Consider the following 52,730-nt stretch of genomic DNA (forward strand, 5'->3'; position numbering starts at 1 on the left):
ACAGGGTAGATGTGTGTAGACTATTTATGTACAGTGTAGATGCGTGTAGACTTTTTCTGTACAGGGTAGATGCGTGTAGACTTTTTCTGTACAGGGTAGATGCGTGTAGACTATTTCTGTACAGGGTAGATGCCTGTAGACTTTTTCTGTACTTGGTAGATGTGTGTAGACTTTTTCTGTACAGGGTAGATGTGTGTAGACTTTTTCTGTACAGGGTAGATGTGTGTAGACTTTTTCTGTACAGGGTAGATGCGTGTAGACTATTTCTGTACAGGGTAGATGTGTGTAGACTTTTTCTGTACAGGGTAGATGTGTGTAGGCTTTTTCTGTACAGGGTAGATGCCTGTAGACTTTTTCTGTACAGGGTAGATGCCTGTAGACTTTTTGAATGGCGCACGACATAATTATGTAGATGTACCGGTACATGTACATGTAGTCTTCTTTTTTTTAACTATAGGCAACGGTACTACGTACATGTAGACATGGGTATTTTGTGCAGCATAGTTTTTTTTGTCTGATGAGAGCGCTTTATTCTAGTTTTTATGTAGAGTGTATGTAGCTACACACGTACCAGTCCAATTTTTTTGGTCCCATATGTTGCATGGTATAGCCGCCACGGTTTATTTTTTTGATACCCAGCTGCCACAAGAGGGCGCTGTACGACGAGTGAATTACCGGAAGTTATGCATGTTGAGGCGCGCGATGCTCGAAACTTTCCAAATCAGTTCAGGTGGGTAGAAACTACTTAATTCTAGAAGTAGGTAGAAACTAGACCGGTAAATGTATTTCAAATACTGGACCCTCTTTGGCAAGATTACCATATGCGAAGTTCACTAATTTTCCTCTGTACCCAGCCAGATAGCAATTTCATGTCATCAAAGTCAATTTGAGCTAGCAGTGAGAAAATACATTTTCTTAGAAAACACTCATAGGGTTTGTACACAGGGTGTTGAGTGAACTTCGTATATGGAAATCTTTCCTTCCTTTGTACTGTGAACATGCAAAAACAGAAGAAAGCTTCAAAAGGATTACACAAAAGTTACAGCTGGACCAAATGCAACTTCCGGCCACTTCCTTTAGTAATTGATCAGAACTATCTGCAGTCCTGAGGGCTCTTTTCGAAAGGTCCTGTGATGTCAATATAAAATACATTTTGAAAATAAAACCTCTTTCCTATGCATTTTTGTGTGCATGCTGTTATAAGTACCTAAACAATTAAAAGGTTAACTTTACAGAATAGAGTTGAAGGTTCAACTGTATCTTAAATTTAGAAAAAAAAATTAAAAATAAGTATAAAAGACCAATAGACACACATAAAAAAGTTACAAAATAAAATATTTTCCTATCTACCTACTTGGATCATTTTTAGGGCTTAACAGTAAACACACAATTGTTTTTCTCGGAACGAACAATTAACCAAATATAATATGGCAGTGTTATGTGCATGATTGTTTCCATAGCTATTCATTTTCATTGTGGTTAATTTTCATGTGGTTATGTTCGATGTTTGTCATGTGTATATATTTTTATATGCAGGTTCACTAGTTTTGAAATTGGCAAGTAACAAAAAATGAGAATGGGAATTGGTATGAGAATTCTGTGGCAGAAATGGTCTTCATTGAACAAATACTACAATGCGATGCTACATAATGCATACAGGAACTACATGTACATATCCACAAGGAACATATCTGCTGGCAGTGGTGAGTTCATTTCAAGTGTAGGTGCACTGATCTGCATTGTGCACCCTGCTCAATCCAACAGGTCTTGTTGGATTGAGCAGTAAACTTCTTGTATCTATTCCTGTTGAAATCTGTTGGATTCAGCAGGCAGACTTGTATTCGAGTCACCAAACATCGAGTCCGAGTCACCTCTCCCGAGTCCCGGGTCATGCAGGTTGAGTCCGAGTCATGAGTCACAAGTCACAAAGGTCGAGTCCGAATCACGAGTCACCTTTAATATATATATATGAGATATATTTTGAGGTACTGCTAAAACCTCACTGTGTACATTTTCCATTATTTTTCACAGCTTTTCTCTAATTTAATTAATTAACTGGAATTACATGTTGAACATGTAAAATAAGGCAAGGCACCAGTGTCTGGAAAGGATAATCTGGTACTGAACACTGTCGAGCTTGCATTTACGCAATACCAAGGGCGGACGCTGGGGTACATGTTTCGATACATTGATTTCCCAAATCAATATGGAAACAAGCCAGCCGCACGCGCTTTGTATGTACAGTACTTGGCTGCATTTCTTCTGCACCGCACAGACTGTATCGCTTGCTCAGGAGAGGATCGTCTTCAAAATAATTTGTAAATCCTATATTGTTGAAAAAAATAAGTGATTTGTGGTAATTTTGGTCGAGTCCCGAGTCACGCAGGTCGAGTCCGAGTCCACAGGGTCGAGTCCGAGTCCAAGTCATCTGTCAACATGGCTCGAGTCTGAGTCACGGAAAATGGGACTCGAGTCATACAAGTCTGTCAGCAGGTAACTGAAAACATCCAGAGTCGGATTCTGTTAGGTGTAACGCCAAGCTGGACTCTGTTGGATCCAGCAGGAAACAGAAAAATAAGGCACGGTTGGATTCTGTTGGATTGAGCATGCCAGTCATTTTATATTTTCAAATACCTGATTATGTAGGACTGTTGGATTGAGCAGGAAACTCGGATGAGTAAGCGTCAGGCTGTTTTTGACTTGAAATCCTGATAATGCTTTTCTTTTGTGTTCTGTAATTTCCTGACTGATACTGATACAGCTATAAGCTTTCATTGTTTAGCAATCTTATTATGCACTCAAATTAATTGCGTCTTATCGTCCACTATTTTGATTCAAGAAAAAGTTTGATGACTCCGCTAAATATCAACCAAATATTCAGGGATTGAATACTTGAAACAGTCATTATTATTAACTGAAACTACAATGCACATACAAGGTGAGTCATAGGAAGCATCCTAGCCACAATGCATCACAGGGCTAAGAAGTTGCAAGTGAATGATGAATCATAATTGAAGATGCATTTGTTGGAATCGCAGAATATATATGTGACTATTTAGTTCAACTCTCTCATAAGAATCAAACAAACTAAGGTGAAATTTTCTTGTGTTTTATAAAGACTTGTTGGAGTACCATCCTGATGTGGCATCAGCTCTCTCTCGAGATGACCCTGTGGTTGCATTGGAGAGTACTATCATCACTCATGGGATGCCATACCCTGACAATCTCAGGTAAGATGGAGAGCATTATGACCAGGGGGTCTGCAGAATCCAACTCAAGATCTGAATTCTGCCGATTGAAGGTTCAAACCCAGCTTGTAGGGTGGTGGTGAACGTTGTCCTTAGGCATGACACTCTGTCATTAATTACAACTCCACCCAGGTAAATGGGTACCTTTAACATTCACCGGTTTGTGATGTATGTATGGCGTGCAGTATGCACAATGTTATCCCCAATGTGCTAAGGTCTTTGACGTCTTTGCAATAGTCTCTCCTGACTCGCTCATTGTAACTGAATGAACAGATATATGTGCATGGAATTCATACTCCCTATGTAGCTCAGATGGATTCGGGAAGCTTATTGGTTTGGAAGAGTTGGAATAATGTAGTACCCTGAGCACCGATATACAAGATATGTATTATGCCATACGAAAGATACATACAGTAGGATAGACACATTATCAATCTTTCATCAATCATCTTATTTATATAGTGTATGTGTAGTATATCAGAATCATCGTTCCGTTTTCATTTTTTACTTTCTTTTCATTTGTAAATGTTTTATAACATTGTATCATGGAATACACCCTGTATTTAGATTTTAAGGGCCACGTTATCACAGTTCCTGAGGCTTGGTATCAACTTTAAGTGTATTTCTGATTTTGATAAATGAGAAGTTTTACATACATGTATCTGTTTTCAGGACAGCAGAGGAAGTGGAGTGCATTGTAAGACAGAATGATGTAACCCCAGCTACTATTGCTCTGATGAATGGCAAATTTCTCATTGGATTGAGACAGTCTGAATTACAACATCTATCAGAGTGTTCTGGATCAATTAAAGCATCTCGTAGAGATCTTGCATGGGGTTTGAGTCAGGTAATAGCTACTGCTATCTTATTTGTGGATTAGTTGTTGTCAAGAAACTACATTTACATGTTGCTACTTCATTTCCTTTGCTTTGTTGATTTGTTACAGTCTTACAAACGTTAGTTGTTCTCTACTTTATCTTGATTGCCTTTCTCAGTGTACAAGCCCTCTACACAGTTCAGGTCATCAGAATAATGTAGCCATTATACCTGTTATTGCTCAATTATTGACGCAACAAGAGTTGTTGAACCCAGGTTGGCTTCATGACCACTTGCTAACATACCACTGTTTAAACCTGGCACAATTCAAATCATGTGGATGTCCAAGTCACCTGTCACATCCATGCTGGTGGACATGTGAACAACATGTGCAATTACTAAATTTGTTCATAATCATGGCCCCTTTTTAATTCCTGCCTACTTTCTCTTCTAAACCCTGCAGTGTTTTTTGTGAACAATTACATAGAAGACGAACCCCATTTGTATTGATTTATGAGGCCAAACACTGACTAAAGACGACATAGAGGATCTAATGCACCGTCCACATTTGCTACCATATAATTGGTGCCATGTTTTAACGAAAACAAACTATTTGTTGATGCTGGTTGTATTTGTAGGGACTTCAATGTGGTACTACAGTATCAGCAACAATGATTGGTGCCCATCGTGCTGGTATACCTATCTTTGTGACTGGAGGAATAGGTGGTGTCCATCGAGGAGGAGAAACAAGTCAGTCACAACTTGCTCTAATCATTGGCATTACATGCATAGTGTGAATAGAGGCAATAATAGTGTGGTGGGGCTGGTTTAAGGGCCTGGTCGCTGATAATGGCCCGAGCTGAAGGTTGGGGCCATTATCGGCAACCAGGCCCCTAACTGATATTAAACCAGATGTTTACAACTGTTCCAATATCATTCAAACTGCAGTGTATGAACTGGTTGTTCACTATGAAGAACATGAAGTCCATGAAAACCATTGATTTGTTTCTAGATTGATCAACTTATTACTTAGACACAATCACATGTAATGAACACAATGCCCAACATTTGACCCTGTGGATTCCTTATGAGATTTCCTTTGAGTTCCGAGTAAGTTCTGTCAGCTCCCTTTTAGTTTTTGTGTGTATATTGTAAACCTATACATATGTACATGTACAACTGCCTTGTTTACATGTTTGTACCTGTATTGCATATTCTGCTTATACATGTAGACCTAATGCATTGCAGGTACACTGTATCTCAGAGGGTGTTTTTAATTTAGTTACAATGAATGCACACAATTTTGATCATGCCTATCCAAGCACTTCAAAACCTCTGCCCTCTAACTATGTCTTAATGCATAATGTCTATTAGGAAGCATTGATAGTTCATCTTTGTTGCGTTCATATTATTTATATCACCTTGTTAGTACATATCCTTACATTGTATTTTTTATCCCATAAACTAGGTATGGATGTGAGTGCTGATTTGACTGAATTGGGTCGAACTCCTGTTACAGTCATTTCAGCTGGTATCAAGTCAATATTGGATATTCCAAGGACACTGGAATATTTGGTAAGCATGAAATGAAATCATTATATGGTAATCTACAATTGAATCAGTGGAAGTAACAGCAAAGTAGTAGCTCAGCACTCATGTGCAGGTGTTGTGAATATAACCAACTTTTAAAACAAGTACAAAGGACCTGATGATATGTCAACATCAATAGTTTTTTTTTCATCTTGTCCAATCAGAAAACAATTGCTTTGACAAAAGTGAGAAATGACTTGAACACAGACTAGCCATCTGATAACTTGTCTCACCATACACGTGACCCGACCCAATTGTATGCAACATTTACGCGTAACACAGGCAGACCCGCACAATTGTACACACAACATGTACACATGTACATACATTCGAAACAAACATAGGCCTAATATATACGTGGCACAGGGAAACGCGGAGAAATGCTGCTGCGTACAAAGTCTATGTGGCTTGGAAAACTATACAAATTGAAATAAAAATGTGATTATAATGTCACCCGAATGCAACTTTGTTTTAGAAAATGAAAATATGTTAAAGGGAATATTCAACATTTGCAAACATCAAAAACAAAACTACCAAATTATTATGAAATCCTTACTGGACTGTTAGTGAATGACAGTCTAAAGTATCCTGTAAAATTGTGGCACCTGGTGTCGTGACATTTTCAAGAAAAGTGGTATTTTTGTATCAATTTCCAAAGCTGGGCGGCCGACCAGCATTGGAAAAAACTGGCTTTTTACAAATACTGCCCCCAATTTACCATATTTAGTTAGCGGCGCATTTTGTTTGTAATCAATTACACACCTATGAATGGGTACAAGCCAGCTAGACTGGTTCCCTGACCTTACAATTCCAGACGTCTATAAATTGCTCCGTTTTATCTTATGTGGGGTCAGGGAGCCAGACAACAGGAACATGATTGTTTTCTTGGTTTTTCCAGCATCTACGAACACAAAACTTCAAACAAGTCAGTGAAGTTTTAGAAAGTTTAAACAAATATATGCTGGGGGCGGGCAAGTTGGCCATGCAGGGGACGAGTTGGCCAGGGGGCGAATGGTAAGGGGCGAGTAGGTCAGGGAGCGAAGGTGCGAGTTGGTAAAGGGCGAGTTGACCTACAATCGAATGTAAATATAGATTAATGACACATAAGATATCCAGGAAGACAGTTTGCATTGAAATCCAGATTTAAGTGAAGTTTGACAAAGTATTGTATGTTGTATTTTTGCTGTGGACAGGAAACGGAAGGTGTTACTGTAGCAGCATATGGTCCTAGTAATGACTTCCCAGCATTCTTCACACCAAGCAGTGGCTGTCAAGCACCCATTCATGTCAAATGTGCAAAAGATGCTGCTGAACTAATAGGTAATCTGAGACTTGTAGGTTTGCATGGTGGACATGAGGAGTGAAGAATACATGTACCTTACCTGCATGTAATATGCTTAACCTAAGACCTAAACTCCCCAAAATGTGTATTCAGCAATAATAGGTATTCGTCAATATTAAGATGTGTATGTCTCTACGAGACATCTATTTTTTTATGCTTTCCAAAAGTACATGTACTTTGCCAAGCAAGTTGAACTTTGCACACCTGTAACACGTACAAAAGTTGTGTGTTTTTAAGAGATGTCTGTACAATATAGTGGAGAACACATGTTCTCTACTTTTTGTGTTGGTGCAGAAATGTGTGTCATCTTGATTGACCTAGACCTACTGTTAGTATTTGCACACATAACATCATGAATGATCCAACTGAATGGTTAAACTTGCACCACTTAACCCTTCATATTTTCATCACTTGACACCAAAAAAGTTTGTGATTTGATACATTTGCAAGTATAAAGAAAACTTCACAAATGTATGGATTTCTCAAAGAAACCTCAGACTGTTAATATCTGTCCTTCAGAAAGAAATATTTTTCAGAAAGTATAATCAGAAATTTTTATTTTCAAAACAAATTATTTTATTTTAGGAAGACTGAAAATTCCAAACCAATACAAATTTGCAACATAAACAGTTAAGGTATTTGCAGATTTTAATTTACTTGTGGAATTATATATTAAAAATCGTCTCAATTATCACATGTCTAAACAATTGTTTCAGTCAATTCCTAGTAGGACAACCACTTAAGAAACTGATATGCCACTGAATGGTTTACATTAACTGACATTTGATTTGAAATAGTTTCTGATCTTTTGCATTTGTTCCTGTTTGTTTATGCTGTCTTTTTTATGTATGGCAGATTACAGTTTATCTTTGGAGTTAGGTTCTGGCATACTGATAGGTGTTCCCATACCAGGGAGTCTAGCAGCTGAAGGCCAGGCTATTGAAGAAGCAATTCAGACAGCATTACAAGAAGCAAGGTACCCATCTGGTTGCATTGTCATTAATAATAATAATACCGGAGTCTTGTACAGCACACTATCTACCAACAATTAGGTACTCAAGGCGCTGGAAATTATGTTTCTTATTGAAGACAGGTAAATGAACTTTATGAGAAATATGAGACCCATTATGTAGCACCTTCTAAGGGTATACAAGGTGCTGCGGCGCATATTGCAGCCACTGCCAGAAACACCGGGGAAAACCCCTTCTCTTAGCGAAAAGTGTTACTGGGTTCTTTAATATGCATTACACAACACACGGGACCTACGGCTTTACGTCCCATCCGAAGGACGAAGCAATAATGGTAAAGAGCCTTGCTCAAGAGCACAAGCACCATGTTCCCACGGTCAGGATTCGAACCCATGTACCACGGCACACGAGTCAAACACCGTAACCATTAGACCACAGCACCCCACATTCTATAGACCTTTATCATGCTGCTACCATTTCAGTCATGTTCCCTGTATCCAATAACGGTACTGAATGATAATGTTTTTTGTGCAAAAAGGAACCAGACTATTTTTCCTTCCAGCCTCGCTTTGGTTACGTTGATTTGAATGGGAAAAAATCAAGAAGGCCGCAACATGAGAATGGTCTATATCATTGAACAGAGAAATGGAATGAAGTACTCCAATCTTAATAATCTTATTGACCTAACACTGACAATGTAAGTCTACACATTTCGATCAATTTTGGTTGAACAAAGGCATTAAATAGACAAAATCTTAATCGTGTACTCTCTCTTAGGCAAATAATCACAACAATTCAGGATGCTAGAAAAAAATATATAGTAATAGAATTTTTAAAAGTAGTAGTTGTGTCTGAACACATTGCAGATAAACCATTTACTACTGGACTGATACTTTTCCTTTAGTACTAAAGGTATACAGGGCAAGGAAGTGACGCCATTTATTCTCGACAGAGTCAACCAGATAACGAAAGGAGAGTCACTAAGAGCTAGTATCCTTTCAAAGTCAACATGTCAACACAATGTAAATACAGTTAGGTAGATGTTTTTTATGAACCCTAACCTCCCCAACTCCATCAAAATCCATCCCCCCATTTTGGTGCATTTTGGGGGACTTGGTCCTGCAGGCCTGGTGTGATTATGATGGACTTGGGCCTGGAGGCCTAAAGCAAAGCATGCATTGGAAGCAGTGTGATTGATGGATTTTGGAGGACTTGGTCCAGTACGTAGTAAAAGACAGTAGGAGTTAATGGTGTTTTTTTCTATTTCATCAGCTGTGTATGCTTAAATAAGGGGATAATAGTGTAATGGAGCATTTACAAATGTGTGGTTTAAAACTGTTTAGGGGCCTGGCTGCCAATAACTGCCTGAACAGGAGGCGAGGGTTGTCATTGGTGCTCAGGCCCCTAGCCGATTCAAACATCACATTTATAACTGCTCCATTGCACTATTATCCCCATTCATGAAAATTCACCTTTTATGGTCAGGAACCAGTAAACAAGTCAACAAACTTCCAACAATTTTGTTTTGTTGTGCGAGTGAAACGGAGATAATATCAGTGGTTCTCAAGCACTTGGTTATAGATGGCGCACATGGCACATCCCTGGTGTGGAGTCGCACTGAGTGGTGTGTTTTTAAGCAGTGGTTTAAAACTACCCATGGGATGGGCTCTCGACCAAAAGGAATAGGTAACCTGTCCCGTGAATCAGTGAATACGTGTCATGTTATAGGCACTGTATTACCCAGTGTTGTCTGAGAGCTTGCAAGGAAAATTGCACAAACTTGCAAGAGTAGGACTCAAACCCAAAACCTCTTTCCCTACTTAGTGCAGATATCATAACCACTAATCTTGCCAGGGTTGGCTGGCTGATTCAAATCTGAACAACTTTACTTGTAGATTTATATATGATTTTAAAGAACCCTTGCAGCTCCACAATAGTAGAGATCATTTAGAGCAGTCAACATGAAGTGGACTCGCCAACCCTCCGATGCAAACATACATTCTGTGTCAAGTAGTCCTTTCAGTTAAAATCAAACATGTGACTGTTTTCAACAGTTAAGAATTCCCAGCCTACATAACAGCAGGATTGACTGGCTGGGACTGTTTAAGTAACTTGATACAGCTATGCTTTGACTCGCAACTGTGACCACAACTTGCTTGCTTTGTCTGTTGACCCAGTTTGACTAGTCACAGTGCTTGCTTGACATAATTATGACCTGACTGCTGGTGACTAGCCTTTGTAAAAAGTATAGCATTCGAAGTGGAAGTGAATTTTGACTGTTTAAAAAGCAGGAGGGTTTAATCATGCTAATAGTTCAGTTTACAACATTTCAGTGACTGTCTTAATAACCTTAATGGTCTTCTTTCAGACATTGCACTCATTAAAAATAATGCAGAGATTGGCAGCAAGATAGCAGTGGAACTTTCCTACATACGAAAGAAAAAGGCCAGTAAGAGACCTGACAGGAGTCGGGTTGATAAACATCAAGACAGTACAATGCAGGGCAGGCCAGTAGTCATTGGGGGAAGTAATGTTGACTTGGTCTCATCAGTTCGAAACTCAAGTATAATTGTAAGTAATGCCCTTAATATTTTTGTTATTTATTTGAACATCTATTTTACCTTTTTTAAATATGAAAATTCATCAAAGATGGAAATCTACGTTTATTAGTTCAGTACTGTTTTAACATTAGAAAGTTTAGCCAATGCTTTACAAAGGCTACCAGTGCACAATATTTCACAGGCATCTTTGATTTTTGTTATGTTATAGCTTATGTAATAATGCAATCTTGCAATAATGAGCCCATATACTTGGCTAAGAAGTGTTTTTTTCTTTGTACCCATAGTTTGGCGATGAGACAAATGCTGGCAGTATACATGTCACACTTGGTGGTGTTGGACGGAATGTTGCCGACTGCATGTGTCGTCTTGGTACTTCTCCTCTGTTTTTGTCAGCCATTGGTCGTGATAGTCAGGGGGATATGTTGCTGAATCTTTCTCCACATATGGTACATAGTCAGTCAGTTTAAATGCCATTTTATTTTTGTTAGTCAGGTTAGGTGCAGGAACATATTGGAAGCACAGTGGAACGCCGCTATAAAGAACATCGCAGGATCCACAGAAATTGTTCGTAATATCGATCGCTCGGTATAACGATTTTATTAGCCGCCGGTGCTCTGGTACTCACTTTTCAATAAATAGCGCCCTTCAGAACTTCACCCTGCACGCCCTGGTACTTATAGTTACTGAAAGATGACTTTGAACATGTGCCAACTATTGAATTATGTCATTACACAGTTTTGAGCTTACTACCTACAGCAATGGGTGGCTTTCCCCTTCTATTCCTTGGGGAAATAATAGCCACTTGTCGCTCTTCTGATGACATTTTTCAAGAACAATGCTCAGTATGTTTTGTACCAAAAAATCGGGAGCCAACCACAATGTTTGGTATAACCGAATGTTCGGTATAGCGGTGTTCGGTATAGCGACGTTTCACTGTATATCATTTGCTTAGCCAAAAATATTGCTTAACAAATATATGTACTGAGGAAAAATCTGTGGAAAACCAGTCACAAGCAAGACACATTGCCTGACATTTTGGAAGTGAATTCCATACACTCTGAGGACAGACAGACAAAGGGAGAACAACAGAGTTCAGTTGGCCTCAAGATTTTTTGTTGAAAACGGTCCTCGATTGTGAGTTTGTTTGCTTAGTCTATGGGAGAGTGTGATGTTAAAGGGACAAAGGGAAAGACAATGCCTTGTCCTTGAGAGTTATGTAAAACAAGACTACATGGCCTGAATGTGTTTTTGCTGCATAAGTATTGTGTGATTTGCAAATATCTATGCTTAGCAGCTACATGTAATTGTGCCCTGGCAGCGGCTAGTCATTCAGATTCCATCCCATTACACATGTGCTTGTGTCTGGGTTATCAATTATTCATCCTAACAAATGACATTGTAGGTATTTTTTTTATAACAAGCTTGCACAAATAACAATTAAAACCCACTAGTGTTGTCTGGCACTACTCTTTGTAGAGTGCTGATATGCTTTTCTGGAGGTGCAAGTTGTAATCCATTCCTAGATTAACTTCATTTTGAAACAGAACTTTAAAAAGTGTATTCAACGAACTACAGCTTTGACAATTAGCCCTTAACCATTTCTTGTTTAAGCACACAGACCCCTTCTAAAAAAAAAAGAGTTTAAAAAAACAATTACAGCAAGAAAGCTACAACAGATCCTTGCGCTATGTAGCCTTAATATATCGCCTTTCATTTTCCATAAAACATTTTCCATAAAGGTCACACAGCAAAATATTTCCCACCTTTTTTGGAAGAGTTTAATTCTTTTCTTCTATTTACTTGATTCTCTTTTAGACTCTCTCAAAAGCACATACTGTATCTGTGTTGACAATGACCTAAAATAGACTACATGCGAGGTATTCTTGCAGCGTTGTACTTTGGATTGATATCAAGAACTCTGCAGTGTTTTGCTTGGCCTAATCTTGTAGGCCTGTTTGGAATATTTAATATTGAATTTCAATTATTTCAGTTGACTTGATTCCCTAGGCTTACTGGTACCTATGGTAGTTTGTTGGTTTTGATTAGAGGTCACCGTCAGGGTTATTGTTGTTTGGGATGAAGGCCTCTACACTCTTCTAATATAGCTTGTAATTCATTGTTTTGATTGCAGGATACATCAGGTATATCAGCTCTAGACAGACACACTACAGCAACCTACTCCTGTGTACTAAATAGTGAAGGACAGTTGGTGATTGGTGTTGGGGATATGGACATAACTTCACAAATAACACCACAATATGTAAGTACAATACTTTGATGCTTGTCGCGTAGTGAAAAAAACAAATATTGTTATCATGAATAACATTTTTGGAAAATTTATAATTTTTTTATTTATTCCTCATGTACGGGACATTTATTTCTGAGGTTACCAGAAAATGAAAAGTGAAGTGAATTAAAAATGCAAACTGAAGCTTTATCAAGGCAGTTATTTCCCTTTGAAGTGGGCAAGGCTGGGCAGTTTGTTTTCTTTCTGAAAATTGGACATGCTTACGCCTTTGAATGAGCTTTGATCCTGATCCTCTGATGTGCACATTACTGTAATTTCATGAAAATGTCATCAGGTATCCAATCACAAGTGATTTTTGGAAGAATTTTCATCAAAGGAGTCCCTTCATCTGGAATACACTGCTTTGTGCTTTTAAACGCAGCTCTCAGAAAAGTTAGAAAGATTTTTAAAAACTAAAATGCACATACCTTAAAAATTTACAGTTATTTTTGTAATTATCTTTATAAGGAATGTTGGGGTACATAAAAAAAATGGTCCTCAAAAATCGAGCCGTTGAAGCACTGGTCTTTATTCCAGTCTCGCGTTTCTTTTCAGAAACATTGCTCCAAACACATGTACTCTAGTGTTTTGGACCTGATTTCCAAAATTTGTCGCTTACTTGGTATGCATAATATGCAGTGCCAGTCTGATGTTGAGAACTTGGACTCATTACACTGACTTTTTCTTATTACTGGAAATATGTACAAGCAAGGTATAACTTGGTAATAAGTTGCTCCGTCAATGTGTGATGTAGGTCTTATGCAGTTATTATTGGCCTTGATGCATGAATTCTTTTATCTTGACCATGCCAATGGTGCACCAATGGTGCACCATTCACTGAAGGCTGTGACAAGACTCATTAGTAATAAATGATTAAATTTGGTTAAAAGTTTTCCTAAAATAGCTTGGAATTTGATACTTGATGTCATCTTGACTTCCCAGTAAACATAAATACCTCAGGATAGTGTACTGTTATTAAATGTGCACCCCTTCCTATTTCCACAAGAGCGCATTTCGTGGTATGTGTGTCCATGTCTAAGGCCCCATGGATTAAATCCGATTTGCGGGCGCCCCCGGGTGCACGCGTGCGCATGTGGGCAAACTCAAACAAAGGAGATTTGGAACCCCTAGTATAGCCCGCATCGGCACAGACTTGCACGCAGTGGCACGCAAATGGACTCATTGCCAGGCGGTATACCATTTAAAAAAAAACATGCAGAAACATCGTGTTGGACTGTACCAATGTATTCGAAAATGACTTGTTCAAACGTACAACACGTAGGCCTACGACAGGAAATGTTTCTGATTAGTCAATCCAATGGGCAACGGGAATCCATGCAGTCACTGACTGCATTTCTTTTAATGAATGGTTAATACTTTTGTAACTCCAACAAGGGTTGCAATATTTACGCGATTTTACATGACCATCCAAGTTACCACTTTCCTCTCAGGAAAAATTGATAGGCCTACTCGCAATCTTTACGCAACGTTTGCTTTGTTAATTATGTGAATGTGAACAAATGTCAGAGTCTTTGAATGAATTGGAGTACCAACTTCAAAAAAAAAACCTTTATATTTACTGTAATTAAGAAATGTGGCATCCGGACGGGTACCGGAATGTCGTCAGTACAAATATTTTGCTGGGGTCGGTGCAATTCAAAAATTGAAAATTTGAGGGCACATAATATCTTATCTGATATCCATGAGAAAAAATGGATACAGCAGTGACAATGAAAGGAACAGGAAATTCAATGGCATATGCAAATACATACCTCATCGCAACAAAAACATTCCACTTGACTCTCAACGGGCCCCAATTAGGGCCTAATTTATTAAAAATAATGACGATACATGTAGGCCTACCGGTATGTACCTGCAGATACTGTGATTGATTGCACAGCAGGGCCTATACTTGCTGGTTTGATTTGATGCCTTTTGATGATGGACTGTGTGTTGAATTTCCAAAGATTTGTATTGAGTGATGCCGGCAAAGCACAGGCTGTTTCGGAGAACTAAGTTGAATAATGAAAATGCATTTGAACATGTGTATTCTTTCTCTTTCTATTGGTGATAAAAGAACTTGAATAATGTACTGGAACTTTCTTGAAAATTCATTTGAACATGTTCCGTAAAGAAGTTGTCCCAAGAGTTAATCGCAGCAGGTCAAGACGAGACGACCATATACGTTCGGGAGTTAATATGAAATAAAATGAAATAAATGAACCAGTCGTTCAACAGACTTTCACATTTCCAGTAAGAAGTTCAGTGTCTTTCAATTAAAACTATGTGAACTTTAGAAGCTCTCAACGAAAAAAAACCCAAGAATATCTGGAGCTCAAATCACATGACGCCAGAAAAGCCATTGAATATAGCCAGTGTACGATTCAAGTAAAGCCACATACCCAATCAATCAAGAGAGTAATCGAGACACCATTGTGGCACCACATGCACCAGGGTCCTCCAGTCCTTTCATCACAACCTCTTTGTCTGGTACCGCCTTGGCCGGCAACCCAATTTCTTAGTATAGCAACCCATGCCTGTGCTCACTTGCCTGCATTGACACGCAATGGCACGCAAATTGCCCGCACTTGCACTCAAAGGAACGCAAAGGCCCGTGCGCACACACAAATCGGAATCAATCCATGGGGCCTAAAAACAAAAGACGTGTGACTCGGACTTGAATCAAATGACTCGTGACTTGGACACGGACTTGAACCAAATTACTTGAGACTCGGACTCGAGACTCGGATTCGGCCTGGACTCAAGTCACTTGATTACAACACTGCCTCAGGATCAGGGTCAGTGCTTGGTTCAAGATAAGCCAATGTATCATTGAGACGAAACTGAGTAAATGATGAACACAAACACCTACACACTGAGATTTGTCATGCGCAAGATGAATATAATTAGTCTGCAGAAATAACAACTTCTTTCTGCGATTTATGAATGAGTAACTCCTTGAAGATTACTATAAATTAGCCTGCAGTAAAAATCACTTAACTTTCTTCTTTGATTTATGAATGAATAACTGAAAATGACTGTAATCCCTTAGGTGACTCAATTTGAGAGCCAGCTACAGTCAGCCCCACTGGTGTGTATTGATGGCAACATACCAACAGAAACCATTGAATACATTTGCAAATATTGCTCTCAACACAACATTCCAGGTAAATTATTACTACCAATGCTACGACATTCAAGAAGAACAGTCTGGAAGAACAAATGTGTAAATAGCAGTGCCAAAAAAAACCAAAAAAAGAATTGTCATTGGTTTTTAATTTACAGTTCAGGACAGCATTAGTACATATTTGTCACATGTTTGAAGCAATGCTGGAAGTTTTCTTCAACCTCTGGTTTATCATATACTGGCCCCAAAAATATAAGTTATTAGATTGGTCAATGAAAACTCTGATGTTAACTTTTGATGGGAATTCTCAAATACTTAATATCTTATTGATTTGCTATTTCATTTAGTAATGGGGAGTGATGACAGAAGATGTTAGGTATTTTTAATGAATATGAATGATCAAAGAACATATTGATATAAGCTGAAAAGAAAGGAGTTTAACCAGTGAGTTCTAAATGCAACGTGAGAGTACAAGAAATGCAGATGCAACGTGTGCGTTGTTGAACCATAGAGCAAGGACAACAGAACAGAGGGAAGTGAAATGTCCATTTAAAGATTGTGCATATTGGGTTTTTGGTATATTTGCTTTGTTAACACATCAATTTAGAAAACAAATGTATATATCCAAACAGCCGCACAAAAGTCCTACAAAATTATGAGCTTTTCACGGGTTTGCGCACGAACACTGATGCGCCCAGAAGGCTGTGTATGGTTAGTCATTTAGTGTAGCTTTCTACTACTTTAATACAGCTTAATACTGAACATACAAATTATGATTTCCCACAAGTAAAGTATCGTTAAAGCATGCTGGCAATCAAACTTCATTGCATATGTATCATGGTTCAAAACATGTGTTACTTGGAAGAATGTGTTTCTTTTTGTATATACACAGTGTGGTATGAACCAACTTGTATTGTGAAGTCATACAAGCCATTCCAGTCGGATTGTTGGAAAACTCTGTCCTACATTTCCCCCAACTTCAAGGAGTTGTGCATGATTTCTAACTGTTTAGATAGTAAGCAGGCTGCAGAATATCCAGGTACAGTATTCAAAATAATAGTGTTGCGTTCCCGCAAATTGCATAGTTTACTTCTTTCCCAACCAGTCCATTCCACTCCGTGCACAGCGTAATGCTGTGCCCTCACAGAGCGCGAAGCTTTACCACGAAGTCTTAGACACACGTAGAAGTGTGCAGCACATTGTACAGTACGCTATTGTATAGCGCGCAATGCGTGTAGCACTCACTGCTATTGAACATGTACCGCCATGGGACATGTACTTAGGACTTAGCCATTTTCCGTCTTCCCTTCCCCGGAGTCGATGCGAATTCCCCTCACACACCTTACCTCGCATCCGACCCACATTGACCCAAGCATTTAGCGAATGTGGCTCGCTAAAACCTACCCGTGTATTCACCCCTTAGTGACCCCGTACACCCCAGCGAGTGTGTCCCGCTAACTCACTGGCCGAGACCTACGGTAGCTAGAGGTCAGGTTACGTCCTTCGTCTCATAGTTTTACTCCATAGCATTTAGTGTGTAGATTCCTACCTAGTCTTAGAGACTAAGTCTTGTACACAAACCTATGTACCGAGAAGTTATTCCCTTCCCTTTTCCTTTAGGATCAGTTCCCCGTAAGGTACCCACGAGTGATCCTACTTCGCCCGCTAACCTCTGCTCTCGGACTTTCTCCCACTAGAATGTCTAAGTCAATCGTGTACAAATCTCCCATAGAGAACTTTCCCCATGCCTTTGTACACGGATGCATTATTCATAACTACCAGAATCCAATGCTCCCATTGGCTAAGACGCACACCCAAAAGTGTATATAAAGCGCGCAGAAATGGCAGTTCTGGTCATTGTTGTACTGGGCTCTCACCCATTAGGTACTTGAGCCGAGCTCTGACCTACACAGAGCTCCCGCATACCATGCATTAGATGGATGATCTGGGCTCTGACCCTGACAGAGTTCCCGACATGTACACATGTACGCCTTAACTTTACATTGTATATAGTGCGCCCTCTATTGACCTGAGATGTAAATAATCCCGAATAAAGTACTAGTGTGTGTGTGTAAGATATTTGTATCTGACTCTTTATTTGATAATGTCTCTCAACCCAGAGAGACGTTACACTGGTGGCAAGCGCTGGGATACGAACTTACACACACCATCGAACTATACCATGACTTTTAATTAAGTCACTTCATGTACCCCTCCACTGAACGGATCTCCCAGCTGTAGACTCTGACTTTCTGCTTGTCAATATCAGCAGCCAACATGCCTGCCAAGCGAAAATCTCGCAGGTTACAGTCGTTGTATGATGATGATGACACCAACCTGTATTCAAGTCTACAGGCAGAGAGTGCAGAACTCCAAGAACTTAAAAAACAGTTCGAACTTTTCAAGCTTCGTTCAGTGGAGGCAGAGAAAGAGCTGAAACAACTCCGAGCAACTGCTGCATTACACAGCCCATCAACGGCTGAGCAGACAGATGCCAATGTTTCAGCGAAATCGCCGAAGGACTCACAGCCAGTGATGTCCGCTCCCAGTACTGCCCCTTCCACCGTTCCACAAGCTGACGCCCCTAAACCAACAGCAGCAGAGCAAGCAGAGCCCCGTCCTCTCCGAACCCAGCCGAGTCATAAGCTGGATGTTCCTCTCCCTCGCCAAGGAGAATTTGACAGCACGAAGTCATGGGAAGGCTTCGTCCGACCTCTGATGGGTCTCGCTGAGGCTTGCGGCTGGTCCGAGGAAGAAAAGCGCTTCCGACTTGTCAGCAGTCTACGTGGGAAGGCGGCCGAGTACGTGTACCAGCAACTGGATCCCGAAGCAATCAAGTCGTCCGACACCCTGGTGAAGGAGCTTGGTAAACGATTTGGCGAACGACAATTGCCAAATTACTACATCGCTCAGCTAGAAGCGAGGAGACATCAGCCGAAGGAGAAGCTGGCGGAGTTTGTAGCCGACATTCGCCGCCTCGTCTTCCGTGGCTACCCTACGGCAGATCCAGTTACCAGAGAGAGCATCGCCCTTCGCCATTTTCTGAAGGGCCTCCCCGACCAACAGATGGCAGTTTCTGTTGGCATGACGAATCCCAAGTCCCTTGAGGAGGCAACAACGGCGGTGAAAAACTTCCTGAGCCTCCGTGACACCACAAGCTCGGGAAAATCACATCGTGTGAACACCGTACAGGCAGCATCTGAGGTTGATCCCGGGTTCGTCAACCAAATGCATTTTAAACAGTTCCAAGACAACCTCGACCGACGGTTAAACGGAATTGTCAAACTGATCAAAGATAAGCCCGCCAACAAGCAGAAATCTGCCAAGCCTGCTGAAGCCAAGAAACAGCAGATGGATGTTACTTGTTTCAAATGTGGCAAGCCCGGCCACTTTGCAAACAAGTGCCCCGACATAGCGGCCAAGGAGGTCGTCGTCATACAGACGGAAAACTAACGCGGACCGTGCCGTCCGGCCTGGCACCGGTCCGTCCTAATGAACAGAACACTATCCGAATGGGTAGACAGCAATTTCAAGGCATGTCATCATTTTTGCGAGTGCAGATATGCGACCAAGACAGCGAACTTTTAGTTGACACCGGAGCGGCGGTGACCATCATTTCTTCAGCACTTTTCAGCCAGATCCCTGCTGAAAAACGCCCTGAACTCAAACCCCCGTGCAAAAGCACAAAACTAGAAACTGCAAACAAGGAACCCATTGACATTGAAGGTGTTGCCACAATCGACATGATGATTGGTGAACAGCACTTCCAATGGGATGCATTTGTCGCCCCCATCAGCGATGAAGGAATCCTTGGCTATGACTTTCTATACCACTATGATTGCATATTGGAGGCACGTAACGGCATACGAATTGCCGGTAACTGGGTCCAGTGGACAATCCAAGGAGCCCCTCCCCGTGTAGTTAAGATCGCACTGAAGCAGAACACTACAATTCCAGCATGCAGCGAGTGGGTAGCAGAGGGTATAGCTGATCATCACAAACTGAGATCCATGTATGCAGTCGTTGAACCTGCCAACCTTCGTCACAATGTTGTGGTTGGCAGTTCACTCATTGATCCCCACCGAGAAGACATCGGCATCCCCGTCCGGCTTGTGAACACATCACCCGAGAACATTGAACTTCAAGCAGGTACAACGCTTGGATATCTGCATGAAGTTGATGCGGTTGAACTCATAGCGGAGCAGGAAAACTGTGAAACCGATCACCTCTATCGAGTAATGCGAGTGTGCAGAGAGCATGCCCGCCCAACGTCATACGCAGTCAACGCGGTCAGTCCCGCCGTCCCCTACACCCCAAATCCTTCTGACAAGTGGTCAGAAAACCTACAGAAACTGTACGAGAGGAGTTGTGAAAACCTGTCCCCACACCAGCAGAAAGCATTGTGTGAACTTTTGGCCAGCCACGAGAACACTTTTGCCAAATCCGCGGAGGATTTGGGAAAAACGTCAATAGTGCAGCACACTATTGACACCGGCGACGCACGCCCCATACGACAGCCTCCCCGCCGTCCCCCCAAGGCATTTCAGGGTGAGGAGGAGAAAGTTCTCGAGAGCCAACTCAAGGCGGGTGTGATCCGCGAGTCAACATCCCCCTGGGCATCACCAATGGTTTTTGTCCGGAAAAAGGACGGCACAACTCGTCCGTGTGTCGACTATCGTAAGCTGAACGATGTTACGCGCCGTGACGCGTATCTCCTACCCCGTGTTGATGACTGCCTAGATTGCCTGAGTGGGGCAAAAATCTTCAGCACCCTCGATCTGCAGTCGGGCTACTGGCAGATTGAAGTGAAGAAGGAAGACCGTCTCAAAACCGCGTTCGTAACCCGAAGTGGACTGTACGAGTACGTGACCATGCCTTTTGGGTTATGCAACGCACCCAGTACCTTTGAGCGCTGTATGGAGCTAGTACTCAAAGGTTTGCAATGGCGAACTCTGCTGATATATCTAGACGATATCATCATCCTGTCATCAACATTTTCCGAGCAAATTGAGCGTCTTGGTGAAGTCCTACGCCGACTAGGAAACGCTGGACTGAAGCTGAAACCGAGCAAGTGTGAACTCTTCCAGACGGAAGTTCTGTTCCTCGGTCACATCATCACACCAGATGGTGTCAAACCAGACCCTAGTAAAGTTTCTGCTGTGCAGAACTAAATGGTCTGTTATATGTCGTAGCATGGACTTCACACACCTAAATCATTCGATTTGAGAAGTAGGTCCCAAAACTTGTGTATGCCATGTAGCTATGGATCATACCCAAAGTCACAATGCTAGCAATTGAAAACCTGATAAATAGACAGGGATCAATCAGAGAGGATTTAGTTTGCTTGAATCACAAATCATCCAATAAATCACAAAGGGAAAATGCCTAGGTGCATGTGAACAAAATGTAAATGGTTGAACAAAGAACTCGGCCATCTCATTTCACACGCATAATATTAGGTACATGTAGATTACAAGTAGAAGAGATATTTAATTATGACATTTCTACATGTGTGATTTCAGGTTGTTTGACACTCCATGAGAAAATGAAGAAAAGCATAGAATTGAGCCAACAGTTATTACATCACATTTACTGTGTTGTAGTCACACTTGGAGCAGACGGTGTCCTTGTGTGTAGAAATGCTGAGGCCAATCAACCATTCCTTGTTGGTTCAACCACAGTAAAGGTTAGTATATAATGTATAGCATTCTTATCAGTCAGTTGCCAGATTAATGTTCAATGCCACAATTTCATGGTACAGGCATGCAACTAGGAAGTATCATAAAAGAAACATCCACACTTTGCAAGACTCTACACATTGTTTTTCATTTTTTTAATGGCAGAAGTGTGAAGTGAAAAACAAGGAAATCAGCTGATGCAAGCAAAGGTTGCATGCCTGCATGGTGGTTTCAACGGGGACGTCTCTATAGTCCGGTGTCCCATTGGTCCGGCGTCCCATTGGTCCGAAGTCCCATTGGTCCGACAGCCCATTGGTCCGAAGTCCCATTGGTCTGAAATCCCATTGGTCCGAAGTCCCATTGGTCCGACGCCCCATTGGTCCGACGCCCCATAGGATTAGGGTTAGGGTCAGTCAACCTGAACCAGTGGAACTACACAGTATTATGTTTCGGACCAATGGGACTTCAGACCAATGGGACTTCAGACTATCGAGACGTAACCGGTTTCAACTACAGTTCTGGATTTGATTTCCATGAAATTGGCTCCTTTGTGTTTTCAATTTTTTTTTTACATTTTTTTTTCTGGAAATGGTTATGCACTGCACTATAAAAAAAAAATGACATCTTTATTTGCGACTCTTGAAAACAAAATAAGCTGAATTGATAAAATGTGAAGGTTTCATTGTCTTGGTCTTTGCCATGTTTATTTATTCCCCACAGGAAACCACATCTAAGAGGTCTGCTGTTCATTACCCAGCATGCACCACTGAGAACATGGCCAGTGTGTCTGGAGCTGGAGATTGGTCAGTTGCTGTGTTCATGTGCATCACAATAAACAGTCATACTATTTGCCATCAATAAAACAACAGTTCTAAATTAAAATATGGGGCACATTGCTTTGTAGTATATGAGTTAGAAAGAGATTCCAGCTTAAAAACAGGAGGTTCCACTTGTGAGAAGTGCAGCTTCTCTGGCATGCTAGTGCAGTCCATGACCTTAGCAGCCATCTTGCCTCTGTGGGTAGTATAGTGTGGACCATACCATTCATTATACCAGTGGAAGACGTGCAAGCTTTGCAGCCAAAGGCAAGGTGACAACAGGGACTCAAGTTGAACTCATTAAAGTGGATTATCATTGCTCTCCTTGAAACAGTGATATACATTGTATGCTGCATTGATAACTTCTGTAGTTCCAAAAATGATCAAATGTGATATGGCACACCCATACTGCATTGTGGTATAGTCCAAGCTTCTGGCAAAGGCGAGATCGTTGGCAACTGCCATGCTACAAGGAAATCACTTTTGCAGGAGAGAAAATTATCAGCAAACTGTTGGCTCAAACCTGTCGAAATTCCCTCTTTTTTTTTGCTGATATCTACGCTGTTTTAAGAAGCTGATGTAGATCAGCAGTTGAAAGCAATTAGTATGACCCTCAGTAGTATCATGTAACATTCTTCGTCAGTTTATTACACTCTTTTTTTAACAAGTACATGTACAAATCCGATTTAAGTTTCCCAAATCTGAAGGCATTTCCATTCTAGTAGGAAAACACTTATCTCTGTTTACGTACATTTGCATATCAGCTCACAAACCTCGCTGAAAAAAAGCAGCCAAGCCACATGCTCTGCGCTCACTTCATGTCCCACAAGGGACCCCATAGCACAATGGCTCGTCCTAGTTTTTGTTTTTAGCTCTGTTTGATTAGCTCTGTAGATATGGATATGTTTAAGAATGAAATCTCTGAATCTGATTTGTGTAATAACGACTCAAGCCAAGGTAAATCTGATGATCTTGACCATTTGGCCATTTCATATAATACCATCCTTAGTGACATTGTTGATCATCATGCTCCTGTTGTTAAAAAAACGATTATTGCTCGGCCCTGTGTACCATGGTTTAATGAGGAAATCAGAATTGCTAAGAAAATGCGTAGAAAAGCTGAAAGGAGATGGAGAACAACTGGGCTTCAGCGTGATTTTGATTTGTTTAAGTTGAACAGAAATAAGGTCATTTTCTTGATGAACAATGCTCGTCAGGATTACTATTCCAACTTGATTAATGAAAATAGTAGTGATCAACGGAAATTGTTTCAGGTTAGCAGGTCTCTGCTCAATCTTAACAAAAGCTCTCTTGTGCCACCGCACACCGATGATTCGATTCTTGCGAATGAGATGGGTAATTTCTTTGTTCAAAAGATTTCCAATATCAGGTTGAGATTGAGTAATGAGACCTTCTCACCTCAGTTATCTTCCTCCACACCCTCATCACCTAGGTCTGGGGGAACATTGACCGATTTTGTGCAACTTTCTGAAGATGGTGTTCGTAAGCTCATTTTAGGTTCTAGTAAGAAGTGTTGTATCCTTGACCCTATTCCAATGAAGTTACTTATGGGTTCTTTAGATCTGTTATTGCCTGTTATAACCAGAATGATTAATTCCTCTTTATGTACTGGTCATTTCCCAGCAGCCTGGAAATCAGCAGTGGTTTTACCATTGCTTAAAAAGCCTAGTCTAGACTTAAAGATGGAAAATTGTAGGCCTGTTAGTAATCTTCAATTCATATCTAAGTTGGTGGAAAAGGCAGTCGCATTCCAACTACAATCTCATTTAACATTGAACGGTTTATATCCAATTACTCAGTCGGCCTACCGTAGTCACCATAGTACTGAGACGGCCTTATTGAAAGTTAAAAACGATTTACTAATGGCTATGGACAAACAACATGTTTCTTTATTAGTCTTACTTGATTTAAGTTCTGCTTTCGATACTTTAGATCATGCGGTTTTGTTGAACAGGCTCCAGTCCAAGTTTGGTATTGATGGGACTGTTCTCCTCTGGTTTAAATCTTATTTGTCTGACCGATCTCAACGGGTCTCTGTTCATGGTAAACTGTCTCAGAAATTTGACCTTGAGTGGGGTGTACCCCAAGGATCCTGTTTAGGTCCTTTGTTGTTTATTTTATATACCAGTAGTTTGTTCGAAATTATTGAGACTCAACTTCCAGATGTGCATTGTTATGCTGACGATACGCAACTTTATCTTTCCTTTTGCCCAGATGATGCATCGAGCCAGGCGTCTGCTCTTTCTGCAATGGAGGGTTGTATACATGTTGTGCGTAAATGGATGCTCAGTAATGGGTTGATGTTAAACGATGATAAAACTGAATTTATTATCATGGGTACTCGCCAACAATTGGCTAAGGTTAATATTGACAGCATCAATGTTGGGGAGTCCAGACTTTCCCCTGTCTCCGTTGTGAAGAGTCTGGGTGCCTGGTTCGATGCTAACTTGACAATGTCTACTCATATCACAAAAACGTGTGGTACGGCTTTTTATTATTTACATAATATTAGACGTATCAGAAAGTATCTGACCAGGGAATGTACTGAAACGTTAATTCACTCTTTTATTTCTAGTCGGTTGGATTATTGCAATAGCCTCCTCTATGGATTGCCTGACGTTCAAATATCACAGCTTCAACGTGTGCAAAATTCCTGCGCCAGACTAGTCTGTAACGCTTACAAGTACTGTCATATCACCCCACTGTTTTTTGATTTACATTGGCTTCCGGTGAGATTCAGGATTGAGTTTAAAATTCTGTTAATAACTTATAAAATTCTTTATGGTCTAGCTCCCTTATATTTATGCCATCTAATCCAAAAACGATCTTCATCCAATTACAATCTCAGATCTTCCAATGACAAAACACTCCTCAGTTACTCAGCAAGTCGAACCAAGGTCACCCTTGGTGATCGTGCATTTGAGTGTGCTGCACCTAAGTTATGGAATGCACTGCCATTAAAGGGAATATACAACATTTGCAAACATCGAAAAATAAAACTACCAAGTTTTTGCGAAATACCTTAATAGGATGTTGGTAAATGACAGTCTAAAGCATCCTGTAAAATTATGGCACCTGGTATACTGTCATTTTCAAGAAAAGTGGTATTTTTGTATCAATTTCCAACGCTGATCGGCCGATCAGCGTTGGAAACAACTGGCTTTTTTTTCAAATACTGGCCCCAATTGACCATTGCACTTGTTTGCAATCGATTACAAACCTATGAACGGGTACGAGCCAGCTAGACTGGTTCCCTGACCTTACAATTCCCCAATGTATGTAAACTGCTCTGTTTCTTCTTATATGGAGTCAGGGAACCAGACTACAGGAAAATGATCGTTTTTCTTGGTTTTTATAGCATTTTCGAACCCAAAACCTCCAAAAAGTCAGTGTAACTATCTTTGCTTTATATTTCCAACCCCCCAATTCCATCCATTTCTGAAAATTACAGCAAAAGCAAATGATGTATATTCCCTTTAAATATCCGAGAAGCAAGTAGCCTGAATGTTTTTAAACAATTACTTAAAACTCATCTTTTTATGAGAGCTTTTTATTGATTTTTTGTACCCTGTATCAGTGTTCATTGTATTGTTGAATTTTGCATATACGTCTGTTTATTTTTTATTTTTTTATGACTGTAATGCGCATTTGAACATATTTTAAATGGAATTTGCGCACTATAAATTAATAAATTATTATTATTATTATTTTGTTGTTGTGGGTTTTTTGGTAACTAGTTCCCTAAATGGGAGGGATGGTAAACAGAGGCGAGTGTTTTCTTACTAGAATGGAAAATCTCTTTGAATTTTAGGAATTCCATTACAGAAAACGGACATGCAGTGGTAATAGAAAGTCTAAACTAGGCAATCATGGAAATCTAAAGATCATGCATAGGTTGTCTAGACATACCCGGGAGCTGCCTATGTATTCTAGAGGAGCTTTGCGGGCTTCTGATCATGCAAGTTCTTGGAGGACTTTCCTGTCCATGTGTCCCTCCGATTGCATGACATCCTACAAGTAGCATGATGTGAAGGTGGATGGATTCTTCCAGCAGGTTGCTTTCAAGATATCTGAAAGAGAGACTCAGAGCAAATGGGACCAAGAAGTTGACACACTGCATATTTCATGTGATCGTGATTTCGATCCACAATTGTCGGAAGGACTATCTGTAGCCTCTGAAATCCATGTGAAAGGCTGAGTGCGAGCAATGTAGTATTTCAGGGCTCTCACGGGGCACCAACACTTAACCTCCGCTACTGAAGAGAAGGGTGTCCAACTTGGCACAAATATGTCAAAATATGCGAAAAATCAGCCTACTTGTTCTTTGTGAGACGAACACCAAGTTCCCAACGGATATGTTCTGGTTCCACTGACAGAGCTTAGAGCTAGCTTCTGCAGCAAGCGGTAGCAGCAGCCAATAAAAATATGATTTTTATCGTAAGTTGGTGGAGGGAAGAGCTACATTGTACTTGCTGGTTTAACAGAGCTTTGGCAAGTGACAGAAGAATGGCACCCAGATCCCAAGATGGAATCAGCTTCCATGTAGGCGGTCAAGAAAATCTGGGGCAACATGGTCAGGGGGCGACTTGACACAATCATCTCCAGGCAGACATTTTCTTCATCGTTTTCGTCCGATGTATCCGACTGAATATCCGAATTATTTATTATTCACCCAAACACAGAAAGCCTACCTTTGAAATAAGTACTTGCTACTGAAAACCGGAAGTGGGAAAATCCTCACTTTTGAGCAAAAAAAATCAAGGAACTTGAAGGACATATCGTGTTTAACCCCCCCCCCCCCAAAAAAAAACCCTGCAAGAACGCTTACATGTACATGCACATGTACTTTAAAAAAAATCTGATTAAAAACTCCGGCAGCTGACACTTGGGCACACCACACAGAAAACAATGAATTTGTGTTGCCTTTGGTGCAGGGTAAACAGTGTGCAAGGAGTAGAGTCTTCCTTATACATTTACATAGTTGCATATATTTTTGTTTTCTTCTAGTAAAGTTTTCTTCTAGTAAAGTGATAATTATTGTGGTGTCTTAACGTTATGAATCCATTTCTTTTCAGTTTGGCTGGAGGGATGATTGCAGGCATTGTCCATGGAGTCCCTGCTAATGAATGCATACTATCAGGTATGCTAGCTGCAAGGGCTTCCATTCAGTCCTATCTTACAGTGCCACCAACGATATCAACGTTAAATCAGGCAGATTTCTCATTATGGCAGTCACGTCAACTCCAGACTTAGCTCCACTGACTAAGATGAATTACATGTATTCATTTGTTACTTCACTGAAGATTATTTTAGGGGCAAAATCTCGGGGAGATGTTTGAATAATTGGATAATCTCCATGAACCTTCCTCGCTGAAGTGTTTCAGAGTTGTTCTGTCAAGTGTCTTTTTCTCCTTATTGTTACAATCAATAATTCTACAAGCAATATTCTAAAAGTATAATAAAAGAAAATATCTCAAAATAAGGATAGGTTTCACACGATGTAAAATAATTTTTACCGTTTTTCAGCAACCACACATGATACATACCACTGCCTTAAAATGTGCATCAATACATGTGACAAATTTCCTCACTTTTTTTGCATTCCTTAAATTTAAACTCTTTTATGTCATTTTGTTCCAAAACTCAGGCACTTTGACGGCTGAAAACAAACAGCTGTGTTGTTTTGTTTTGTTTTGTTTTGTTGTTTTTCTGGTACCTATGGACACACAATCCACTTGTCATTGGAACGATATCTGCTTTAAATTACAAGTCTCAAAATCAGTCCTTTTTTTGTAAATTTTCGTTTTAATCTCCTGCTTTTTGTGGTAATATTTTAGTTATTTTAAAATAATGTCTTATTTCATTTTTAAATTGTGTTAAATGCAGTTTAATATCAATATTACCTTATATATAAATGAAGAACCTGTAAATCATTATACATGTAGTGTGTACAGTGACTTGGTTACATGTACAAGTATGCTCTTCAAGTCACAACACACACATGTATTGCTTGCATTTGATTATGGTGTAAATTGAGGACACACACGTGTAACATCATCGATGAATCAAGGACAGGAACCAAATCGAGGACTCCTCGGTTAGAAAACGTGTACAAAACCAGTGAGAGCTGTTGCGAAAAAGTTACAGTATGAACAAAGAAAAGGGGAAGAGGAACAAGTAAATCCTCGATTTATACCATAAACAAACGTGGGTGCACTTGTGTGTGTGACCTAGCTAGTTATAGTCCGAAGGTTCGATAGTCCGAAGGTTCATTAGTCCAAAGGTTCATTAGTCCGTAGGTTCAATAGTCCGAAGGTTCAATAGTCCGAAGGTTCGATAATCCGAAGGTTCAAAACATATTGTATTTATAATATTTGCTTAACACCTATGCATTATTCAAATAATGTTTTATCTCACTGTATTGAATTTTATTGTATTTGTAATATATTGTATAATTATACATGTCTGTAGTCATTATTTATTGTATGCAGGGCCCCAATGGAAACCAGTTTTTAACTGTTTGGGCATACCCTGGGTAAAGAAATGGAATAAATAAAATAAATATAAATAAATAGTCTGAATAGACGATAGGGCTCGATAGTCCGAATAGATGATAAGGTTCGCAAGGGCGGATCCAGAACACAATTTTGGGGGGGGCCAAAAAATTTTTGGTCCCCCCAAAAAGTGGGTCAAAAAATTACGGCGTGGGGTTCGGGGCCCGCTTAAGGGCCCCGAAAATTTTTTGGATTCTAGATGCTCTGTGGTGCGATCTGAGGCAATTTCTGACCACTTTAACCAATGTTTTTTTTTGAGGAAAAGATGGTGGTGTACTCAATGCCTGCCGTTATTGCGATGTCACATAAAAAAAAAAAAATTGATTTCGTTTTGGGGGGGGCCATGGCCCCCTTTGGCCCCCCCCTGGATCCGCCCTTGAAGGTTCGATGGTTCGAATATACGGTAGGGTTCGATAGTCTGAATTGACAATAAGGTTCAATAGTCCGAATTGAGAATAAGGTTCAATAGTCCGAATGGGCAATGCGGTTCGTCAGTATGACACTTCGGACAATCAGACCTTATTGTCGATTCGGACTATCGGACTTTATAGTCCTTTCGGACTATCGAACCTTATTGTCAATTCGGAATAATGAACCTATTGAACCTTATTTTCGCTACGGACTTTTGAACCTTCAGACTGATTAACCTTATTCTTAATTCGGACTATCGAACCTTCGGATAAATGAACCTTCGTACTAATGAACCTTCGGACTATTGCATCAAATGTTCGGATTAACGAACCTTATTTCATTTTCGGACTAACGAACCCCCTCTTATGGAAATTTTGTGCCTAAAGAACCATCGGGCGGCCCCCGACCTAGCCAGACCTATCAGGTTGATATTCCAGTTCATGTATGTCAGTTCACCTTAAAAGTTTCTTAGAATATCAGATATGGCCAGGTCAGTATTGTGAAATACTTATACTCATTCACTGTAATTTCTTAAAACAAGGGTGAGTCGACAATGATAAAAGTATTCCTTCCTTTGATAACATTTGTAAAATTGATAGCATTCATGGAATTTTTTATTTACTTTTTAACCATGCCTAATTTTGTGTTTACACAATCTTTTAAGTTCAGTTTTCACAGCCACAACCTTAAAAGCTGACTTTCAATTTTAGTGATTGGGAAAGAACTGTTTGTAAAAACCACAAATTATTTTTCCATGGTGAATTTTTTTGTTTAAAGGGAAAATACAACATTTGCAAACATCAAAAAATTAAACTACCAAATCATTTTGAAATACCTTGCTGGACTGTTCGTGAATGACAGTGTAAAGCATCCTGTAAAATCATGGCACCTGGTACACTGTCATTTTCAAGAAAAGTGGTATTTTTGTATCAATTTCCAACGCTGATCGGCCGATCAGCGTTGGAAAAAACTGGCTTTTTTTCCAAATACTGGCCCCAGTTGACCATCGCACTTGTTTGCAATCGATTACACACCTATGAACGGGTACAAGCCAGCTAGATTGGTTCCCTGACCTTACAATTCCCCAATGTATGTAAACTGCTCTGTTTCTTCTTAAATGGAGTCAGGGAACCAGACTACAGGAAAATGATTGTTTTTCTTGGTTTTTATAGCATTTTCGAACCCAAAACCTCAAAAAAGTCAGTGTAACTATATTTGCTATATATTTCCAACCCCCCAATTCCATCCATTTCTGAAAATTACAGCAAAAGAAAATGATGTATATTCCCTTTAATTACTAATGTAACTTTTCCCTTACATGTACAATGTATGTGAACAATTTCATAATCAATATCTCAAGCTATCAAATGATATGTGGAAACTGAAATTTTATCAAAATAATTTATCCTATTGATGCATTTAGTGTTTAGCAATATGTCTGACAATCTCTTATGAATCTCTTATGATGTCGAATTATGAGCTGTATTTAATAACAAACCTGAAGTTTAATTTGAAATTGATATGTTTATAATTTTTTTTACAATCTCTTTTTCAATCAATCAATATTTTTACAATTTCCTATGATGTCAAATTATGAGCTGTATTTAATAACAAACCTAAAATTTAATTTTGCAATTGATATTTTTATAAAGTACCTTTTATAACCTTCCAGAATGCTGCTATTTTATGGACTGAATTACCACTATTAACGTGCCAGGTTTAATACCTCAACAGCAAGTCTTAGAACCAACTTGTCCCAGTTTGAGGTTGCATTCACATTTCCTTTTCTGGGTTCAACTGGGTTGAGACCCCACATTGACCCCTGCCCTTGGGGTTCATTGACAGGGTTGCTCTTACAGGTATACATGTTATACAAATATTGAGTGGCTCGGAGTGAAATGGGAGGAATATATAAAATCTGGACTTTTTCATTTCATGAGGCGAAGCCGAGTGAACTGGGAAAGTCCAGATTTTACCAAGCGATAATATTCCTCCCATTTCTCAATTTAAAGCCATTCAATATTTGTTTTATATAACTGACATATAGATCCTTGTCATTTGATATATTTGAACTTTTATTTCAATACAAAATCGGTGGAAAATGTATTTCTCTCTTCCAAACCATCCCTTCACGAAAATGTTTGAACCCAACTCTGCAGCGCTGGCTTTTTGGAACAATACGCTCTACGCGCAAAGCTGAATGCGCGCATGCACCAGCATGCATTTGCACACAAATACCGTGTCGTGGAACAAGAATGATCCTAACTGTTGAATAGTATTTCCCGTTCGCCATGGGCCTTTTTGAGCCCCGGTGGTGTGAATGGGAGCAATAAAGAATGTCACGTGATGTGAGTTCCACCAATCAAATGACAAGGATCTGTATGTCAATTATATAAAGTGGGTTATTGCACACTGAGCCCAACTGCCAACCCCATCTCATCTCACATCCAGTCCCGAGATCTATGTGTTTGCCTGTAAAATCAGGGCACTGCTTGTAACGGCTTTCAGACATGTCAGAGAACTTGGATTAATTAAACAAATGGGCTCAAAGAGTGCAGGGCTTAAAAACCCCAGGGTTACAAAAAGCTAAACCCGGGATAGGAAATCACAAGGCTTAAAACAGTTTGTAAGTAGGAAAAGGGTAAATGATGTCCTAAATGACTGAGTCTTCCAAAAAAGAATAAACGGAACATCAGGTTTAAAAAAACACATTGCCTGTATATTGTATTTTGGTCATTCACTTTGTATCCCCTTTCAATACAGATCCATCGGGCAATGACCCTCAGTTAAATTTTCACAATTAACATGACGTCGTACATGAACATTCAATCCAACACATAACTCATGTTTAGGATTACAGTGTACGAGATAAAGATAAGTACATGCACATATTGGGAACTTAACTCTTTCGCTACGGAATTTAATTTACCGATTTTTTCATGTTTGGACGTAATAAATCGCTGGAAATTCCACCGTGTGTCGATGTGGACGCCACCATCTTTAAATGAATCTCTGTAAACAAACTGCTCACAATAACCTGCAGCAAACCCCGGCGAGACGGAGAGCCGCTGGCAGCGGCTCAAACTAGGGTCAGAGGTTATATGATATAAATTATGTAGATAAGGCACACGTCATGGGGATACCATGTTTATTCACAGCGACGTCACCGAGCCGCTGCCAGCGGCTTGCCGTACAACATGTACAATTTTTGTGTGCTGCTGTCAGCGGCTCACCATAGCGAAAGAGTTAAATCTACAGTTCATATCTTATTGGTCATATACCGTTATGTACATGTATATTTATGGTGTAGCTCACCGACTTCAAAAGTCAGTGTTATCAGGAAAGTAAAGTACTAATTCCCCGATTGCTAAAAATTTGGGTAGTAAACTAATGTCGATGCTAGCTAGGGTCCAAGACCAACAGGCTTGTAATCAGTGATTCACATTATTACACATTAATTACTTTTTACATTTGAAGCAAATACTAATAATGAAGCACTTGAACAGAAACCCTATGGTGCATACTTTTCCAAAAGTGTTTATACACATAATGGGTGGCATTGATCATTCAGTGACTCAATCCATAAAAATATCCATTATGCAGTTATTATTTTCTATTCTATTAAACTGAAAACCACTTTGTGAAAACGTTCCCTGATAGTTATGCCTTTTATATTGCCAAAAAACATGTACAAACCTGTACAGTATGTCTGCAAAATATTACCATTTTATTTGGACTTGGCGAAAATCTTGCTTAGTAAACTGCCTGTGACTTTGCCTGAGCGGGGTTCAGTTCTATACGCAGGACGCTGTTTGTATTGTTGTATTCTGTGTGTCCATTCCTTTCCTTGTTTCTTCTTTTTATTTTCCATTCTCTCAAGCCACTGGCTCTTTTCCACATTTTTCAAGAAAACATTTGTTTCTTTTTTTACTTGCATTATTTCTGCACGCATTCGTTGTTTTTGTACCTGTTGTTCATATTCCAATTGTCCTGCAAGATGTGCCCACTGAAAGCGATGTAAATACTTGATACTCCAAAGGTCATCATAATAGCGACTTCGTTTCTGGCCACTCACTCTGGTGTTGTTTAGAGTCAGTGCCACTCTCTTTGCAGTTTTCTTGTCCTTGAACTCAACCCATCCTTCTGAGAAGCAGCGAGCTTTGTTACCGCCTTTTTTCTTGCGCATTTGACGAATATACTTATCTGTAAAAAAAAGTCAAAACAAATGTAAAAGTGACTAGTTTGTCCCTTAACACTGATGTCCAAATTGCATGTTGCAACAACTAAAGACAACTTTTATTCAGCACGATGAGGCTCCCTGGATGGTGTTCAACTTTGGCATTGTATGACCACAGTATGAAAACATTTCATGTCATAGGAATGGTTCTAGCCTTATCAACGTTCAGCTTCGAATGTCTTAACTTTATTTAACACATACATGTACACGTGAGGTTCTTTAAATCATGTTCAGTCTAGCCTACATAGTAGTGTAGTGTAGTATAGTTAATTTGCAAAATTATGACCTGATCTACTTGATCATAGTTGATATAATCTATATCAGGATTTCTTCAGTGTGAAATAAAAATCTGATACATCTGTGGGTTTTTGTCGGCAGGAATTCCCATACCTTCAGCTTGCAGAAATGTCCTTCCCAACTCTCCATATTGACTGAATATTTGCTGGATGCGTTTAGGTTTCATGAAGGTTGGTATCCTGCTGAGGTAAATGATTCCAGGCTTGGTATCAGCACAGGTCTTTGCTTGCTTCTTTCTCCTGACTGGTACTGCATGCTCATCCAAGTCATTGGTTACCGGTTCATGTGACACGTCCGCTTTCTCTGCATTACTGACTGTGGAATCCATGCTTTTCCGATGTTACTGCTTAGGAAATATGCCAACAGCTCACTTCAGTCTGCATTACAATCACATCACAGTAACTCGCAATGTTGCTGTGACCTGTTGGAGATCAACACATAAACTATCAAGTTATAATTTGACTTCCTACAAAACATGGAACAGGAACTACCGGTACATGTACCTAAAGTGGAGAGAAATCATTCTACATTCTTTGGAAGATCCTTCATTTCATTATGATTCTCAGGTATTCCCTTCTTGCATAAACATTATCTCTTGGCTTTCTGGCCCAACTTTATGACATGCATCCCATTGGCTAACTGTACCTCTTCAAACTTTCCTAGGAAAGGTTAAATACATGTATTGGTTTACTGCATGGAAACACAGTTTTACCTCAAATTCAGCCAACATATTGTACATGAGCAAGTACTGCAAGTGCACAGGTACAACAGTATGTGTGTATATCTTGTGAATACATGTCACAATGAAAAAGAGCAGTTGGGATCAGAGTTGTAATGACTCAAGTCAATGACTTCAATCAAGTCCGACTCGAGTCACAATTTTTGGTGACTCCACTCAACTCGAGTCGCTAAGGGTAAATGACTCGACTCGAGTCACTGCGAGCAAATGTCTTGACTTGAGTCCCTCATCAGACGATTTGACTCGACCCGAGCAAAGGCTAATAAGACTCAAGTCCCAAAAATAAAAGCAAAACTTTGCGAAAAATATATATGTTCAGGTCACTTTATAATATATGTTCAGGTCACTTTGCGATTACACTGCACATACAGGGTGTATCAAAAGCCATCATCATTGTTAATCTGTCAAGGGTCAAAACCTGCACTTGGCCAAGTTTTACCTGGCTATGATTGCTTGCTGGTGTGCTATGCAAAGGTTGAAATGGACTAGACTTCCTGCAGATCTTTTATGTGGAAAGAGGTGGTGGCCACATTGAAGGCATAGGGCTATGAGGGGTTAACTTCAACAATGAGAGTGGTTAATACGGGCGATTCCCAATAGTGCGCCTCCAAGAGTTTGCAACGCGTTGGCCAATCACAATGCGCGAAATCAGTCGACCTTTTCCAAACGCGCATTGGGTCGACAGATTTTGCGCATTGTGATTGGCCAACGCGTTGCAAACTCTTGGAGGCGCACTATTGGGCATCGCCCGTATTAATCACTGCCTCAAAATTGAATAAATTTTTAAAGAAAATGTCTTCTTTCTTTAAATTAAGCTGACAAGTCTGTGGAACAGCAAATTTGAAGTTCATATGTGAAGTATTTCTCAAGTTATCCCCCTTCGGCTTTGCCGCGGGGCATAAAAACAGTGATGCATACTTTGGGTTGAAAAAAAAATGAAAGGATAAAAAATTTGGCCTTTAAAAACCAGCGAATGGTTCAAACCGCGAGCCGGTAAAAATGATGTCACCCTGCCTGGAAGCCACGTTGGGGCCGTCCACTGTAGGCACCGGCCCGGCTGGCGCCATGCGGTACGCACACGTGTGTGTGACGTACGTATGTGCCTCACACAAAACTCGCAAAGTCGAAAGTTACTCCGGTTTTCTTTCAATCATAAAGTGATGATGGTCTCAATAAACACAATTGAATCTGGCAGTAATGGGATGATGAAACATCAATAGCAACTATATATACTCATTTCTGCAAAAATTCCGATGAAAATTGGAGAAAATTGTGAGTGAAAATTTCAATTTACGTTCAGAAAAGGTTCCGTACTACACAGGCCGTACTACACAGCTTGCTAGCCCAGGTTGGACGAAGTCTTCATTGCATTACGACTGACGTCCAGGATGAGAAATCTCTACATAATACCATCCAAAATGTTGACCTAATTTTTGTTACGTTTTACCTCGTTATAGAATTAGAAGCTTATTTCACGCCTTCATACTCTATGTATCCTTATCTATTGATCGGGCGTGTTCAGGAATTCCATATGTGATGCTGACCGACGTTAATCAGGAAAATAAACTCTAAAGCAACGTTAAACTTGTACTTTTTGTAGTCTCTTTTCATCAGTTTCTCACCGAATCGCTAGCGCTCTCCTTTGTTTAGTTTTGGTTGGAACAGTGATGTCACTCCAGCCGACCGAAGTCGCAAAAACGCTCAACCAATGGCAAAAGCCGGAACATGTTTCTAGTAACTGTCACGAAAACACGCTCGGTCATTGGATAGGCGACCACGCCTACAAGTTAGTGCGCATGCGTATGAGGGCGGTTACTAACTAAGGAAGTTGCACGTGCGCACTTCACGTTCACGTTGCACGCGCCGTACGTACGCCATTTACGACTGGACTACTCGGCACCTGTGAGAAACTGATGAAAAGAGTCTACAAAAAGTACAAGTTTAACGTTGCTTTAGAGTTTATTTTCCTGATTAACGTTGGTCAGCATCGCAGCCCAATAGATAAGGACTCATAGAATACTAAGACGTAAAAAGTAGCTTCTCCAACACGGTACAAATATTTAAAATATTGGTCATATTCGCCCGGTTTTGAGCACTTCATACCCTGGACTCCCGCCGTAACATAGGCATGATACTTGATAGGGAGGAAAGGGAGTCCACCTGGGCTACACAGCTTGCCTGCTTGCGGTAGTACGGCCAGATGCAGTCGGGCTAGTTAGCCCCATAAATGTGGCATATTTACGGTGGTAGTCCAGTAAATAGGTCACATTTATGGGGCTAGGGTGGGTTCAAATCTCTGAAAAGTCAAACAAAAACGTGAAATTTACCAGAATTGCGCTCACCAAAAGCAGTTTACTCTGCACGCTCTGCCATGTCTGCCGTCTGCCACCGTTCGCAAATCCGTACACGTTCTGTGTACACGTACATGTACAAATGTACTGTATGTGTGTACGTCCGGTCCACACACTACACGTGTACTGTGCAATTTGAGAGCACAGCGCCCTCAGTCACGTGAGTTGACAGCTATCGTCGTTGTTTACCTAGGCCATGCTCACGCTCACGACAGGACCTTGGTGAGCGATTCAGCGAAATTCTGGTAAATAAATTTCACGTTTTTGTTGACTTTTCATAGATTCGAACCTACACTAGAGTGTACCTAGCCCCTGACTATCTCAGTGAATTACTGCATACTACTTGTTCCAGTTCACGTAAAAACACACGCACGATTGTCATGTGATAAAACCAGACTACAGCACTGTAACACCAGATTATGCACATTTGGGGATAGAGCTTTTTCCGCCATTGCCCCTAAATTATTATGGAACCAGCTGAACTCGTGCCTCAGGGAAACAGAAAGTATCGATGTTTTTAAATCCGGGCTGAAAACTTATTTCTTTCGAAAGGCATTTTTATGATCTTATAGACACATGTATTTGTAGTTGCTGTGGTTTTTACTATCCCCTGAAGGTTTATTTTAGCACTTATTTCCCATTCTATATTTTTCTTTAGGAATTAAGTTTTGGTGTAGGGCCTATGTCTCTTTTAACAAACATTTTATTGTATATGCGGTCACAGCTGGTCTGTTTTACATTTACTTACCTTTATTTAAAATATTGTATATTTCTATATTTACTTGTCATTTTTTGTTTGTAATTTCATGCTGATTTTAAACTGATTTTTACATTTTTCTTGTTAATTCTAATAATTACTTTGTGTTTAAAGGGATTTTGTATATGTTACTCTGTAAGCGCCCTGGAGCATTGTCTTTTCGATGGATTGGGCGCTATATAAATCTTTGCTTATTATTATTATTATTATTACCTAACCGAGAGGGCCAAACATTGCCTGACAGGAAGGTTTGGAGGTTGGAAAAAAATTGAACATTTTCTGCAGCAACTTCAAGTTTAGCCCCATCGTCGTCTGTTGCGCACTCGTTTTCTAATTAAACATTGCGCGTCGGATCTGTTGTCTCCAGCCAGCTCTGTCATTGGTCTCCTTGTTCAGGTCTATGCTGCCTAGGGGTTTGAGGTCGTTGTTAATTGTGTCTAACCATGTTCGTTTCTTCCCCCCTGCCGGTCTTTTCACTTTTCTTTGTATTTCGTCATGAGCAATCTTTGCTGGTGCGTCTTGTGGCAGACGCAGTAGATGACCGAGCCAGCTCAATCTTTTTGTTTTGATGTTTACACTCCACGGCTTTTGGTTGGTTTTGGTGTACAGGTCTTCATTTGATATCTTTTCTGGCCAGCGAATTCCTAGTTTGTATCTAAGATGACGTCTGTGGAAAGCATCAATTTGGTTCTCCAAGGTTTTTGTTAGAGTCCAAAGTTCACTGTTATACAGGAAGACGCTTCCGCATTTAGGATTCTAATTCTCATGTGGGTTAGCCCCATGCTAAATGTGGCTGTCGAGCGCAATTTGAGTCCCCCGCGCAAGTTTAAACCTGCGCGCACGCAAGTTTAAACTTGCGCGCGCATTAATTTCCTTGCTACAAATTGCGCACGCAAGTTTAAACTTGCGCACTGCATAGATTTTGCCCACGCATACAAAGCCGCTAAACTATTTTTTTTCCAGGTAGGCCTATACTCATGCAGATAAATATGTAACATTATTTTTAAAGCAGATTTTTTTTCCGATTTAATAGCATCACTGAGCTTCGGGAGACATTGGCATCAATGCCTTAATGCCTTTTTTGAAACATTTTATTAATATGCTAATGATGTTGACTGTGTAGAAACTGGAGAGATAAGGAGTGGTATAAATGCGAACAAAATGCACTTTGCATCATGAATGATGTGTATTATTGATTATGGCTCATTAGGATTTTAGTTTAATAAACAACATATTTATTCATTAAGTAAAATTAATTAATTAGATTAATAAATTGAATTCAGTAATTAAATCATTTGCAAATTTATTTACTTTTTAAAATAATTACCAATTTATATGCATAGCGTTTTTAAGTAGCCTGCAATAAAATGATTGCTAAAGTAATAAATTTAATTAATTAATTAAATTAGTAATGTCTTCATTAATTAATATTTTTTCAAATTATGCATTTTTGAAGTGTACACAGCGCTCAAAATTTTATGCAAGTATTTCTAAAAACAATATATAAATTATTGTACCGTCCTATTACTTAATTGCTGAATTAATTAAATTTGTATTTTTTTTTAAGAATAAACTTGTACGTTTTTAATTGTACAGTAAAAACAAGTAACATGTAATATTAAAGCATTTTAAAAGTAGTGTAAATGATTACTATAACGTAAAAACTTGAACAATCGAAGGGATAACTAGAGGTCTATGTCTGTTTGCAACAGAGCATAGGGCTTTTCCGCATGATGTTTTTTTTAATTGGGGTCATGTTTTTGGTTTGGTGCAAAACTGTGTGCATTTATGTTTTGTCTAACAAACCTCATTCAAAGGGAAATTTGATTTTGGCATATTGCATTTGTGAGGTACGGCAAAAGTCTTATATATAAAATATATATATATAATCACAAGATGACGTCATGATGACGTCAGCTCAATATTTATTTGTAACACATCCCGGCCTGCCCCCATACCAAATTTCAACCCAATCTAAATATTACTGTTGATGAGATATAGAGGCTTAAAATATACAAACGATGACGTCACATGTCTAGTGATGACGTCATTCTAACAATACTTGGCAGTGCTCATTATTTTATTGTGGTTTTAGTCTGTTCCAAGTTTGAAACAATCGGATTAATGAAAGTGTTAAATTTCCGAAGCAGAATAAAATTGGCAATATTAAAAAAATCGTAAAAAATATACTAATGACGTCATCGTGACGTCATTAAAGATGTTGTGTACTAGTGTTATTATCTACCCACCCACCAAATTTCATGACGATCTGACATTATCTTATATGTGTTTCAAAAAAGCGCATGTTTGATGACGTCATCATGACGTCACACATTTTTCAAAATTTTGTACATATACCTATTGCCTAACAAACCTAATACCAAAAGAATTTTAAATTTAATATATTGGGTTCGTGATATATGGCTTAAAGGTCCAAAACTTCAAAAATCTATATAAAATCACACGATGACGTTATGATGACGTCACCTCAATATTTATTTGTAACACATCCGAGCCTACCCCCATACAAAGTTTCAACCCAATCTGATGTACTGTTCGTGAGATATAGGGGCTTAAAATATACAAGTTAACGATGATGTCACATGTCTAATGATGACGTCATCGTAACAATACTTGGCAGTGCTCATTATTTTATTGTGGTTTTAGTCTGTACCAAGTTTGAAAACAATCGGATTAATAAAAGTGTTAAATTTTGTAAGCAGAATAAAATAAGCAATATTAAAAAAATCTTTAAAAATCGACCGATGACGTCATCGTGACGTCATTCAAGATTTTGTGTACTAGTGTCATTATCTACCCACCCACCAAGTTTCATGACGATCGGACGTTCCCTTATAAGTGTTTCAAAAAATCGCATTTTTGCTGACGTCATCAGGACGTCACGCATTTTTCCAAATTTTGTGCATACATCTATTGCCCAGCGAACCTAATACAAAAAGAATTTCGAATTTATCATATTGCGTTAGTGAGATATGGCAAAAGTCTTCAAAAATTCAAAATTAAATATAAAATCACATGATGACGTCATGATGACGTCATCGATGACGTCATCTCAAATTTTATCTATAACACTTCCCGGTCTAACCACATGCTGAGTTTCAAGCCAATCGGACATACCGTTCTGTAGATATAGGGCTTTGAAATATGCAACGTTGCGATGACGTCACATGACCCATGATGACGTCATCATTGGGTCTATCTTCGCGAAAGACCTTTGCTATATGTTCTGTGACTATATTAAGTTTTGTTGTCATATGACTTTGTTTTATGCCAAAAGTGTTTGCTAGAAAAAACGTGCACAAAGTCTATGGCATTTTGGTTGGAAGTCCCAAGAGGAAAAAAAAAAAAAAAATTCGTAGAGAAACAAAGGCTTTTCCGCAACTTTGCGGAAAAGCCAATAATCATTCTTTTTACGTTAACAACGGGTTACACATTGGACATTATGATTTATTTACATTTAAGAATATAAATAAAAAGGTAATTTGTTTTACAAGGCAAACAACTTGAAGCTGGTCTCCATTAATGAACAACTTTACTATGTACACTTTGCAGGCAATCGCCGCTACTGTGCTTATTGATTGCTTGCCCGGTCCCGTCCCTGCCCCGCCCCTAAAAAACTTCTCTGATAAGCATTGCTAAATCTCAGTGTTTCTTTTCATTGACGCTTAGTGAATTTCCCTTTTTATTATTTTTATTGGTCATTAATTTATTCCATTATTTATTAATTCATTTCTCCGTGTACTTGTGTTTTAAGTAGAATGTTTTTTTCTTCATCAATGAAAATCCCACCCGCAAGGTTCTGAAATTGCGATCGCCTTTTTGCAAGTTGTAATGTGAGGATGCAAATTAAAATGGAGCAATGTAATAAATGCAAGTTTAAATTTGTGAGGGGGACTCAAATTGCGCTTGACAGGCTAATCAGAAAGTGCTGCCTTTTTCAGATGTCTATTTTTCGTGAAATTTCCAGATTCGTTTGCACACGTTAAAGTTTGCGTATTCAAATTTCAACATGAAATTTCACGAAAATTAGACATCTTTAGAACAGGAATTTTGGCGAGATTTCTGACTCCCAGTTTGACATGTTTGGACCGTTTGTAGAAAATCACGGGAGCTGTGAATCAACGATAAATTTTCTCCTCGGTACATCACTCGTACCGTGTGATTTCGAATTTCAAGCACTACAGTCGTATAAACTCTTCCATCGAATGTTTGTTGAATCAAAATAAGTTGTAGAGTCTCTAATATTTGAAAATTCGCAAACGAATGACCCATTTGTTTTTGCCTAGTTCTGGATCGCGCGTGCACTTAGGACCCAACTGCAAGCGCATTAATTGATTTTGTGTGACTCCTGGCTTGCGCTGGTGCACATACGGTACGGTCGTACTGCCCCTGTTGCCCAACACTTGAGATCGTCATGTTATTACAATAAAATTACAATATCTTTTTACGTACAATTTCCCATGGAGACCAAGTTGACCTGGGACCGAGTTGAATCAGAATGAGTTGACACGAAAGTGACGAATCCTATTCTTTCCTATATCCTCCAATGCATGAAACTAAGGACGCGTCGACGGTAACTAGCTGACGAAGGCTCCCTCTCTGTTTAGTGTTACTAGGCCGGTGAGGGTTACAATACATTTTACTGGCTTTGTTAAACCTCAAACTATTGCAGAACACATGGTGTTGGGTTTTCAATCAAAATCTCTCTTGCCCGTATATCCAGCCGTGCCAGCGGGAAAAGTGAGCGGCTCATGTCACTTTGTATTCCTTTTGCCAATCGATGTCATGCAAGTCAGTGCTTCCTCCATCATGTCCATGGCTCTGATGAAGCAGACAAGGCATCCAACGAGTCCAACATGCCTGGCTTATGCTCTTAATTGGGTGACTGCTCTATGTTCCGACACCCCTATGTTCCGACAACCTAGATTGTGTTACTCCCGGTTAGGGTTAGGGTTAGGAATAGGAATATGTGCAGTCGTAACATAGGGGTGTCGGAACATAGAGGTGTAACCCTTAATTGGAGCCATGCCAGTAAAAGAGCATTAGTGTTTACCATGTGTACATATAAGGAGATGTAAAGTGATAGTTTTAATTAATTAAGAAAATATGCAAATAAGACTCTGTGTCTGACATTACATGTGACTGACATTACAACATTTCATGGCTGGCTAAACCACTAAAACTGTAATGGGAATCTCATTTCAAAAGCAAAGTCTGAGTAAAATGGAAATGATGGAAAAGTATTATCGAGACGCCAGTTCTTTGGTTGTGTACAAAGTCTCTGGAGAGTCAAGTGTGATTTCAAAGTATGTTCAAACAAAATTAGACATGTTTGTCAGTCCCAGATTCATGTCTTTTCAACAATTTTGCAATGACTGACCTTCACTGATACAATCTATGATGAAAAATGGAAACAAACATTATCAACAGGGTTCGACCTAAACTTTTTTTCCACTATCCAGCTGGACTACTTAAACAGACTCTTAACTAGCACGCGGGCATTTTCACTAGCCCACATGTGTTTCTTTTATAGAGTGTCTCATAAACAAGTTCAATGTACATATGTACATGTAAAGCGTGTATCCTGAGACAATATTCTTGGTGTTTTTAATAAACAGATCGTAATCAAATTTGACACAAATTGATACAGGTTTGCTTTCTGAATTGATTTATTTCTTCCTGTCCTTTCATCTTTGCCATATAGCCCAATAAATGTTTGACTCGCCATCCGGGCTACTGAAGGAATAGTTTGACTAGCCCACCGCTGTTTTGACTAGTATTTGGCTAGCCGGCTACCACTAAAGTCGAACCCTGTGTAGCCTCATAAAGTCATAGGAACAAATTCCTCAGGCCCTACCTGTGGTTTCGATCCAACTCGGACCCAAACCAAGTCGGACCCATGCCAAGTCGGACCCATACCAACTTTGACCCACTACCAACTTGTACCCACTACCAACTCGGACCCAAGACCAACTCGGACCCACTACCAACTTGGACCCACTACCAACTTGGACCCATCGTGAGGACATGTTTTCAATCATTCCATTGGAAAATGTTTGATAAAATTAATGATATAGCCCTATAATGATTCAAGTAGCTTCATTGTTTTCATTAAAAACAAATAATAATTGCATCATTGTTCACGCCATCTTTCCTCAATTTAACAACAATTTAATTTCAGATTAATCCAAACTGTAAACATAACGAAAACACAAATACCCCGGTAGGCCTATAGATAATAGACATTCATAAATACCTCAGACAGTTTAGCCATTCCTATTGGTCGAGAGCCCGTCACGTGGCCGGTATTAAACAGATGATAAAGACATGGCTAGCTGGTCTTAAACACTTTTCCAGTGTCACAACAAAATGTGGACTCCTAAAAATCCAGTGCCTCTTAACGTTTCATTGGTTGAACGTTCACAATCCTCACGTAGGCATGCGCAACACTACAAGCGAGACAGAATTTTATAGTTCTAAATTCAAAACGCAACGCCCCAGGTGCGTTCTGCGTGACATCGCGCAGAACATGCTACGCGCGCGTCAATCTCCATAAAAGGGTTGTTTACATCTTACTCGCCAGCTGAACACTCCATTATTTTGCTAGAGGGATGTTTCAAAAAGCATGAAGTGAACTTGTTGAACAAAATCGGGATTTTTTGAACGAATTATTTGATATTTTTTTACGGATAAGGTATTTATGAATGGGAATAAATATGTGCTCGGTCGGTATTTATCACTCTGTTTAATACCGCTTAGAGTCTGGGTGCTGATAATTACCCTCGCCTTCGGCTCGGGTAATTATCAGCACCCAGACTCTAAGCGGTATTAAACGAGTGATAAAAACCTCCGGAGCACACATTTATTCCCTTAATAAAATCAGAACTATAAAAACTGAAATATAAACACTTCCAAACATATTATTAGTAACTTACTCATATTTTACTGCATACAAAAAGTATTATTTAGACAAAATTGAAGTCAATAAATAAAGAGATAAATAAAGTCGTAAAATGTTATGAGTAAAAAATAGCCTGGGCAAGAACAAAATATAAGTCACACCTCCTATCGCACGAAAAGTAAAATTGGGCATACTATTGGCCTATTATGAAATAAAATAAAATACATGTACAATAAAATTAATTAAATGTAAAGTACATGTGTAATGTGTAACTTCTAAACTTGAAATTACCCAAAGAATAAGTCTTACATGAATTAAAAAAAATAAATAACACATTCACTAAAAAAAACAATGTATAAATCATAAATGACACATGTTTGTTTCTTGTGCCTCTGCTTTTGCCTCTGAAGAAGTCCTCAGGCTTGCTAAGGACCTCATGCAACCACCTCATGCAATGGGTGTACACTGCCCAACATGTGGATGGATCTGCATGTGCCTCAGAGTCTGGGCTCTGATCTCATCAACAGACCCACACACAAAAGTGACTTTCTCTAGCTGTATGGGGAATGAATAACGCCATTGTAACAATGGACTACTAGTAGATCAAAGTGTATGTGAAATTGTTTCTCATGCAGTTGCTATTGTTTCAGCATTGCAACACAACATTGCAAATCTATATATGGTTGTTAACTCATTGATCAACAGAGTTCATCTTTTCTTTCTGATTCGTGGCTCAGGAGGATTTTTTAAGACAAAATCCAATCTGCGGCAATCATTCACATGACAACTGACATATATGCATGCACAATACTCAACTTATAGCCACAGCCTATAATTTTAATTATTTAATTATAGTACATGTGTGTAAACATCCAGATAGAAATGAAAATGTAATCTTTCTTACAGGTGTGATGAAAACAAAAGAAGACAGGATATGGCCTGTGAATGTGACATGAGTAACTCATCCCGTCATACAGGCGAAAGGAGGACTCTTATTGTGGGCCTTGTATGCCTTGACATCATAAATGTGCTGGATAATTACCCACTAGAAGACACAGACACTAGGTATGGGCAAGTGTCCTTATGAGGCAAGTAGATGTTTATTGTAAAACAAGAGAATTAGTCAAAAACCAAATTCAAATAGGTTTATTAATACAGTGTTACATTTTCTGGCTGTTCAGTTGTGTTCCAACACAAGCATGTCAGGACTTGAGCAAATCTAATATTCTAGGGGACACCCCTACACCATCATTAGCTGTCAGAAGTCCGCTGAGTAAGAACTTCAACAATATCTTGACCTTTTATGTACCATTTTTGAGACCAACTTTAAGTTTCTTTTTTACTTGTGTAACACAACATTTATTATGCAGTGACAACCCTTCTGACATACATATATAATGATAGGGATCCAGGGTATGAAGCTTTGACTTTCTTTCTAGTACCACACTTTTTAGTTTGTTTGTTTGTTGGGTTGTTTGTTTGTGTGTTTGCATACACCAAATGTTGAAAACTTGTTCCGAACAGAGATGACATTTTTCGCACTTGTTTTCTTGTGCTACGAGCATATGCAATGTAGTGAATGATTATGGAGGATGGAGATTTGTCTCATACACTGTAAGAGTGAATAAGGTCCTTTGCTTGGTTAAATTTCAGATTGCATTCAATATAATGATTCACTAAATGTGTATGGTTTAGTTTTCATTTGCAAATGTCAAGAAAAAAACTACCAAATTAATAAATTATCATAAAATACCTTTAAATTAAAGTCTCAAGTATCCTGTGAAATCGTTTTTTTGTATCAATTTCCAACGATGATTGGAAAAACCTGACTTGTTTCAAATACTGCCCCCAAATTTAGTTAGTCCTCATTTTGTTTGCAATCGGTAATACACATCCGTGAGCGGGTTCAAGCCAGCTAGTCTGGTTCCCTGACCTGACAATTCCCTAATGTTTATTAATTGCTCTGTTTCGTCTGAATTAGGGTCAGGGAACCAGAACTACAATAACATCATTTCTTTCTTGGTTTTTCTAGCATCTATCTTTGTCTATGAACACTAAACTTTTAACAGGTCAGTGTAACGATAGTTGCTATAAAATACTTACACCCAAAACCATCCATATCTCAAAATTACAGCGAAAGCAAATGTTTTATATTACCTTTAAAACGATCAGAGTTCAGGATCAGTTGTGGGAGAGGGGAGGCAATGCTGCCAACACTTCTGTTGTTCTGGCACAACTTGGAGTAAAGACTGAATTTATTGGTACACTGGCAGACAGTACTTTATCACGGTAAGTTTTCCCACTGCCTATCTATTTGTATTTAAAGCTTACTTTGATTAAAGATTGTACTGGTACTAAACACCCCTTGAAATTATTCCGTCAGTCAATTGACTGATTTTTGTAAGTAAAGATTGCTATCGACGAAATCGTGTTATGTGATCAAAAGGTTGTGCATTGTTTGTAACTGTTTTCTCAAAAAGTGGCTGGGTTGCAACTTTGACAGGTTAGGTTTTGAACATTCTTCTTTGGATATTGAGTGGTGTTATTATTGCAAACGAACAAAATGCTTGAAAAGTAAATGATCCTATATGCCTTTAAGTTGCCAAAGTTAGAAGATTAGGTTGAGGTTATTACAAAGAAAGGATTGTGTGATGTTTACTCATCACCATGTGGTTGCCACTCCCAGCTGATATTATGTTTGGCAATAGAATTACAGAACAATGTTATGTTGTATTTTATTGCAGGTTAATGGTGGAAGACTTTCACAAATATGGAGTTCTCATTGATCACTGCATATACCACAACAACTGCAAGCCACCCATGTCATGTATTATTGTCAACTCATCCTCAGGAACTAGAACAATTCTGCACAGCAACAGGTAGGAGTAAATCAAGTGTTAGCTCTGTTGCCATTCAAGTCACCTGACTTGGAATGTTCTCCTGAAACTCCTTGAGCAATCATAGAAATGTTGGCAACAAGTTGAAGCATTGACTATCTCCACTGGTAGGGTAGGGGAATAGGCCATTTATATCAAAAATAAAATGCAATGCTTTAAAAATCATGATGATCTTGAGGATGGCAAAGAGAGCATAAGTGGTATATTTCACTGGCAGTTGTTGAAAGAAAAAGACGATAGTGCATGATTTTTTCCCACCTATGTTAGTATGTTTGAATGGTGTCATGAGTGTTGCACTTGCCTTTCAAACTTTTTCCTTGACTTTCTCAATTAAAGGGAATATACATCATTTGCTTTTGCTGTAATTTTCAGAAATGGATGGAATTGGGGGGTCGGAAATATATAGCAAATATAGTTACACTGACTTTTTTGAGGTTTTGGGTTCGAAAATGCTATAAAAACAAAGAAAAACAATCGTTTTCCTGTAGTCTGGTTCCCTGACTCCATATAAGAAGAAACAGAGCAGTTTACATACATTTGGGAATTGTAAGGTCAGGGAACCAGTCTAGCTGGCTTGTACCCGTTCATAGGTGTGTAATCGATTGCAAACAAGTGCGATGGTCAATTGGGGCCAGTATTTGAAAAAAGCCAGTTTTTTTCCAACGCTGGTCGGCCAACCAGCGTTGGAAATTGATACAAAAATACCACTTTTCTTGAAAATGACAGTATACCAGGTGCCATGATTTTACAGGATGCTTTACACTGTCATAACAGTAACAGTCCAGCAAGGTATTTCAAAATGATTTGGTAGTTTTATTTTTTGATGTTTGCAAATGTTGTATTTTCCCTTTAAGTACATGTAGGAAGTGAACTTCTTTGTTGATAAGGCCGTTACTCTAACCATATATTCAGGCATTTTAATTTTATGAAAACACTTAACATTTTTCTCATCGTAAAATGTTGTTATTGTACATACGTACATGTGTAACTGGGATGCGGCCCAGATTTCAGACACGGATTTTTGTTTGGCCTATTTTCCGATTTTTTCCCATAGGCCAGTTTCATCTCTGTAAGATATGAAACAGTCCACTGAAATTGGTTTACTAGCACTGAAGCATATCATTCAACGTCAGACCGGACTACCAGAAATGCAACAGCAAATGTAAACTCCTGCTTTACCCTTAATTAAATATTGACATTACTGTCAAGGTTCAATTTTGGTTTTAGTTGTTATTTCTTTATGTTTTCTCTTTGATTAAATCCACATTGTAGATCCCTCCCAGAAGTGATGTATGAGGACTTTGAATTATTGAACCTCAACAACTACACGTGGATCCACTTTGAGGTATTCTCTGTCATTTAAATACCTCACAAGTTCACTAGTAGTTGCTAAAAACCTCCCTCAGCTATCTGTCAAGCTTCTAGTTATAAAGATCATGTTTAACTACCAAACTGTGAAGCAGCCAATGTTTCTATCTCACCCATGTTTCTATCTCACCCATAGAATCTGCACTTATCTGATTAATTGAACTATAAACAAATATAAGAATACTTTTAAAATGACATCAATTTAACATTTTTATGGACTTTCCCAAACTACCCCCTGCTGAGATTTTTGCACCCAACTCTGTTGTGGGTCAGAAAAAAAATATAAACAATGTTCACATTAGTGTTTGCATATAATGATATCTGTTGCTACTTTGTTTGCTATGCGTATGGAACACTTTGGAATTTCAAAAATAGCAAATGCCATATGTTTGGCTTCAGCTAATGTACAAAATCTGTGGGTGAGGGTTAAGGTGTTTATACAAATTACACACACTGAGTCCTATGGTAAGTCATCTGAAGCATTGTTTATTGTAATGAAAAGTAATCGTCAGTTTTTATTTAATTACCTTTCATTGCTTCTTTATTTCTTAACCAAATAGGGTCGAAATGTTGAAGAAGTGCTGAAAATGAGTGAAAGGGTTGTCATGCACAATGGACAGTTCATAGAATCTCATGACCGAATTCAAATATCTTTGGAACTGGAGAAACCTGGATTGAAACCTTCCTTTTGTAAACTACTTCCAAAGGCAGATGTCGTGAGTGCAATGTCTTATACATTTATCTGTACTGTGCATGTGCCGACTATGTGTGTGGATGTAAATATGGCGGTGATGGAGACTTTTGTCTGTAGTGAGAGGATGTTCGGGTCATGTCTGTCTGTCTGTGTTATGAATATCATACAAATTTGAGTCCCAGGTAGAGAGCATGATAGTGCTGCAAGCCAAACCACCATGCAAAAAATGCATGTTGCCCCTTATGGTCATTGATTTGGGCTTGTTTACCCACTGGGCTGCCACAAAAGTCTGTATGCCACACAAGTTTTCATGTTGAAACAGACAAGATTGTCCACAAGCAAGTCGAATGATGGCTGATATGCCTCTTCTATGAAATCAGCTAGTTTCATAAGTCATCTATCAAATTGTTTCACACACTACCTTTTCTTGGTGAATGCTGGTTTTTGAACTGAAGTTTGGACAAACACTTATATGTGGATGAAACTCTGCTATATGTTTGTTATATTTTCAAAAGGGATTTGAATTTTATATCATAAAGAAGTAGCCTAAATCCATGGGGGGGCAGAACAGTTTTGAAAGTGGTGGCCAATCACCACCGGTCACTGGTCCAGCCAGTTGGCCGTTACAAATTTGAAAAGGACATATTATATGTAGGCCTTCCTGATAATTGAAAGTGATAATTCGAACATGTTATTTCCCAAGACACTAGACTGTAAAACTTATTTTTGTTTAGCCAGATATAGAGCCTACACTGTACACTACACTATTTGGGGCAAATGGCATCCCCCCCCCCCCCCCCCCCCGGTTGGAACAAGTTGGTGGGGGTGGGACAATTGCCCCCCCCCCCCCCCCCCCAACCTGGTTCCGCTGCCAATGCCAAAATCACACGCCTACTTTGTGTGGTTCCATTTACTTCCTTTTCTTTGTTTGTGTTCAGGTTTTTTTAAGTAAAGACGTAGCTAAAGAATCTGGTTTTCAAAATGGAGAAGAGTGTGTGCTGAAGTTTAGTAAAGATGTCAAGCCGGGGTAAGTTATTGCTTCAACTTTTAAAAATATATATACTTGTCTGCAAGCAGCAGAGTGTGCAAGCAGCAGATTTCATAAGACTACGGGTCATTCCGTGTCAATTCAACACACCAAATATCATTTCAATCTGTTAGGGTCAGGTCCAAAATCGTGTTGAATTGACATGGAATGACCCCAACATGCAACTACATGAACATAACTCCTAGGCCTGCAAGTGAAAAAGTACTGTTTTGAATGATGAATTGTTCACTTTTCAGTGATGGTTTCTTTTTATTAATCAAATGGCTGATTCATTAGGTTCTATGGCATCTTAAGACATTTATTGTAATTTTCGATATATTTTATTTTGATTCAGTTAAGTATATTTGCCTTTTTATTTGCAGTGCTGTAGTAGTTTGTGCCTGGGGTGAGCTAGGAGCTTGGGCTGTAGGACCAAATGGTGAAGTTGTACACTCCCCAGCCTTTCCACCTGCCAAGATAGAAGATACTGTGGGTGCTGGAGACACTTTCAACGCTGGAGTCATTTATGCCCTTTCCAGGGGTAGCAGCATACTAGAAGCTATCATGCAGGGTTGTAAAATAGCTGGAGATAAAATTGGACATCAGGGATTTAAGATTGATGCTGGCACTGTGACAACATAGTCGTATGTGCATGGTGTGGCACGTGGTGTTTTTTTTTCCCTTCAGCTCAGGACACATGGCACCATGCATTCTCCATGGTGAAAACAAAACACGTCCCACATTACAGTTTTTGGGGGGTTATTTTTTGTATATATATCATGTCATTAAGGCCAAGTTCTTCTTTTTTTAAAGATATGACTTACATGTACTCTGCACCGTACACATCAAAGCTGAGAGATTTGCTGTACCACAAGCTATGCTACACATTATCCAAGTGAAGTAATTGATATGACATTATAGTTTTGCAATCTTGATATGAAACTGTCCTGTACCATATTCAAGACACAGTATGAAAAATGGTTGAAACATTAGAAATGAGGAAGTGCCTGCGTGTAATTGTCAGTGTTACCAAGTTGTGACCTACATGAATGTACATCTATACGTGGGAATGTTTACCTTCAGGTTCAGTATGTGTATGAATGCTAATTTGGGAAAAGCTGCTTGCGGCTGAAACATGCTTGAAGAATACTGTATCAAAAAGGAAAATTCCAAATGAAAGAAATACTTGGAAACAACTACACTAATATATATATATATATTACATTCACTACATTTATAATAATGAAATGTTTTATGTTGTGCTGCCCTTTTGTTACTTTCAGTGCCTTATTATTTGTGAATTTGTCAAAGTATAAATCGTTTATTTTGAATTATGAATTCAGCTGTAATTTTGCCAATTTTCTGTTCTATAATTTATGTATTTTATTCCAGTGTATAATATTTGTATACACAATGCATGTTGTTCTTTTCTTTACAATGACCTCTTAAACTGTCCCACACAATTTATCAACTCATTCAGCCTTCCCCTGCTTATTAAAATGGCACATTGAAACTGCTAAACATATCTAATGAATGCTTATCCGCGCAAATTTATTGTGTTTTTCAAAGGAGGGATGGGGATAAGGCACATGTGTGATAATGATTTCAAAGACTCTGCAGTGTGCATTGCTAGACTGGAAAAATGCTACGTCTAGGGCAGTAGGGTATCCAGGTGTAGGATCCAGAGGTGGATACAATTAGTCACTATCTAAATCACCCAATTGGGGGAGGGAATCACTATACTGTCAAGTAAAGGTTGATGAGGTGGTGTCGTTTTATTTCCAAACACCCATCCCCATCTTTCCCCCCCCCCCCCCCAACAAAAAAAACAAATAATAAAATAATAATAACAAAACAAGCAAACAAATCAAACAGAAACAAAACTAAAATCAACCCGAAAAAAACAAGCAAAATATCGCCTGGGAAACCTACCCAGGCGCGGATCCAGAGGTTTTTTTGGGGGGGTCAACACCCCCCCCCCAGCTCTGTCAAAAAAAAATATATATATCATACAAAATTC

The 52,730-nt window shown here is 39.2% G+C and overlaps 3 protein-coding genes and 1 long non-coding RNA gene across 6 annotated transcripts; 3 read left to right on the forward strand and 1 right to left on the reverse strand.

Annotated features, from left to right (window-relative positions):
- Positions 1-623: 623 nt before the first annotated feature.
- LOC119725294 (pseudouridine-metabolizing bifunctional protein C1861.05-like) lies at positions 624-28,695 on the forward strand. The gene is made up of 17 exons (XM_038196668.1): positions 624-730; positions 1,537-1,703; positions 3,119-3,230; positions 3,921-4,095; positions 4,703-4,814; positions 5,533-5,639; positions 6,848-6,974; positions 7,852-7,972; positions 8,869-8,954; positions 10,333-10,535; positions 10,810-10,971; positions 12,657-12,785; positions 15,865-15,979; positions 16,832-16,978; positions 21,462-21,625; positions 22,338-22,420; positions 27,532-28,695. Exons 2-17 carry the CDS (start codon positions 1,571-1,573, stop codon positions 27,707-27,709), a joined length of 2,154 nt encoding a protein of 717 aa, XP_038052596.1. The 5' UTR covers positions 624-730; positions 1,537-1,570; the 3' UTR covers positions 27,710-28,695.
- Positions 28,696-29,022: 327 nt separating this feature from the next.
- LOC119725295 lies at positions 29,023-30,080 on the forward strand. Its single transcript, XR_005270704.1, has 2 exons — positions 29,023-29,074; positions 29,393-30,080. It is a non-coding gene; the product is annotated as an uncharacterized LOC119725295 (long non-coding RNA).
- Positions 30,081-32,118: 2,038 nt separating this feature from the next.
- On the reverse strand, positions 32,119-37,148 carry LOC119725297 (activator of basal transcription 1-like). Of its 2 annotated transcripts, none has more exons than XM_038196672.1 (3): positions 37,022-37,148; positions 34,049-34,376; positions 32,119-33,624 (listed from the first exon to the last, which is right to left on the reverse strand). In XM_038196672.1, exons 2-3 carry the CDS (start codon positions 34,281-34,283, stop codon positions 33,149-33,151), a joined length of 711 nt encoding a protein of 236 aa, XP_038052600.1. In that variant the 5' UTR covers positions 34,284-34,376; positions 37,022-37,148; the 3' UTR covers positions 32,119-33,148. The 2 variants fall into 2 exon arrangements, with proteins under 2 accessions (XP_038052600.1, XP_038052601.1); XM_038196673.1 differs by having other exon boundaries at positions 37,037-37,139.
- A 45-nt stretch (positions 37,149-37,193) lies between these two features.
- LOC119725296 (ketohexokinase-like) lies at positions 37,194-52,240 on the forward strand. 2 transcript variants are annotated; one of them, XM_038196670.1, is made up of 8 exons: positions 37,194-37,290; positions 45,631-45,789; positions 46,897-47,013; positions 47,469-47,603; positions 48,894-48,966; positions 49,550-49,705; positions 50,622-50,710; positions 51,094-52,240. In XM_038196670.1, the coding sequence occupies exons 2-8, from the start codon at positions 45,659-45,661 to the stop codon at positions 51,350-51,352; spliced, it is 960 nt and encodes a 319-aa protein (XP_038052598.1). In that variant the 5' UTR covers positions 37,194-37,290; positions 45,631-45,658; the 3' UTR covers positions 51,353-52,240. The 2 variants fall into 2 exon arrangements, with proteins under 2 accessions (XP_038052598.1, XP_038052599.1); XM_038196671.1 differs by lacking the exon at positions 37,194-37,290 and having other exon boundaries at positions 45,650-45,812.
- Positions 52,241-52,730: the final 490 nt, after the last annotated feature.

This window comes from Patiria miniata, unplaced genomic scaffold, assembly GCF_015706575.1.
Source record: "Patiria miniata isolate m_02_andy unplaced genomic scaffold, ASM1570657v1 HiC_scaffold_19, whole genome shotgun sequence".
Classification (NCBI taxonomy): domain Eukaryota; kingdom Metazoa; phylum Echinodermata; class Asteroidea; order Valvatida; family Asterinidae; genus Patiria; species Patiria miniata.

Excerpts from the sequence above, each read along its gene's own strand:
- LOC119725294 (XM_038196668.1), top strand. The coding sequence starts at position 1,571 with ATGAGAATGGGAATTGGTATGAGAATTCTGTGGCAGAAATGGTCTTCA. Across the intron at positions 10,972-12,656 it reads TGAATCTTTCTCCACATATG|GATACATCAGGTATATCAGC; the intron begins GTACATAGTCAG and ends TTTTGATTGCAG. Across the intron at positions 15,980-16,831 it reads CTCTCAACACAACATTCCAG|TGTGGTATGAACCAACTTGT; the intron begins GTAAATTATTAC and ends GTATATACACAG.
- LOC119725297 (XM_038196672.1), bottom strand. The coding sequence starts at position 34,283 with ATGGATTCCACAGTCAGTAATGCAGAGAAAGCGGACGTGTCACATGAA. Across the intron at positions 33,625-34,048 it reads GACATTTCTGCAAGCTGAAG|ATAAGTATATTCGTCAAATG; the intron begins GTATGGGAATTC and ends TTTTTTTTACAG.
- LOC119725296 (XM_038196670.1), top strand. The coding sequence starts at position 45,659 with ATGGCCTGTGAATGTGACATGAGTAACTCATCCCGTCATACAGGCGAA. Across the intron at positions 48,967-49,549 it reads ACACGTGGATCCACTTTGAG|GGTCGAAATGTTGAAGAAGT; the intron begins GTATTCTCTGTC and ends TTAACCAAATAG. Across the intron at positions 49,706-50,621 it reads TACTTCCAAAGGCAGATGTC|GTTTTTTTAAGTAAAGACGT; the intron begins GTGAGTGCAATG and ends GTTTGTGTTCAG.